The sequence below is a fragment of the Staurois parvus genome, unplaced genomic scaffold (assembly GCF_062004578.1).
Source record: "Staurois parvus isolate SC_StPar_1 unplaced genomic scaffold, SC_StPar_1.0 ptg003334l, whole genome shotgun sequence".
NCBI lineage: Eukaryota > Metazoa > Chordata > Amphibia > Anura > Ranidae > Staurois > Staurois parvus.
Genome location: NW_028321130.1, coordinates 16,282 through 86,846, shown reverse-complemented (window position 1 = coordinate 86,846; position 70,565 = coordinate 16,282). Strand labels below are relative to the sequence as shown.

The 70,565-nt window shown below is 49.3% G+C and overlaps 1 long non-coding RNA gene across 4 annotated transcripts; it reads left to right on the top strand.

Annotated features, from left to right (window-relative positions):
- Positions 1–18,831: 18,831 nt before the first annotated feature.
- Positions 18,832–50,691, top strand: LOC149428307 (uncharacterized). 4 transcript variants are annotated; one of them, XR_016310784.1, is made up of 8 exons: positions 18,832–19,757; positions 28,249–28,372; positions 29,583–29,724; positions 31,261–31,360; positions 31,741–31,901; positions 37,584–37,707; positions 48,662–48,737; positions 50,634–50,666. It is a non-coding gene; the product is annotated as an uncharacterized LOC149428307 (long non-coding RNA). The 4 variants fall into 4 exon arrangements; XR_016310783.1 differs by lacking the exon at positions 48,662–48,737 and having other exon boundaries at positions 18,834–19,757; positions 50,634–50,691; XR_016310785.1 differs by lacking the exons at positions 18,832–19,757; positions 48,662–48,737 and adding an exon at positions 21,432–24,399 and having other exon boundaries at positions 50,634–50,691.
- Positions 50,692–70,565: the final 19,874 nt, after the last annotated feature.

Sequence of the window (70,565 nt, the reverse complement as noted above, 5' to 3'; positions counted from 1 at the left end):
GTTGGTGTCAGTGGGGAGGAATAGTGCCCCGTCGTTGGTGTCAGTGGGGAGGAATAGTGCCCCGTCGTTGGTGTCAGTGGGGAGGAATAGTGCCCCGTCTTTGGTGTCAGTGGGGAGGAATAGTGCCCCGTCGTTGGTGTCAGTGGGGAAGAATAGTGCCCCGTCGTTGGTGTCAGTGGGGAGGAATAGTGCCCCGTCGTTGGTGTCAGTTTCCTCTATTCACATGGATCAATGTGGATGAAGAAATCTGTACTAGAAGAAAAGTGAAAAAAATATATGCCAAAGCATAGCAGCGATGCACCCACTGACTGCCCCCGGACCCCATGCTTGGGCATATACGTTCTTTTTTTAACTGCAGATGAGAAATCTCCTCCTGCAGCACTGCAAGGACTGACCTGTATATTGTGAGGTTAACACCCTGTTGCTGTCAGAGTAAATATGTCAGTGCTGCAGAAATAGTGCCCCATCATTGGTGTCAGTGGGAGGAATAGTGCCCCATCATTAGTATCAGCGGGAGGAATAGTGCCCCATCGTTGGTATCAGCGGTAGGAATAGTGCCCCATCGTTGGTGTCAGTGGGGAGGAATAGTGCCCCATCGTTGGTGTCAGTGGGGAGGAATAGTGCCCCATCGTTGGTGTCAGTGGGGAGGAATAGTGCCCCATCGTTGGTGTCAGTGGGGAGGAATAGTGCCCCATCGTTGGTGTCAGTGGGGAGGAATAGTGCCCCATCGTTGGTGTCAGTGGGGAGGAATAGTGCCCCATCGTTGGTGTCAGTGGGGAGGAATAGTGCCCCATCGTTGGTGTCAGTGGGGAGGAATAGTGCCCCATCGTTGGTGTCAGTGGGGAGGAATAGTGCCCCATCGTTGGTGTCAGTGGGGAGGAATAGTGCCCCATCGTTGGTGTCAGTGGGGAGGAAGAGTGCCCCATCGTTGGTGTCAGTGGGGAGGAAGAGTGCCCCATCGTTGGTGTCAGTGGGGAGGAAGAGTGCCCCATCGTTGGTGTCAGTGGGGAGGAAGAGTGCCCCATCGTTGGTGTCAGTGGGGAGGAAGAGTGCCCCATCGTTGGTGTCAGTGGGGAGGAAGAGTGCCCCATCGTTGGTGTCAGTGGGGAGGAAGAGTGCCCCATCGTTGGTGTCAGTGGGGAGGAAGAGTGCCCCATCGTTGGTGTCAGTGGGGAGGAATAGTGCCTTATCGTTGGTGTTTGTGGGGAGGAATAGTGCCCCATTGTTGGTGTCTGTGGGAGGAATAGTGCCCCATCGTTGGTGTCTGTGGGAGGAATAGTGCCCCATCGTTGGTGTCTGTGGGAGGAATAGTACCCCATCGTTGGTGTCTGTGGGAGGAATAGTGCCCCATCGTTGGTGTCTGTGGGAGGAATAGTGCCCCATCGTTGGTGTCTGTGGGAGGAATAGTGCCCCATCGTTGGTGTCTGTGGGAGGAATAGTGCCCCATCGTTGGTATCTGTGGGAGGAATAGTGCCCCATCGTTGGTGTCAGTGGGGAGGAATAGTGCCCCATCGTTGGTGTCTGTGGGAGGAATAGTGCCCCAATCGTTGGTATCTGTGGGAGGAATAGTGCCCCATCGTTGGTGTCAGTGGGGAGGAATAGTGCCCCATCGTTGCCTCATTGTTGGTGTCAGTGGGGGGAATAGTGCCCCATCGTTGGTGTCAGTGGGGAGGAATAGTGCCCCATCGTTGGTGTCAGTGGGGAGGATAGTGCCCCATCGTTGTTGTCAGTGGGGAGGAATAGTGCCCCATCGTTGGTGTCAGTGGGGAGGAATAGTGCCCCATCGTTGGTGTCAGTGGGGAGGAATAGTGCCCCATCGTTGGTGTCAGTGGGGAGGAATAGTGCCCCATCGTTGCCCCATTGTTGGTGTCAGTGGGGGGAATAGTGCCCCGTCGTTGGTGTCAGTGGGGAGGAATAGTGCCCCGTCGTTGGTGTCAGTGGGGAGGAATAGTGCCCCGTCGTTGGTGTCAGTGGGGAGGAATAGTGCCCCGTCGTTGGTGTCAGTGGGGAGGAATAGTGCCCCATCGTTGGTGTCAGTGGGGAGGAATAGTGCCCCATCGTTGGTGTCTGTGGGGAGGAATAGTGCCCCATCGTTGGTGTCTGTGGGGAGGAATAGTGCCCCATCGTTGGTGTCTGTGGGAGGAAAAGTGCCCCATCGTTGGTGTCAGTGGGGAGGAATAGTGCCCGATCGTTGGTGTCAGTGGGGAGGAATTGTGCCCCATCGTTGGTGTCAGTGGGGAGGAATAGTGCCTTATCGTTGGTATCAGTGCGGAGGAATAATGCCCCATCGTTGGTGTCAGTGGGGAGGAATAGTGCCCCAATCGTTGGTGTCTGTGGGAGGAAAAGTGCCCCATCGTTGGTGTCAGTGGGGAGGAATAGTGCCCGATCGTTGGTGTCAGTGGGGAGGAATTGTGCCCCATCGTTGGTATCAGTGCGGAGGAATAATGCCCCATCGTTGGTATCAGTGCGGAGGAATAATGCCCCATCGTTGGTGTCAGTGGGGAGGAATAGTGCCCCAATCGTTGGTGTCTGTGGGAGGAATAGTGCCCCAATCGTTGGTGTCAGTGGGGAGGAATAGTGCCCCATCGTTGGTGTCTGTGGGAGGAATAGTGCCCCAATCGTTGGTATCTGTGGGAGGAATAGTGCCCCATCGTTGGTGTCAGTGGGGAGGAATAGTGCCCCATCGTTGCCCCATTGTTGGTGTCAGTGGGGGGAATAGTGCCCCATCGTTGGTGTCAGTGGGGAGGAATAGTGTCCCATCGTTGGTGTCAGTGGCAAGGAATAGTGCCCCATCTTTGGTGTCAGTGGGAGGAATAGAGCCCCATTGTTGGTGTCAGTGGGGAGGAATAGTGCCCCATCATTGGTGTCAGTTGGAGAAATAGTGTCCCATCGTAGGTGTCAGTGGGAAGGAATAGAGTCCCATTGTTGGTGTCAGTTGCAGGAATAGTGCTCCATCACTGGTTTCAGTGAGAAGAATATTGCCCCAAGGGACAGAAAAAAAGAAACAAATTCCTTAAGAAAAAAAAAAAAAAAGCCTCCATTCAAATCGCTCATCAATAGTGACAGTGGGATAAATGGTGCCCCATCGTTGGTGTCAGCGGGGAGGAACGGTGCCCCATCGTTGGTGTCAGCGGGGAGGAACGGTGCCCCATCGTTGGTGTCAGCGGGGAGGAACGGTGCCCCATCGTTGGTGTCAGCGGGGAGGAACGGTGCCCCATCGTTGGTGTCAGCGGGGAGGAACGGTGCCCCATCGTTGGTGTCAGCGGGGAGGAACGGTGCCCCATCGTTGGTGTCAGCGGGGAGGAACGGTGCCCCATCGTTGGTGTCAGCGGGGAGGAACGGTGCCCCATCGTTGGTGTCAGCGGGGAGGAACGGTGCCCCATCGTTGGTGTCAGCGGGGAGGAACGGTGCCCCATCGTTGGTGTCAGCGGGGAGGAACGGTGCCCCATCGTTGGTGTCAGCGGGGAGGAACGGTGCCCCATCGTTGGTGTCAGCGGGGAGGAACGGTGCCCCATCGTTGGTGTCAGCGGGGAGGAACGGTGCCCCATCGTTGGTGTCAGCGGGGAGGAACGGTGCCCCATCGTTGGTGTCAGCGGGGAGGAACGGTGCCCCATCGTTGGTGTCAGCGGGGAGGAACGGTGCCCCATCGTTGGTGTCAGCGGGGAGGAACGGTGCCCCATCGTTGGTGTCAGCGGGGAGGAACGGTGCCCCATCGTTGGTGTCAGCGGGGAGGAACGGTGCCCCATCGTTGGTGTCAGCGGGGAGGAACGGTGCCCCATCGTTGGTGTCAGCGGGGAGGAACGGTGCCCCATCGTTGGTGTCAGCGGGGAGGAACGGTGCCCCATCGTTGGTGTCAGCGGGGAGGAACGGTGCCCCATCGTTGGTGTCAGCGGGGAGGAACGGTGCCCCATCGTTGGTGTCAGCGGGGAGGAACGGTGCCCCATCGTTGGTGTCAGCGGGGAGGAACGGTGCCCCATCGTTGGTGTCAGCGGGGAGGAACGGTGCCCCATCGTTGGTGTCAGCGGGGAGGAACGGTGCCCCATCGTTGGTGTCAGCGGGGAGGAACGGTGCCCCATCGTTGGTGTCAGCGGGGAGGAACGGTGCCCCATCGTTGGTGTCAGCGGGGAGGAACGGTGCCCCATCGTTGGTGTCAGCGGGGAGGAACGGTGCCCCATCGTTGGTGTCAGCGGGGAGGAACGGTGCCCCATCGTTGGTGTCAGCGGGGAGGAACGGTGCCCCATCGTTGGTGTCAGCGGGGAGGAACGGTGCCCCATCGTTGGTGTCAGCGGGGAGGAACGGTGCCCCATCGTTGGTGTCAGCGGGGAGGAACGGTGCCCCATCGTTGGTGTCAGCGGGGAGGAACGGTGCCCCATCGTTGGTGTCAGCGGGGAGGAACGGTGCCCCATCGTTGGTGTCAGCGGGGAGGAACGGTGCCCCATCGTTGGTGTCAGCGGGGAGGAACGGTGCCCCATCGTTGGTGTCAGCGGGGAGGAACGGTGCCCCATCGTTGGTGTCAGCGGGGAGGAACGGTGCCCCATCGTTGGTGTCAGCGGGGAGGAACGGTGCCCCATCGTTGGTGTCAGCGGGGAGGAACGGTGCCCCATCGTTGGTGTCAGCGGGGAGGAACGGTGCCCCATCGTTGGTGTCAGCGGGGAGGAACGGTGCCCCATCGTTGGTGTCAGCGGGGAGGAACGGTGCCCCATCGTTGGTGTCAGCGGGGAGGAACGGTGCCCCATCGTTGGTGTCAGCGGGGAGGAACGGTGCCCCATCGTTGGTGTCAGCGGGGAGGAACGGTGCCCCATCGTTGGTGTCAGCGGGGAGGAACGGTGCCCCATCGTTGGTGTCAGCGGGGAGGAACGGTGCCCCATCGTTGGTGTCAGCGGGGAGGAACGGTGCCCCATCGTTGGTGTCAGCGGGGAGGAACGGTGCCCCATCGTTGGTGTCAGCGGGGAGGAACGGTGCCCCATCGTTGGTGTCAGCGGGGAGGAACGGTGCCCCATCGTTGGTGTCAGCGGGGAGGAACGGTGCCCCATCGTTGGTGTCAGCGGGGAGGAACGGTGCCCCATCGTTGGTGTCAGCGGGGAGGAACGGTGCCCCATCGTTGGTGTCAGCGGGGAGGAACGGTGCCCCATCGTTGGTGTCAGCGGGGAGGAACGGTGCCCCATCGTTGGTGTCAGCGGGGAGGAACGGTGCCCCATCGTTGGTGTCAGCGGGGAGGAACGGTGCCCCATCGTTGGTGTCAGCGGGGAGGAACGGTGCCCCATCGTTGGTGTCAGCGGGGAGGAACGGTGCCCCATCGTTGGTGTCAGCGGGGAGGAACGGTGCCCCATCGTTGGTGTCAGCGGGGAGGAACGGTGCCCCATCGTTGGTGTCAGCGGGGAGGAACGGTGCCCCATCGTTGGTGTCAGCGGGGAGGAACGGTGCCCCATCGTTGGTGTCAGCGGGGAGGAACGGTGCCCCATCGTTGGTGTCAGCGGGGAGGAACGGTGCCCCATCGTTGGTGTCAGCGGGGAGGAACGGTGCCCCATCGTTGGTGTCAGCGGGGAGGAACGGTGCCCCATCGTTGGTGTCAGCGGGGAGGAACGGTGCCCCATCGTTGGTGTCAGCGGGGAGGAACGGTGCCCCATCGTTGGTGTCAGCGGGGAGGAACGGTGCCCCATCGTTGGTGTCAGCGGGGAGGAACGGTGCCCCATCGTTGGTGTCAGCGGGGAGGAACGGTGCCCCATCGTTGGTGTCAGCGGGGAGGAACGGTGCCCCATCGTTGGTGTCAGCGGGGAGGAACGGTGCCCCATCGTTGGTGTCAGCGGGGAGGAACGGTGCCCCATCGTTGGTGTCAGCGGGGAGGAACGGTGCCCCATCGTTGGTGTCAGCGGGGAGGAACGGTGCCCCATCGTTGGTGTCAGCGGGGAGGAACGGTGCCCCATCGTTGGTGTCAGCGGGGAGGAACGGTGCCCCATCGTTGGTGTCAGCGGGGAGGAACGGTGCCCCATCGTTGGTGTCAGCGGGGAGGAACGGTGCCCCATCGTTGGTGTCAGCGGGGAGGAACGGTGCCCCATCGTTGGTGTCAGCGGGGAGGAACGGTGCCCCATCGTTGGTGTCAGCGGGGAGGAACGGTGCCCCATCGTTGGTGTCAGCGGGGAGGAACGGTGCCCCATCGTTGGTGTCAGCGGGGAGGAACGGTGCCCCATCGTTGGTGTCAGCGGGGAGGAACGGTGCCCCATCGTTGGTGTCAGCGGGGAGGAACGGTGCCCCATCGTTGGTGTCAGCGGGGAGGAACGGTGCCCCATCGTTGGTGTCAGCGGGGAGGAACGGTGCCCCATCGTTGGTGTCAGCGGGGAGGAACGGTGCCCCATCGTTGGTGTCAGCGGGGAGGAACGGTGCCCCATCGTTGGTGTCAGCGGGGAGGAACGGTGCCCCATCGTTGGTGTCAGCGGGGAGGAACGGTGCCCCATCGTTGGTGTCAGCGGGGAGGAACGGTGCCCCATCGTTGGTGTCAGCGGGGAGGAACGGTGCCCCATCGTTGGTGTCAGCGGGGAGGAACGGTGCCCCATCGTTGGTGTCAGCGGGGAGGAACGGTGCCCCATCGTTGGTGTCAGCGGGGAGGAACGGTGCCCCATCGTTGGTGTCAGCGGGGAGGAACGGTGCCCCATCGTTGGTGTCAGCGGGGAGGAACGGTGCCCCATCGTTGGTGTCAGCGGGGAGGAACGGTGCCCCATCGTTGGTGTCAGCGGGGAGGAACGGTGCCCCATCGTTGGTGTCAGCGGGGAGGAACGGTGCCCCATCGTTGGTGTCAGCGGGGAGGAACGGTGCCCCATCGTTGGTGTCAGCGGGGAGGAACGGTGCCCCATCGTTGGTGTCAGCGGGGAGGAACGGTGCCCCATCGTTGGTGTCAGCGGGGAGGAACGGTGCCCCATCGTTGGTGTCAGCGGGGAGGAACGGTGCCCCATCGTTGGTGTCAGCGGGGAGGAACGGTGCCCCATCGTTGGTGTCAGCGGGGAGGAACGGTGCCCCATCGTTGGTGTCAGCGGGGAGGAACGGTGCCCCATCGTTGGTGTCAGCGGGGAGGAACGGTGCCCCATCGTTGGTGTCAGCGGGGAGGAACGGTGCCCCATCGTTGGTGTCAGCGGGGAGGAACGGTGCCCCATCGTTGGTGTCAGCGGGGAGGAACGGTGCCCCATCGTTGGTGTCAGCGGGGAGGAACGGTGCCCCATCGTTGGTGTCAGCGGGGAGGAACGGTGCCCCATCGTTGGTGTCAGCGGGGAGGAACGGTGCCCCATCGTTGGTGTCAGCGGGGAGGAACGGTGCCCCATCGTTGGTGTCAGCGGGGAGGAACGGTGCCCCATCGTTGGTGTCAGCGGGGAGGAACGGTGCCCCATCGTTGGTGTCAGCGGGGAGGAACGGTGCCCCATCGTTGGTGTCAGCGGGGAGGAACGGTGCCCCATCGTTGGTGTCAGCGGGGAGGAACGGTGCCCCATCGTTGGTGTCAGCGGGGAGGAACGGTGCCCCATCGTTGGTGTCAGCGGGGAGGAACGGTGCCCCATCGTTGGTGTCAGCGGGGAGGAACGGTGCCCCATCGTTGGTGTCAGCGGGGAGGAACGGTGCCCCATCGTTGGTGTCAGCGGGGAGGAACGGTGCCCCATCGTTGGTGTCAGCGGGGAGGAACGGTGCCCCATCGTTGGTGTCAGCGGGGAGGAACGGTGCCCCATCGTTGGTGTCAGCGGGGAGGAACGGTGCCCCATCGTTGGTGTCAGCGGGGAGGAACGGTGCCCCATCGTTGGTGTCAGCGGGGAGGAACGGTGCCCCATCGTTGGTGTCAGCGGGGAGGAACGGTGCCCCATCGTTGGTGTCAGCGGGGAGGAACGGTGCCCCATCGTTGGTGTCAGCGGGGAGGAACGGTGCCCCATCGTTGGTGTCAGCGGGGAGGAACGGTGCCCCATCGTTGGTGTCAGCGGGGAGGAACGGTGCCCCATCGTTGGTGTCAGCGGGGAGGAACGGTGCCCCATCGTTGGTGTCAGCGGGGAGGAACGGTGCCCCATCGTTGGTGTCAGCGGGGAGGAACGGTGCCCCATCGTTGGTGTCAGCGGGGAGGAACGGTGCCCCATCGTTGGTGTCAGCGGGGAGGAACGGTGCCCCATCGTTGGTGTCAGCGGGGAGGAACGGTGCCCCATCGTTGGTGTCAGCGGGGAGGAACGGTGCCCCATCGTTGGTGTCAGCGGGGAGGAACGGTGCCCCATCGTTGGTGTCAGCGGGGAGGAACGGTGCCCCATCGTTGGTGTCAGCGGGGAGGAACGGTGCCCCATCGTTGGTGTCAGCGGGGAGGAACGGTGCCCCATCGTTGGTGTCAGCGGGGAGGAACGGTGCCCCATCGTTGGTGTCAGCGGGGAGGAACGGTGCCCCATCGTTGGTGTCAGCGGGGAGGAACGGTGCCCCATCGTTGGTGTCAGCGGGGAGGAACGGTGCCCCATCGTTGGTGTCAGCGGGGAGGAACGGTGCCCCATCGTTGGTGTCAGCGGGGAGGAACGGTGCCCCATCGTTGGTGTCAGCGGGGAGGAACGGTGCCCCATCGTTGGTGTCAGCGGGGAGGAACGGTGCCCCATCGTTGGTGTCAGCGGGGAGGAACGGTGCCCCATCGTTGGTGTCAGCGGGGAGGAACGGTGCCCCATCGTTGGTGTCAGCGGGGAGGAACGGTGCCCCATCGTTGGTGTCAGCGGGGAGGAACGGTGCCCCATCGTTGGTGTCAGCGGGGAGGAACGGTGCCCCATCGTTGGTGTCAGCGGGGAGGAACGGTGCCCCATCGTTGGTGTCAGCGGGGAGGAACGGTGCCCCATCGTTGGTGTCAGCGGGGAGGAACGGTGCCCCATCGTTGGTGTCAGCGGGGAGGAACGGTGCCCCATCGTTGGTGTCAGCGGGGAGGAACGGTGCCCCATCGTTGGTGTCAGCGGGGAGGAACGGTGCCCCATCGTTGGTGTCAGCGGGGAGGAACGGTGCCCCATCGTTGGTGTCAGCGGGGAGGAACGGTGCCCCATCGTTGGTGTCAGCGGGGAGGAACGGTGCCCCATCGTTGGTGTCAGGGGGAGGAACGGTGCCCCATCGTTGGTGTCAGGGGGAGGAACGGTGCCCCATCGTTGGTGCCAGTGGGGAGGAACGGTGCCCCATCGTTGGTGCCAGTGGGGAGGAACGGTGCCCCATCGTTGGTGCCAGTGGGGAGGATTGGTGCCCCATCGTTGGTGCCAGTGGGGAGGATTAGTGCCCCATCGTTTCCCCATCGTTGGTGTCAGTGGGGAGGAATAGTTTCTCATCTTTGGTGTCAGTGGGGAGGATTAGTGCCCCATCGTTTCCCCATCGTTGGTGTCAGTGGGGAGGAATAGTTTCTCATCTTTGGTGTCAGTGGGGAGGAATATTGCCCCATCGTTGGTGTCAGTGGGGAGGAATATTGCCCCATCGTTGGTGTCAGTGGGGAGGAATATTGCCCCATCGTTGGTGTCAGTCGAAGGATTAGTGCCCCTTCGTTGGTGTCAGTGGGGAGGATTAGTGCCCCTTCGTTGGTGCCAGTGGGGAGGATTAGTGCCCCATCGTTGGTGCCAGTGGGGAGGAATAGTGCCCCATCGTTGGTGCCAGTGGGGAGGAATAGTGCCCCATCGTTGGTGCCAGTGGGGAGGAATAGTGCCCCATCGTTGGTGCCAGTGGGGAGGATTAGTGCCCCATCGTTGGTGCCAGTGGGGAGGATTAGTGCCCCATCGTTGGTGCCAGTGGGGAGGATTAGTGCCCCATCGTTGGTGCCAGTGGGGAGGATTAGTGCCCCATCGTTGGTGCCAGTGGGGAGGATTAGTGCCCCATCGTTGGTGCCAGTGGGGAGGATTAGTGCCCCATCGTTGGTGCCAGTGGGGAGGATTAGTGCCCCATCGTTGGTGCCAGTGGGGAGGATTAGTGCCCCATCGTTGGTGCCAGTGGGGAGGATTAGTGCCCCATCGTTTCCCCATCGTTGGTGTCAGTGGGGAGGAATAGTTTCTCATCTTTGGTGTCAGTGGGGAGGAATATTGCCCCATCGTTGGTGTCAGTGGGGAGGAATATTGCCCCATCGTTGGTGTCAGTGGGGAGGAATATTGCCCCATCGTTGGTGTCAGTGGGGAGGAATATTGCCCCATCGTTGGTGTCAGTCGAAGGATTAGTGCCCCTTCGTTGGTGTCAGTGGGGAGGATTAGTGCCCCTTCGTTGGTGCCAGTGGGGAGGAATAGTGCCCCATCGTTGGTGCCAGTGGGGAGGAATAGTGCCCCATCGTTGGTGCCAGTGGGGAGGAATAGTGCCCCATCGTTGGTGCCAGTGGGGAGGAATAGTGCCCCATCGTTGGTGCCAGTGGGGAGGAATAGTGCCCCATCGTTGGTGCCAGTGGGGAGGATTAGTGCCCCATCGTTGGTGCCAGTGGGGAGGATTAGTGCCCCATCGTTGGTGCCAGTGGGGAGGATTAGTGCCCCATCGTTGGTGCCAGTGGGGAGGATTAGTGCCCCATCGTTGGTGCCAGTGGGGAGGATTAGTGCCCCATCGTTGGTGCCAGTGGGGAGGATTAGTGCCCCATCGTTTCCCCATCGTTGGTGTCAGTGGGGAGGAATAGTTTCTCATCTTTGGTGTCAGTGGGGAGGAATATTGCCCCATCGTTGGTGTCAGTGGGGAGGAATATTGCCCCATCGTTGGTGTCAGTGGGGAGGAATATTGCCCCATCGTTGGTGTCAGTGGGGAGGAATATTGCCCCATCGTTGGTGTCAGTGGGGAGGAATATTGCCCCATCGTTGGTGTCAGTGGGGAGGAATATTGCCCCATCGTTGGTGTCAGTGGGGAGGAATATTGCCCCATCGTTGGTGTCAGTGGGGAGGAATATTGCCCCATCGTTGGTGTCAGTGGGGAGGAATATTGCCCCATCGTTGGTGTCAGTGGGGAGGAATATTGCCCCATCGTTGGTGTCAGTGGGGAGGAATATTGCCCCATCGTTGGTGTCAGTCGAAGGATTAGTGCCCCTTCGTTGGTGTCAGTGGGGAGGATTAGTGCCCCTTCGTTGGTGTCAGTGGGGAGGATTAGTGCCCCATCGTTGGTGCCAGTGGGGAGGATTAGTGCCCCATCGTTGGTGCCAGTGGGGAGGATTAGTGCCCCATCGTTGGTGCCAGTGGGGAGGATTAGTGCCCCATCGTTGGTGCCAGTGGGGAGGATTAGTGCCCCATCGTTGGTGCCAGTGGGGAGGATTAGTGCCCCATCGTTGGTGCCAGTGGGGAGGATTAGTGCCCCATCGTTGTTGCCAGTGGGGAGGATTAGTGCCCCATCGTTGGTGCCAGTGGGGAGGATTAGTGCCCCATCGTTGGTGCCAGTGGGGAGGATTAGTGCCCCATCGTTGGTGCCAGTGGGGAGGATTAGTGCCCCATCGTTGGTGCCAGTGGGGAGGATTAGTGCCCCATCGTTGGTGCCAGTGGGGAGGATTAGTGCCCCATCGTTGGTGCCAGTGGGGAGGATTAGTGCCCCATCGTTGGTGCCAGTGGGGAGGATTAGTGCCCCATCGTTGTTGCCAGTGGGGAGGATTAGTGCCCCATCGTTGGTGCCAGTGGGGAGGATTAGTGCCCCATCGTTGGTGCCAGTGGGGAGGATTAGTGCCCCATCGTTGGTGCCAGTGGGGAGGATTAGTGCCCCATCGTTGGTGCCAGTGGGGAGGATTAGTGCCCCATCGTTGGTGCCAGTGGGGAGGATTAGTGCCCCATCGTTGGTGCCAGTGGGGAGGATTAGTGCTCCATCGTTGGTGCCAGTGGGGAGGAATAGTGCCCCATCGTTGGTGTCAGTGGGGAGGAATAGTTTCCCATCGTTGGTGTCAGTGGGGAGGAATATTGCCCCATCGTTGGTGTCAGTCGAAGGAATAGTGCCCCTTCGTTGGTGTCAGTGGGGAGGATTAGTGCCCCATCGTTGGTGCCAGTGGGGAGGATTAGTGCCCCATCGTTGGTGCCAGTGGGGAGGATTAGTGCCCCATCGTTGGTGCCAGTGGGGAGGATTAGTGCCCCATCGTTGGTGCCAGTGGGGAGGATTAGTGCCCCATCGTTGGTGCCAGTGGGGAGGATTAGTGCCCCATCGTTGGTGCCAGTGGGGAGGATTAGTGCCCCATCGTTGGTGCCAGTGGGGAGGATTAGTGCCCCATCGTTGGTGCCAGTGGGGAGGATTAGTGCCCCATCGTTGGTGCCAGTGGGGAGGATTAGTGCCCCATCGTTGGTGCCAGTGGGGAGGATTAGTGCCCCATCGTTGGTGTCAGTGGGGAGGAATATTGCCCCATCGTTGGTGTCAGTGGGGAGGAATATTGCCCCATCGTTGGTGTCAGTGGGGAGGAATATTGCCCCATCGTTGGTGTCAGTGGGGAGGAATATTGCCCCATCGTTGGTGTCAGTGGGGAGGAATATTGCCCCATCGTTGGTGTCAGTGGGGAGGAATATTGCCCCATCGTTGGTGTCAGTGGGGAGGAATATTGCCCCATCGTTGGTGTCAGTGGGGAGGAATATTGCCCCATCGTTGGTGTCAGTGGGGAGGATTAGTGCCCCTTCGTTGGTGCCAGTGGGGAGGATTAGTGCCCCATCGTTGGTGCCAGTGGGGAGGATTAGTGCCCCATCGTTGGTGCCAGTGGGGAGGATTAGTGCCCCATCGTTGGTGCCAGTGGGGAGGATTAGTGCCCCATCGTTGGTGCCAGTGGGGAGGATTAGTGCCCCATCGTTGGTGCCAGTGGGGAGGATTAGTGCCCCATCGTTGGTGCCAGTGGGGAGGATTAGTGCCCCATCGTTGGTGCCAGTGGGGAGGATTAGTGCCCCATCGTTGGTGCCAGTGGGGAGGATTAGTGCCCCATCGTTGGTGCCAGTGGGGAGGATTAGTGCCCCATCGTTGGTGCCAGTGGGGAGGATTAGTGCCCCATCGTTGGTGCCAGTGGGGAGGATTAGTGCCCCATCGTTGGTGCCAGTGGGGAGGATTAGTGCCCCATCGTTGGTGCCAGTGGGGAGGATTAGTGCCCCATCGTTGGTGCCAGTGGGGAGGATTAGTGCCCCATCGTTGGTGCCAGTGGGGAGGATTAGTGCCCCATCGTTGGTGCCAGTGGGGAGGATTAGTGCCCCATCGTTGGTGCCAGTGGGGAGGATTAGTGACCCATCGTTGGTGCCAGTGGGGAGGATTAGTGCCCCATCGTTGGTGCCAGTGGGGAGGATTAGTGCCCCATCGTTGGTGCCAGTGGGGAGGATTAGTGCCCCATCGTTGGTGCCAGTGGGGAGGATTAGTGCCCCATCGTTGGTGCCAGTGGGGAGGATTAGTGCCCCATCGTTGGTGCCAGTGGGGAGGATTAGTGCCCCATCGTTGGTGCCAGTGGGGAGGATTAGTGCCCCATCGTTGGTGCCAGTGGGGAGGAATAGTGCCCCATCGTTGGTGCCAGTGGGGAGGAATAGTGCCCCATCGTTTGTGTCAGTGGGGAGGAATAGTTTCTCATCTTTGGTGTCAGTGGGGAGGAATATTGCCCCATCGTTGGTGTCAGTGGGGAGGAATAGTGCCCCATCGTTGGTGTCAGTGGGGAGGAATAGTGCCCCATCGTTGGTGTCAGTCGAAGGAATAGTGCCCCTTCGTTGGTGTCAGTGGGGAGGATTAGTGCCCCTTCGTTGGTGTCAGTGGGGAGGATTAGTGCCCCTTCGTTGGTGTCAGTGGGGAGGATTAGTGCCCCTTCGTTGAGTGGGGAGGATTAGTGCCCCTTCGTTGGTGTCAGTGGGGAGGATTAGTGCCCCTTCGTTGGTGTCAGTGGGGAGGATTAGTGCCCCTTCGTTGGTGTCAGTGGGGAGGATTAGTGCCCCTTCGTTGGTGTCAGTGGGGAGGATTAGTGCCCCATCGTTGGTGCCAGTGGGGAGGATTAGTGCCCCATCGTTGGTGCCAGTGGGGAGGATTAGTGCCCCATCGTTGGTGCCAGTGGGGAGGATTAGTGCCCCATCGTTGGTGCCAGTGGGGAGGAATATTGCCCCATCGTTGGTGCCAGTGGGGGGGGAATTGCGCCCCATCGTTGGTGCCAGTGGGGGGGGAATTGCGCCCCATCGTTGGTGCCAGTGGGGGGGGAATTGCGCCCCATCGTTGGTGCCAGTGGGGGGGGAATTGCGCCCCATCGTTGGTGCCAGTGGGGGGGAATTGCGCCCCATCGTTGGTGCCAGTGGGGGGGGAATTGCGCCCCATCGTTGGTGCCAGTGGGGGGGGAATTGCGCCCCATCGTTGGTGCCAGTGGGGGGGGAATTGCGCCCCATCGTTGGTGCCAGTGGGGGGGGAATTGCGCCCATCGTTGGTGCCAGTGGGGGGGAATTGCGCCCCATCGTTGGTGCCAGTGGGGGGGGAATTGCGCCCCATCGTTGGTGCCAGTGGGGGGGGAATTGCGCCCCATCGTTGGTGCCAGTGGGGGGGGAATTGCGCCCCATCGTTGGTGCCAGTGGGGGGGGAATTGCGCCCCATCGTTGGTGCCAGTGGGGGGGGAATTGCGCCCCATCGTTGGTGCCAGTGGGGGGGGAATTGCGCCCCATCGTTGGTGCCAGTGGGGGGGGAATTGCGCCCCATCGTTGGTGCCAGTGGGGGGGGAATTGCGCCCCATCGTTGGTGCCAGTGGGGGGGGAATTGCGCCCCATCGTTGGTGCCAGTGGGGGGGGAATTGCGCCCCATCGTTGGTGCCAGTGGGGGGGGAATTGCGCCCCATCGTTGGTGCCAGTGGGGGGGAATTGCGCCCCATCGTTGGTGCCAGTGGGGGGGAATTGCGCCCCATCGTTGGTGCCAGTGGGGGGGAATTGCGCCCCATCGTTGGTGCCAGTGGGGAGGATTAGTGCCCCATCGTTGGTGCCAGTGGGGGGGATTAGTGCCCCATCGTTGGTGCCAGTGGGGGGATTAGTGCCCCATCGTTGGTGCCAGTGGGGGGGATTAGTGCCCCATCGTTGGTGCCAGTGGGGGGGATTAGTGCCCCATCGTTGGTGCCAGTGGGGGGGATTAGTGCCCCATCGTTGGTGCCAGTGGGGGGGATTAGTGCCCCATCGTTGGTGCCAGTGGGGGGGATTAGTGCCCCATCGTTGGTGCCAGTGGGGAGGAATAGTGCCCCATCGTTTCCCCATCGTTGGTGTCAGTGGGGAGGAATAGTTTCTCATCTTTGGTGTCAGCGGGGGGAGGGGAATTGCGCCCCATCGTTGGTGTCAGCGGGGGGGGGGGAATTGCGCCCCATCGTTGGTGTCAGCGGGGGGGGGGGAATTGCGCCCCATCGTTGGTGTCAGCGGGGGGGGGAATTGCGCCCCATCGTTGGTGTCAGCGGGGGGGGGGGAATTGCGCCCCATCGTTGGTGTCAGCGGGGGGGGGAATTGCGCCCCATCGTTGGTGTCAGCGGGGGGGGGGGAATTGCGCCCCATCGTTGGTGTCAGCGGGGGGGGGAATTGCGCCCCATCGTTGGTGTCAGCGGGGGGGGGGAATTGCGCCCCATCGTTGGTGTCAGCGGGGGGGGGGAATTGCGCCCCATCGTTGGTGTCAGCGGGGGGGGGAATTGCGCCCCATCGTTGGTGTCAGCGGGGGGGGGGAATTGCGCCCCATCGTTGGTGTCAGCGGGGGGGGGGAATTGCGCCCCATCGTTGGTGTCAGCGGGGGGGGGAATTGCGCCCCATCGTTGGTGTCAGCGGGGGGGGGGAATTGCGCCCCATCGTTGGTGTCAGCGGGGGGGGGGGGAATTGCGCCCCATCGTTGGTGTCAGCGGGGGGGGGGGAATTGCGCCCCATCGTTGGTGTCAGCGGGGGGGGGGGAATTGCGCCCCATCGTTGGTGTCAGCGGGGGGGGGGAATTGCGCCCCATCGTTGGTGTCAGCGGGGGGGGGGAATTGCGCCCCATCGTTGGTGTCAGCGGGGGGGGGAATTGCGCCCCATCGTTGGTGTCAGCGGGGGGGGGGAATTGCGCCCCATCGTTGGTGTCAGCGGGGGGGGGAATTGCGCCCCATCGTTGGTGTCAGCGGGGGGGGGAATTGCGCCCCATCGTTGGTGTCAGCGGGGGGGGGGAATTGCGCCCCATCGTTGGTGTCAGCGGGGGGGGGGAATTGCGCCCCATCGTTGGTGTCAGCGGGGGGGGGGAATTGCGCCCCATCGTTGGTGTCAGCGGGGGGGGGGAATTGCGCCCCATCGTTGGTGTCAGCGGGGGGGGGAATTGCGCCCCATCGTTGGTGTCAGCGGGGGGGGGGAATTGCGCCCCATCGTTGGTGTCAGCGGGGGGGGGGAATTGCGCCCCATCGTTGGTGTCAGCGGGGGGGGGAATTGCGCCCCATCGTTGGTGTCAGCGGGGGGGGGAATTGCGCCCCATCGTTGGTGTCAGCGGGGGGGGGGAATTGCGCCCCATCGTTGGTGTCAGCGGGGGGGGGAATTGCGCCCCATCGTTGGTGTCAGCGGGGGGGGGAATTGCGCCCCATCGTTGGTGTCAGCGGGGGGGGGGAATTGCGCCCCATCGTTGGTGTCAGCGGGGGGGGGAATTGCGCCCCATCGTTGGTGTCAGCGGGGGGGGAATTGCGCCCCATCGTTGGTGTCAGCGGGGGGGGAATTGCGCCCCATCGTTGGTGTCAGCGGGGGGGGAATTGCGCCCCATCGTTGGTGTCAGCGGGGGGGGAATTGCGCCCCATCGTTGGTGTCAGCGGGGGGGGAATTGCGCCCCATCGTTGGTGTCAGCGGGGGGGGAATTGCGCCCCATCGTTGGTGTCAGCGGGGGGGGAATTGCGCCCCATCGTTGGTGTCAGCGGGGGGGAATTGCGCCCCATCGTTGGTGTCAGCGGGGGGGGAATTGCGCCCCATCGTTGGTGTCAGCGGGGGGGGAATTGCGCCCCATCGTTGGTGTCAGCGGGGGGGGAATTGCGCCCCATCGTTGGTGTCAGCGGGGGGGGAATTGCGCCCCATCGTTGGTGTCAGCGGGGGGGGAATTGCGCCCCATCGTTGGTGTCAGCGGGGGGGGAATTGCGCCCCATCGTTGGTGTCAGCGGGGGGGGAATTGCGCCCCATCGTTGGTGTCAGCGGGGGGGGAATTGCGCCCCATCGTTGGTGTCAGCGGGGGGGGAATTGCGCCCCATCGTTGGTGTCAGCGGGGGGGGGAATTGCGCCCCATCGTTGGTGTCAGCGGGGGGGGAATTGCGCCCCATCGTTGGTGTCAGCGGGGGGGGAATTGCGCCCCATCGTTGGTGTCAGCGGGGGGGGAATTGCGCCCCATCGTTGGTGTCAGCGGGGGGGGAATTGCGCCCCATCGTTGGTGTCAGCGGGGGGGGAATTGCGCCCCATCGTTGGTGTCAGCGGGGGGGGAATTGCGCCCCATCGTTGGTGTCAGCGGGGGGGGAATTGCGCCCCATCGTTGGTGTCAGCGGGGGGGGAATTGCGCCCCATCGTTGGTGTCAGCGGGGGGGGAATTGCGCCCCATCGTTGGTGTCAGCGGGGGGGGAATTGCGCCCCATCGTTGGTGTCAGCGGGGGGGGAATTGCGCCCCATCGTTGGTGTCAGCGGGGGGGGAATTGCGCCCCATCGTTGGTGTCAGCGGGGGGGGGGAATTGCGCCCCATCGTTGGTGTCAGCGGGGGGGGGGGAATTGCGCCCCATCGTTGGTGTCAGCGGGGGGGGGGGAATTGCGCCCCATCGTTGGTGTCAGCGGGGGGGGGGAATTGCGCCCCATCGTTGGTGTCAGCGGGGGGGGGGGAATTGCGCCCCATCGTTGGTGTCAGCGGGGGGGGGGGAATTGCGCCCCATCGTTGGTGTCAGCGGGGGGGGGGGAATTGCGCCCCATCGTTGGTGTCAGCGGGGGGGGGGAATTGCGCCCCATCGTTGGTGTCAGCGGGGGGGGGGAATTGCGCCCCATCGTTGGTGTCAGCGGGGGGGGGGAATTGCGCCCCATCGTTGGTGTCAGCGGGGGGGGGAATTGCGCCCCATCGTTGGTGTCAGCGGGGGGGGAATTGCGCCCCATCGTTGGTGTCAGCGGGGGGGGAATTGCGCCCCATCGTTGGTGTCAGCGGGGGGGGAATTGCGCCCCATCGTTGGTGTCAGCGGGGGGGGAATTGCGCCCCATCGTTGGTGTCAGCGGGGGGGGAATTGCGCCCCATCGTTGGTGTCAGCGGGGGGAATTGCGCCCCATCGTTGGTGTCAGCGGGGGGGAATTGCGCCCCATCGTTGGTGTCAGTGGGGGGGGGAATTGCGCCCCATCGTTGGTGTCAGTGGGGGGGGGAATTGCGCCCCATCGTTGGTGTCAGTGGGGGGGGGAATTGCGCCCCATCGTTGGTGTCAGTGGGGGGGGAATTGCGCCCCATCGTTGGTGTCAGTGGGGGGGGAATTGCGCCCCATCGTTGGTGTCAGTGGGGGGGGAATAGCGCCCCATCGTTGCAAAGCATTAGTTAACATTACTATAATCATAAAACATCTAAAAATATATAATAATAAAATTTTTTTTTTTTTTGGTTTTTAAATTTTTTTTGTTTTTTTTTTTTTTTTCTCAAAGCATTAATACAATAACTACTTAAAGGCTAAAACAGATAAACATGTAACATATATAATATAAATATTAAAAATAATATATAAAGAATTTAAAAATATATACACTGTACACAGTAACAGTTCCCATTTACATTACCTGCACCCTGAGGAATACAATGACATGCAAGTCTACATCACCATTTTCATCTATTTCATATCCAAACTGGATGTCTTCAATCATGACTTCCTGTATGTCCTCAGGGAGGAGTGGCTGGTCGTCCTGCTGGTTGGGAATAGCAGTCCTGCAGATTGGACAGGTGGCGCTCTCTTCAAGCCCTCGGTGGATACAGCTGGTGTGGAACTCGTGAGCGCAGGCCAGGATGGTCGTGTCCTCTCCATCTTCATAACCTGCCAAACAGATGGGACAGAGAATTACCTCCTCCTCGGCGCGCTGCTCCATGGCTGGGGGGTGCTCAGGGGCCCCGGCGCGCTGTTCCATGGCCGGTGGTGGAGGGTGCTCAGGGGCCCGGGCTCGCTCTCTTGGTGAACGGCTGCGGTGGGTGGAGGCCTCCTCCCGTCTCCGATGACGTTGGACCCTGGACCTCGTCCGATGGGCGATCGGAGACCCTCCGTTCACCTGATGTGAAGACCTTCCACGGGATGGGCGTCGTGAAGGTCGTGGCATCGTGATGGTGCTGGATGACCTCAAAGTGGCTAAAAATATAAATATTTCCCACTACTAAAGAATAATATAATGATATCAGCAATAGAAATGCTAATGATCGCAGTCAGTTGCAGGAGAACCGCTCTGACGATCTGTATCGCTCAACAACCAGAAAGGAAGTGAGGTCAGAGGCAGCCTGGAGGCGGAGCTAATCACTCTGCCAATCAGAGCCTGGAGGTGGAGCTAATCACTCTGCCAATCACAGCGTCACTTTTCGGGCCTACATATTTTTACTGAAAACCAAACTAAATCTGCTATTTTATTGATTTTCCCATAGAATGAATCAGTGTTGTGGTGACTTTAGTGGGTTTTCCTAAATTCTGCCTCCAGATGTCACTGTGCCTGTATGTGTTCCATGGCGGTAATACCGCTCCCCGCCATAGGTGTCTCCCTTCCCAATCAGCTCCATTAAACGTTATAGACATGGCTTTCCTTCGGCAGCCATCTTTTGATGTCACAGAGAGTAATAGGAGCCCGAGGAGGGATGGAGGAGACAGACGGGAGCTGAGAGAAACGGGGTCCGGGGTGGGCAAGATGGAGACCGGGGGAGCCCAGGTGAGGAGAAGGCCGGGGGTGGGGAGGAGGAAGAGGCCGAGGGAGTGCTGGATGATGTGGGGGGGATTTTATCTATTGAGAGACAAATAAATGATGGGGGGGGGACATACCTGGAGCTTCGACCCCCCCCAGTGTAACCTCAACTGCCCCCCCCCCAGTTTTACCAAACCTGCCCCCCCCAGTGTTTCTGCCCCCCCTCAGTGTTACCACAACTGCCCCCACCTTCCCCCAGTCTTTCTGCCCCTCTGTTTTACCACAACTTCCCCAATGGCCCCCCACCCAGTTTTTCTGTGCCCCCCCGTATTACAATTTCCCCCCACACTGTTTCTGCCCCCCCAGTGTTTCTACAAGCGCCCCCACCTTCTCCCCGAGTCTTTCTGCCCCCCCCCGTTTTACCACAACTTCCCCAATGCCCCCCCCCAGTGTTTTTGCCCTCCTCCCCAGTGTTACAACTGCCCCCATACCCCCCGTGTTTCTGCCCCCCCCTAGTGTTACAACTGCCCCCATCCTCCCCCCCCCCCCCCCCCCGTGTTACCACAACTGTCCACATCCCCGACAGTGTTCCCCCCCCCCCCCCCCCCGTTACAACAACTACCCACATCCCCCTTCCTCCCAGTGTTTCTTCCCTCCACCCCAGTGTTTCTGCCCCCCCCCGTGTTACAACAACTTCCCCCATTCCCCCCCCAGTGTCTCTGCCCCCCCCCCGTGTTACAACAACTTCCCCCATCCCCCCCTAGTCTTTCTGCTCCCTCCGTGTTTCAACAATTTCCCCCATCCTGCCAGTGTTTCTTCCCCCCCCCCCGTGTTACAACAACTTCTTCCATCCCCCCCCCCCCAGTGTTTCTGCCCCCCCCGTGTTACAACAACTTCCCCCATCCCCCCCCCCAGTCTTTTTGCTCCCTCCGTGTTTCAACAATTTCCCCCATCCCGCCAGTGTTTCTGCCCCCCCCCCCCCCTGTGTTACAACAACTTCCCCCATTCCCCCCCCCAGTTTTTCTGCCCCCCCCCCTCATGTTACAACAACTTCCCCCATTCTCCCCAGTGTATCTGCCCCCCATGTTACCACAACTTCCCCCATCCCCCCCCAGTGTTCCTACAACTGCCCCCATCCCCCCAGTGTATCTGCCCCCCCCATGTTACCACAACTTCCCTCCCCCTTCAGTGTTACCACAACTGCCCCCATCCCCCCAGTGTATCTGCCCCCCCATGTTACCACAACTTCCCCCATCCCCCCCCCCAGTGTTCCTACAACTGCCCCCATCCCCCCAGTGTATCTGCCCCCCCATGTTACCACAACTTCCCCCATCCCCCCCCAGTGATACCACAACTGCCCCCATCCCCCCAGTGTATCTGTCCTCCACCCCAGTGTTTCTGCCCCCCCATGTTACCACAACTTCCCCCATCCCCCCCCCCCAGTGTTACCACAACTGCCCCCATCCCCCCAGTGTATCTGTCCTCCACCCCAGTATTTCTGCCCCCCCAGTGTTACTACAACTTCCCCCATCCCCCCCTCCAGTGTTTCTGCCCCCCCCCCCATGCCTGCACAGAATACATCTCATTTCTCTCCATGTATTCATTCTATAGTACCCCAGCATTGTGCAGAAACCCCCCCAATAATCCCCCCAGCAGCTGTGCCAGACCCCCCCCCCCCCATATCAGCCATTCATAAAGGAAATGAATACAGAGCTATAATCCCCCAAATATCACTTCCCCGCCCCTCCCCCACTCTTCATAAAGAGATCCGTGTCATACAATCACTGAGGAATACTGAAAACAAATCTAAATATTAAAAGAAATGAAATAAGTAAAGGAAAGTCATGTTTAGATTTGGATGGAGTGGAGATGATTGGAGCCCCTGTCAGTGTTTATTGCTGTCTGTGCCCCCATTGTTGGGGAGATCCCCCCTCTCTGTTTGTCCTGTTTACCATCATCATCCAAAGTGAATGGGAAAGACGATCCCACATTTTGGGTTGTCCCCAGAAAAGTGATAGAGGGGAAATCTTCCGATGGGGACACTAGTTCTGGTGATCTGGGGGGTCCAGTTTGCATGGATTTCCTCTCACTTCCTGTTATGGACACATGGACGGTGCTGACCAATCAGAAGCCGCCTTGCCCGGACTGTCATCGCTGCAAGGAGAGAATAGATAGTTGTGGGGATTTCAAATCTGCAGACCTGTGAAGCGGCTTTCTCTCCTCTCCTTGCAGCGATGACAGTACGGGCGAGATGGCACAGGGGGGTGGAAATGTTTGATAAACGACGTGTCCAGGGACTAAATCGGGGCCCCAATCTACTTGTCCCTCATGACAATCTACTTGTTTTAAAAGCAAAAGAGACTTTATGGCGACTTAAACGTGTCATATTTTTAACATTGCGCTGTTTATCTCCTCCCCCTCCCCCCCCCTCTCTCCAGCACTGCACCCGGGGACTAGCAAGGAGGAGAGAGACCTTGCAGTGTACTGAGCACCGATTGGCTGCTCGTCAGGAATGGGTGGGTCAGGGCTTATACTTTATCCCTTTGGCTGCCAGAGACGTTTTTGCCATTTTTGCACACATTTAAAAAATCATTTTAAGCCTGAAGATGGCATAACACCCAAATATATATTTCCTGAAAGCAGAGACCCTAGAGAATAAAATAGTGGTAGTTCCAATTTTTTATGTCCCATATTATCGCAAAATTTCAGTAAAAAATACAAGTATGTTAATTTTAGGGCACAAAAAAAGCAATAAATGACCCTATTTTCTGTAAAATCTAAAAGCCGAGGTTGCAGCGAATAAATAGATATCCAACTTGTCATCCTTAAATTTGTGCGCACTTGTGAAATGGCGAGGAGCTTCAGTACCCTGTATTTTCTATAGGTGACACTTTTAAAGCTCCTTTATAGGTCACCAGTTTAGTATTACGGAGGAGGTCTGGTGCTAGAATTATCGCTCTCATTCTGGCGTGCGCGGCGATATGTAACGTATCGCAATCGACGGTTTGATGCGTAGGCGTCCCAGCGTGTGCTTTTACGTTTTGTACGTTTTTGTATGTGTGGGGGTGCCGGCCTTTTTGGGGGGATGGCATGTGCTTGGGTGTAACTTTCATTGTTTATAATTGTAAAAAAAAAGTTTTTTTTTAATCACGGGGACAACTTCCCCTATGTGATGATTTTTGGTGACAGGTTCTCTTCGAGACATCCAAGGTCTAAAAGACTCTGGATGTCTCCCCTCTGTTCCTATGGGGATTGCTCTACAATCTCTCAACGGGGACCCGGAAGTGACATCATAACGTCACTTCCGAGTCAGCACAAGAAGGGGAGGGGACTCGTCCGCTCTTCTCCCTCCCCTCTACCCAACGGGGAGAGCACACGACGGGGGTGCGGAGAGGCTGGCACTGTGCAACGCAGTCAACAGCAGCGCTGCCACCTATTGCCTCACCTGACAGGTGAGCCCTGCTGCTTGCCCGCAGCAGACCTAAAGGTAGAATGAAACTACCTGCCCAGCGCCCGGAACTACATGTCCCGGGCGTCAGGAGATAGGAATCCAACATCCCTGTGGCATCTGATTGGTCAGCACCGTCCATGTGACATCAATAGTCCTCTAGCCTGAACTGTCATTGCTGCAAGGTGAGGAGAGAAATCGGCAGGGATTTCAGATGTCGGCGTCTTTGTCTCCTCTCCTACCGCTGAGAATATGGAGTATCTGCCACCATGGTATACATCCCCACATGCCCACTCTCCGCTGCGGGAAAACTCCCTTCACCGCTCCTGTCCAGTGGGGAAACCGCATTTGTTTTGGACAGAAATTGCATTCCTGTTCACATTGCATGCTGGTCTTTGTGGTGCAATTTGTGTTCATACATTTTGTATTGACGCACATCGCACCACAAAGTATCGGCAATCGGTATCGGCGAGTACTTGACCGAAAGTATCGGTACTGGCCGATCAGAAAATGGTATCGGTGCATCCCTGCTTTCTAACCTGCATGCTGGCTTCAAGTTGGTGTTTCAAAGTATGGATTCTAGAGACAGCCAGGCAAATAGCATTTTCAGAGTGTTCCATAATGATCTCCATATTGTTTCATGCATTCGTTTCCTTCAAAGTCTACCTGTCATGAGAAGTATGGGTCTGCTTTTGTGGCCATTGTTGGTCTTCTGAAAATGCTATGTGCCTGGTAGTTTGGCTTCAATGCCTGGAACAAGCATGCTGTGAATGTCAGAAAACTGTTAGAATTCCTCATCTCTGTACTTGTGAAGGATGATCCAAAGTATCATGGCGGGTACTACAATTCTCAGAAGAAAGGGTCACCTCGATATGTTCCTCAGGGTTTCCTTTGAAGCTGAAGTCTTTCCATCCCCATCAACATGCTGATGAGTTTTAAAAGGAAACTTTCTGTTTTCACTATATAGCTTGTTTAGACATCACTGGGTCTCTGTGCTTCCCTATGCAATGGCTGGTGAGAGGTGCTAGTGGGATGCTGGCCTTCTGAAATGATCACAGCACCCTGCCTCAGTACTCCTCTCATAGGTCCTCAGTTCTGATACAAGCAGTGGGCTGACTCTTAGGACGATTTGTGCAAAAATCAAAATGCTTTGATGGTTGGATGTCCGTCTCTCAGCAGTGGCACTCTCGGCAGGCTTGGTTGGCACACAAATCACTCCAGGTAATGCACACATGTGATGCCGAATCTTCATGATTGAAAGTGAAATCCAATGAATGAAAAGGGTGGACCAGGGACAGGAAGGCCGGGGAGGAAAGAATAGATGCTTGACGTCCTCCAGCAAGGAAATAAGGTGGGCTCTGACTTGTGATGCACACTGTGAGAAGCTCAGTGTGCAGTGAAATCATGCCATGTCAGTAGAGCAGAGAAGTCTGTACAACTGTGTAAGAGTGAAGGGAAGCTGAAGTTCAGATCTTCAAGATCTATGTGCTCAGCTTTGATCTAGCTAGTGTCCATTAAACTCCAGAAGATCAGAAAAGAAGTCTTATCAGGTTACCTCGTATTTGTACTTTCAGTGAACCGCTTTCCTGCCGCCCTATAGAAGATATACTGCTACAGGGCGGCAGGGGTGCGCAAAATCACCTGTATATATACGTCATTTTGCATTTCTGAGCCGTGCACGCCCCTACCCGTGCAGCTATTCGCAGCCTTAGCTGTCAGTCACCGGGTCCCGGTGATTGAGGAGCATTACTGACGGAGGGAGAGAACTGTATGTAAACAATACAGTGCTCTCCCCTGTCAGCTACTGCACAATGCTTTGCATGGCTTACACAGCACACAGTTAACCCTTTGATCGCCCCACATGCTAACCCCTTCCTGACCAGTGCCATTAGTACAGTGTCAGCGCTTTTTATTAGCACTGATCAGTGTATTGGTGTCACTGGGGATGTCAGTGACATCAAGTCAGTTCCCCCCAGTGTCAGAATGCCCGCCGCAGTCATGCTATAAGTTGCTGATCGCCGCCATTACTATTAAAAATAAATCTTGCCCATTGGAGGACAGGCAGGCTGTGCTCCCACCACAGCCAGAATCTGCTTGCTTGTACATCCCGTATGGGCAAGCAGATACTTACTGACAGGAAGGCTCAATGAACTACCATGGTGCTGTGGACTGGCGTGATAGTTGGTTGAAAACCACAAACTGACAACTGGAAAGGCTGCTGGGACTTGTAGTTTTCCCATTCACAGAATACTGTGAATGAGTGACGCTGCCGGAGACCCGCATAGCAGTTTTTATTTTACATTTTGACAGCTAGCAGGGGGGAGAAGATCCCCCATTAGCAGATACAACGGTGATGGGGGGGGGGGGGGGGTGCAGGGGCTGGTGTGATTGTAACCCTGAATATGGGTGTAACGTTACAAAAGGTGACTGTATCCTTTAAAGGATGAGTTCACCTTTTAAAAAACAATAATTATTGCACTTTTTTTTTTTTTGCAGGTAAAATAAATGTGCATTTCTTATTTCTGTCTGCAGGAGCCCGTAGACCATTGTGCCAGCGCCATGCGGGTCTCCTGCAGATCTGTTAGTATATCTTCTTACACGTAAAGGGATGTACGAGCCAACAGATATACTGACAGGAAAAATGAATGAACTACCACGGCACTTCACAGCACAGTAGTAGTTTATTGAGGACTAAAGCTGACAGCCGCTAAGGCTCTTGGGACTTGTAGTCTCTCATCCACAGGTGACTGTGTGGGCGGAGCCCTACACGGCCACGGTTTTAAAAATTTGACAGCGAGAGGGGAGAAGATCCCCCACAGGGCCCAGTCTGATCATAACAACATATTACATTTTACACCCTGAGTTTGGGTTTAACGTTACGAAAGGTGAACTTGTCCTTTGACGGCTGCCGACATTTTTACAGGATCTTGCTAGCTGAAAGATCCTGCATAAAAAGGATCCATACTGCATCTCTGCTCATATGGCCTGATCCATATAGGTTTGTGGGAGGTGAAATGTACGGGCAGCTTTATGGGCTCTCACATTTTTAAAAAATATTTCTCTGCCCTGAATGAGTCATTTAAAATGACGCCCCATGGACTAGAATGCAGCATTTATGTGCTCGTCTACTGCTTATATATAATTATTACATTGAATGATGCAAGTGCCTACACTTTGACTTGATATTTGACTCTTAAAATCCCTGTACAGCAGAGTTCAGATTTGACCAGAGAGAAGCCGCAGCACAAGAAGTGAATCAGTTCTGCTGCAATACTCGTGTAAGGGGCATGCGGTTAGGAGGAGAGAGCAGAGTGATGGGTGTGAGCTCATCGGTCTACTGCTTCTTTCACTATCCATTCAGACTGAGGGAGGAGCAAGAACTGTAAGTTACTGCAGCAGATTAAAATCAGGTCTACTGCCCTGCTAGACAGAGCTGTGCAGTGTGACAGAGCTTTGAAATTCTCAGAACTGGACAGACAGAAATAAAGAATCTTTTGGCAGGTAAAATGTCTCTGTTCTATGTATTCCAGATTGTTTTTCAGCAGTTCATCTTCAGGTTGTACTTTTCTGCCTGGAGCCACTCTGGTTGAACAAAAACAATGTAGAAATGAAAGGATCTAAGCACCTTTCGGAGCATGTCACCCATATTTGGGGTGTAACACTTACCATGCTCCTATTCCCCAACCTCCCGCCACCAGCGCTCCTCTCCATGACAGTGGGCTTCTTCCCTCACCCGCTGTCACAATTTAAAAACAGTGTGGCCCTTCAGGGCTCCACCCACATGTCCACGTCATTCATTCAGTTTCCTTGAATGAACGGACTACAAGTATTGTCAGCCATTGTGGCTGACAGGTTGTAGTTCTCAATGAGCTGCGAGGACACTGATGAGCACTCTTGTAGTTCATTGATTCTTCCTGCAGTGTAGGAACTTTCTGACATATGGGAGTACGGGCAGACAGCTTATTGTGGGTCTGCAGGATCCGGGCATTGCACCCACAATCTGCTGATCACAGGTGCAATACTTTACAGAATGTAATGTACAAAAATAGTAAATGCACATTTTTGTTGGCTGCAAAAAAAAAAAACGTGCATTTTTAATTTTTTATTTTTTTTTTACAAAAGGTGAGCTTATCCTTTAACCACTTGGTAACCGTGATATAGCCAAATGACGGCTACAGCGCGGTTACCTAATTCTGGGAGGGTGTCTTATGACGTCCTCCCAGAATGTGCCCCCCGCGCACCATCAGGGGCACGCACCCGGCGATCTCCGTGATCGCTGTGTCCTACGGAGACAGCTGATCACATGATGAGGTAAAAGGCCAATCACAGCAGCCTTTTCCCACATGATCAGCTGCGTCCAATGACACAACAGTTCACTGTGTAAATACAGTTGTCTGTTATCGGCAGCATTTTCCTCACACTGTCACAGCGTGCAGAAAGTACTGCCGATAACTGGCAGCTGTCACAGAGGAGATTGGCAATGATCATCAGGGCACTGATGATCAGTGCCCTTCAGTACCACCCAGCAGGGCCCCCATCAGTACCGTCCATCAATGCCACCCATTCAGCTTCGGCAGTCAGGGCTGGTTGTCCGTGTCGCCCATCAGCGCCGCCTATCAGTGCCCATCATTGCTGCATATGTTGCTCTTCTTTTGTTTATAGTGCCAAAAATAAAACACCCAACTGCGATTAAATACCACAAAAAAAAATCTCTGTGTGTGAAAAATATTATAAAAATGTCATATGTGTACAATGTTGCATGACTGTGCAATTGTCATTCAATGTGAGACAGCGCTGAAAATTGGCCGGGGCACAAAGGGGGTATAAGTGCCCGGTAGATAGGTGGTTAAACTTGCAGGTTTCTGAGTGTAGACTTCAATCCTCCTTTAAATTGTAATGTAAAATAAATGCACCCTAAAGACAACGGAAATATGAGAGCTGCTCATAAGAAGTCAAGTGTTCAGAATTACAAATCAAACTGATTGTATTCCTGTCCATGGTAGAATATGTGGGCAGTGCTGGGGTTGATGCTCTTCCAAATAACTGATATGTTTATTTTTGTTGTCAAAGTGCAAACTGAATGACTGTAAAGAGAAAGTTCTCTGGAGCAATTGTCGTCCCCAAGAATCTGTCCAAGGGAACGTCTGACTTGCTGGTGCTGTTCACGCTGGACCACAACTAGGATGTGTTCAAGGTAAGTTTGTTGATGTGTTTGGATCGTGGCGTACCGGTGTCCTGACTGCAAGTGTTTTGGGTTTGTTCTGTGACTCAGTAGCAAGTGCAGTAACCACCCCAACAAAATGTTATTGAATGACAGATTCTTGGATTAGAATCAACTTCCATTTTACTCTTGGCTGAAAATAATCAGTGGCTGTAGGGCCAGTTATCGGTGGGGGGTGGGGAAATACCAGTGTCAGTGTTAAACCGCTGCAAAAGGATTGTGGTGCATAATTCCAATGGGTTACATTTAGGAAGGCTTAATTGGGAGAATCCTGTCATTAAGTGTTCTTGCATGGCAACCACTTACTGTTATCTCACATATATATTCCTATTATTATTGCCAAATTTACCACCCTAACTCCTCCCGCAGTTTTTACACTACATAGACAGTAATATGTCCGAAACGTGCGGATTGTTCCCGATTGGTGTGCTATTACTTTGTGGAACGTTTCGCCGAATGGTTCACGAAATATCAGCGTTTTTGTGGTGAAATTGGTCCCATAGGAATGAATGGCGGAATGTTGAAAACTAGAGTGGGAGCTGACAAAAGCTAGAGTGTGAGCTGAAAAATCAGGACATGATTTGTAAACTGCCATCACTCCCTCATTTTCAAGCCCACCTACACAAATCTTATATCAAAACGTTCAGCTATCCCTGCTGCCACTAAAAATGTCCACGGCTAGGCCATAGTCCTGATAGTCTTCACAATATGACCATTTGTTTGCAACTCACGCCGCCCATTGACATTCATTGAAACTGCACTCTAGCCACCTCAAATTTGAAGGGCAATTTCTAAACTGCGACTGTGCCTTCATTTTTAATATTTCAGAGACATACTATGCAACAAAATGTAGGGCTGGGTCTTGTGATTCTCACAATATAAAGCTCTTCAGATTTATCATTTTTAAACTACAATCTTTTGAAGAGGCCAACCGCCAGTGAAGTGAGCAAGTTGGAGCAGTTTTTTAACCGCTCTTCTCTGGCCTTGCTGTAGAGTGAGTTGCCATAGGAACCCACTCCACCCAGTTACACCGCCCACTCCAGTTATAGACTACTGGTGGAGGCAAGAACACTTCACACAATTTCCCCAGAAATTGTAGCTTTTCTAGTTATAAGCTGGTGTTCTGTCATACAATGGACTAGATATATGATATTCCTACTGTTATATTTGTGTTTTATCCTAGACCTTCGGTTATATTATTACACTGAGGATCTCAGGGGTGGAGAGGCTATTTATTAGGAAAAAGTGGATCAGGTGTTTCCTGGTAGGAGGAGCCTATCTCTCATGTGAAGCTGTCCTGGAAGATTCCTGGAAATAGTTAACAGGTAAATAACTGTGTTTTTTTCTCTTTGTGAATGAGCCCTAATTTGGTCTAAGCTGCAGATGAGTATGATCTATTATAGGGCAAGTGCTGATGTAATTGTTAGGCTACTTTCACACCAGCATTCCAATCAGGTCCACTTGTCAGTTTTTCAGGCAGACCTGGTTGGAAGGTCCATGGAGCCCTATGGACAGGCAGATGTAATTGGGCTTGTGTCTCTTTACATCCACCTACCGCCATCCAGGTCCAGAAAGCAAAAAAACAGAAAAGAAATGCGTAATTTTTCATTTTTGTTGACTGGATGGGAGGTACAGGAGAGCCCATTTACACCTGGCCACCCATAGAGCTGACGGGTCTGCCTGTGTCCACAGAAACTGTAAGGGCACGGATGTGACCGGTCACACACTGAAACATTATTACTCCTGCAGGTCACAAAAATAGTAATGCTAAGGCTCCTTTCACACAGAGGAAAGTCCACTGCGATCTGTGAGCAGATACCCTGCTGATCGGAGCCAAACGGTTTGAAAGGTGCCTTATTAGGGGTGTTTATTTTTTTTTACCTGCTGGAGTTTTAATGTGTTTCGGTGCAGTAGTTGCCACAAATCTGCAGCTTTTCTCCTGTGCTTTAAGGAAATGTTCTTCATTTGTTGTCATTTTATGCGTGTTAGTACTTGTTTATTTCTGGTTCTGTAAGCTCAGAAATGATGATTTTTACTACTGTGAGGATGCCCCAAACCTGCCAGCAGTAAGCCTTCTATACAAAAGTGAAAACAATGGAGTCCAATGGCATTGATATTTGTATGCATGTTTTGAGTAAGAAACAAATGTGAAAGTACCTAAAGTAAAAAAAAAAACACAATTGTGTTGGAACACAATTCCTATCCACAAGCCCACTCTTTGTAGGATCCATTCACACCATCGACATTTTGCATCACACCGTTTACTTGTTTTACTTCAAAGGATAAGCTGCTCTTTGTAAAAAAAAAAGAAAAGAAAGGAAAGTTTTTGAAGGTAAAAATGTTTTTTTTTTATTTATTTTTTTTGTGCAACCTGGGTGCAATATTAGGCTCCTGCAGAATGTCAGTGTTGCTATCACCACGTACTGGGAGGAGCAGTGAACTACCTAGAGCCGTGGTTGAGGACTATAAGCCGTCAGCTGCAAAAGCTGTTGGTACTTGTAGTTTTCCCGTTCACAAAATTCTGTGAATGGATGACACGGCTGGGTGGACGGAGCGCCGCAAGGCCGTGTTTATTTAAAATGGTGGGTGTGGGGAGAAGATCAGCAGCATGCTGACACAATGAGGATTGGGGGGGGCCTTGTTGCTGCTGCAAAAGTAACTTGTTACATGTTACACCTTGAATACGGGTATAACACGTAACGTTACAAAAGGTGAACTTGTCCTTTAATAAAATTTCACAAAATAACATTTCATTCAGTGCATTGGTGTGAACCGGACTCACAGGAAATGGGCAAATAGGCTCCTGAGCACCTTCTAGTAAATGTGATTTTTCTTTTTTTGTTATGACTTCATATTCACAGCATCTGGAACACCTGGGCCGGACCAGAAAATGACAGATGTAGTGCCATGAAGTACGACCAGGGCACAGGCTGTTGGCAGGGTCCCAACCGGTCCACATTGGTGAGTGTCACTAGGGATGACCGATGGGAATAACATGTTGGATTGCGGGGCATTGCCTGCTGTGACCAAAGTGCAGGGTATGGCTTCATTACAGGATAACGAGACACCTAGAAGGTCACATACACCATATATCTTATGCCTACTCTGCACAGCTATGTAACAGCATTGCAGTCACTTTATAAATACAGCTACATAGCAGTTTTGTAGTCTCCATAAAAGTGCATCTGTACACATACAGCCACGTGGAAGGATTGTACTCGGAATCTTTGGGAACGTGTGAGGAGGCGTGTTTCCCCCTGTATGTTGCACCGTAGCAATCGTGATGAGGTGTTTGATCAGACTAAGACATGCAAATGCCGTCATTTTTCTCCCTTCTGCAGGTGAAATTGTTCTGTGGTAAAGAAACAGTCATCATGTCCACGTCGGAGCCAAGTCGTTGTGAATACCTCATGGAATTCTACACTCCGGCCTCCTGTCAGCAGCCCGCTGGGATTCCCCAACCAGAGGAACATGAGGAGCTGTGACCTCATCAGTCCTATAGGTGCCGTACTGTTCTGAGTGGGAGTGTGAGCGGGGAAAAAGTGTTTTAGGCTCAATACCCACAATAAAATGGTATATGTTGGTTGTAGTGCAGTGCATTGCGGTCTGCTGTACAATGTAAGGGTGTGCCATTCATAATCCATACACCCCAATGTGCTGCACATAGAGCAGGTATATTAGAAAAAACGCATTGGTGGAAGGTCCTTCTATTCATGTCGGTAAACGTCCCTGCTGTTTTGGTCCTGCGGCACTTGTATTTTTCTTGGTCTTGAATTAGTTGGCAAATACAGTATCTCCCAGAAGTGAGTACACCCCTCACATTTTTGTAAATATTTTATTCTATCTTTTCATGTGACAACACTGCAGAAATGACACTTTGCTACAATGTGACGTAGTCAGTGTACAGCTTGTATAACATGTAAATGTACTGTCCACTCAAAATAACTCAACACACAGCCATTAATGTCTAAATCGCTGGCAACAAAAGTGAGTCCACCCCTAAGTGACAAGGTCCAATTAGCCATTTTCACTCCCCAGTGTCATGTGACTCATTAGTGTTACAAGGTCTCAGGTGTGAAAGGGGAGCAGGTGTGTTACATTTGGTGTTATCGCTCCCACTCTCTCATACTGGTCACTGGAAGTTCAACATGGCACCTCATGGCAAAGAACTCTGAGGATCTGAAAAAAAGAATTGTTGCTCCACATAAAGATGGCCTAGGCTATAAGAAGATTACAAACATAAATCACGTGATAGTGCCACTTCAAATCTCATAAATGTACAAACGCATAAATATATAAGTCCAATATGAATAATTCAGTGATGCAACATACACATGCAATGTGCAATTGGTGCTCAATCGTGTAAGTGCCAACACACTTTTCCACTCCAGCTGCGTGTGTATGTGTATGTTGCATCACTGAATTATTCATATTGGACTTATATATTTCTGCGTTTGTACATTTATGAGATTTGAAGTGGCACTATCACGTGATTTATGTTTGTTATCTTTATTCCAATATTATTTGCTGGCACTTGTGTGGGGCACTAAGATGATTTGGTCACTTTAAGATGTGTCATATTTTTCACATTTCATATGTTTTCATTTTTTAATTTTTTTTCCATGTTTTCAATATCATTATTTCACATGTAGGTGTGTTTGGCATTTTTAGCCCATGTAGCAATATTTATAGTGATTCAGTTTATTAGCGCTGCACTATTGTTTAATATTTATTCTGCACTGGTTGGGTATCAGTTTGAGTGTAAGCAGCTGATAGGTAGGGTTTGGGGTCCATTACAGCGCAGGAGGAATTTTTTATCAAACAATTGTCTAGGCTATAAGAAGATTGCCAAGACCCTGAACCTGAGCTGCAGCACGGTGGCCAAGACCATACAGCGGTTTAACAGGACAGATTCCACTCCGAACAGGCCTCGCCATGGTCAACCAAAGAGGTTGAGTGCACGTGCTCAGCGTCATATCAAGATGTTGTCTTTGAGAAATAGATGTATGAGTGCTGCCAGCATTGCTGCAGAGGTTGAATGGGAAGGGGGTCAGCCAGTCAGTGCTCAGACCATACGCCACACACTGCATCAAATTGGTCTGCATGGCTGTCGTCCCAGAAGAAAGCCTCTTCTAAAGATGATGCACAAGAAAGTCTGCAAACAGTTTGCTGAAGACAAGCAGACTAAGGACATGGATTATTGGAACCACGTCCTGTGGTCTGATGACAACAAGATCAACTGATTTGGTTCAGGTGGTGTCAAGCGTGTGTGGAGGCAACCAGGTGAGGAGTACAAAGACAAGTGTGTCTTGCCTACAGTCAAGCATGGTGGTGGGAATGTCATGGTCTGGGGCTGCATGAGTGCTGCCGGTACTGGGGAGCTACAGTTCATTGAGGGAACCATGAATGCCAACATGTACTGTGATATACTGAAGCAGAGCATGATCCCTTCCCTTTGGAGTCTGGGCCGCAGGGCAGTATTCCAACATACCGACCCCAAACACCGCTCCAAGACGACCACTGCCTTGCTAAAGAAGCTGAGGGTAAAGGTGATGGACTGGCCAAGCATGTCTCCAGACCTAAACCCTATTGAGCATCTGTGGGGCATCCTCAAACGGAAGGTGGAGGAACGCAAGATCTCTAACATCCACCAGCTTTGTGATGTCGTCATGGAGGAGTGGAAGAGGACTCCAGTGGCAACCTGTGAAGCTCTGGTGAACTCCATACCCAAGAGGGTTAAGGCAGTGCTTGATAATAATGGTGTCCACACAAAGTATTGACACTTTGGGCCCAATTTGGACCTTGTCATTTAGGGGTGGACTCACTTTTGTTGCCAGCGGTTTAGACATTAATGGCAGTGTGTTGAGTTATTCTGAAGGGACAGCAGATTTACATGTTATACAAGCTGTACACTCACTACGTCACATTGTAGAAAAGTGTCATTTCTTCAGTGTTGTCACATGAAAAGATAGAATCAAATATTTACAGAAATGTGAGGGGTGTACTCACTTCTGTGAGATACTGTATATATCCTTAACTTCCCCCTCTGTGGAGAACAGGGTGGCAGCAGGACTGTTTTACAGCTGCTGCAAAGCTTAGTGCGCTGTGTTCAGAGAATTCAGTGATAGTATTGTACCCAGTGTAGGCGCAGACTCTCCCACAATTACACACTCCGTGGTCATTTTTGTGGTTTTAATACAAACGCTAATAATAAGAGCTTTAGTAAAATTAATGCAAGGCTAAGACTAATTTTTTTCTAAACAAAAGAAAAAAAGTATATGTACTGTGGCTGGTCGGCAACCTGTTATGAAGTTCTTTAAGATATGCTCAGTGAGGCAAAACAATACCTTTTTGGGTGCAGAAAAGCAAATGTAAAGGAAGGGTTCTTTTTAACTCCTTTGCCCTGAGGTTTATGTTCTTACTGTGAGACTGTCACTTGTGGCATATAAATTAGAAGCATTTTGTGGGTACAAGGACTGTGCCATATGTGTACAGTGTACTGTATACTGGGACTAGGCTCAGGTTCTTTTCATCCTGCTTTAAGCCATTTCCACTGCTAGGCACAACCTGACCGTGACAACCAATTGCAATGGTGTGCTACATGCACTGCTGGACTTATTTTCTGTTCAATCCCAGCTTTCCTCAGCTGGATCTGAAGATTGAAAAACGCTGGCATAATACAGCCACATGGAGTTGTAGGGAGCTAAGAGAGGATTGGATAAAATGTGTGTAAACATTATGCCCCCGACTTTTTTTTTTTTTTTTTTTACTGCACCCCCAGACCAGACAAACTAAATCCGGCCCTGCCAGGAAAGAATGTGATTATTATTATTATTATTATACAGGATTTATATAGTGCCAACAGTTTGCTCAGCACTTTACAATATAACGGGAGACAATACAGCAACAATACAGTTCAATACAAGAGGGATAGGAGGGCCTTATCCTTGGAGCTTACAATCTAGGAGGGAGGGGCTAGTGGTACAAAAGGTAGTAACTTTGGGGGATGAACTGGTTGGAAGAGTAGAAGATTCCAGTATTAGTTGAGGGAAGGATAGGCTTCCCTGAAGAGATAGGTTTGCAGAGTAGGCGATAGTCTGATAAATTGGGGTAGAGAGTTCCAGAGGATGGGGAAGCTCTGGAGAAGTCCTGGAGACGAGCATGGGAGGAGGAGACAAGGGAGCTAGAGAGTAGGAGGTCTTGTGAGGAGCAGGGAGTACGGTTTGGGTGATATTTAGAGACAAGATTGGTGATGTCATTTGAGGCAGAGTTATAAATGGCTTTATACATTATTGTTAATGTTTTGAATTTTATCCGTTGGGCAACGTTAAGCCAGTGGAGGGATTGGCAGAGAGGGGTGACAGATACAGAACGTTAGTAAGGTGGATGAGTCTGGCAGCAGCATTCATGATAGACTGAAGAGGGGATAGCCTGTGATGAGGTAGGCCAATGAGGAGGGAGTTACAATAGTCAAGGCCAGATATAACAAGGGAGTGGATAAGTTGCTTAGTGGTTTCTGAGGTTAGGAACGGGCGTATCTTGGGGATGTTGTGGAGGTGAAGTCTACAAGATTTGGACAGTGACTGGACTTGGGGCTGAAAGGACAGATGGGAGTCTAGGATTACACCTAGTACCCTGGCATGAGGGGAGGGAATGATGCTTGTGTTATTGATCTTGGTGGAGCACAGGGGAGGCATGCAGGGTCTTTTAGATCCTGGATGTCTCAAAATAGAGAATCTGTCACCCAAAATCATCACATAGGGGACTTTTTGTCCCCTATGTGATTTAACAAAAAAAAAAAAAATTTATTTCTTAAAAATGTAAGTTACACCCTAGCATATAATGCCCCTCACCCCCACATATGTACGCACACACAAATGTAAAAGCATGCGCTGGGGCGCCTACACATCAAAACGTCAAGTGCGATACACATGTTTTATATCGCCGTGCACACCAGAATGAGAGCGATAATTCTAGTACCAGTCCTCCTATGTAACGCTAAACTGATGACCTATAAGGAGCTTTAAAAGCGTCACCTATAGAAAATATAGGGAACTGAAGTTTGGGACCTTTTTCACGCGTGCATTCAAATTTAAGGTTTGACATGTTGGATATCTGTTTACTCGATGCAATCTCATCTTTTATATTTTACAAGAAAATCTGATAATTTATTGCGTTTTGTGCCCTGAAATTAAATTAAGTGGATTTTTTACTGAAATTTTAAGTTTCATAGATCTTTGTGATAATATCATGTGACATATAAAATTGGAACTGCTGCCATTTTATTTTCTAGGGTCTCTGCTTTCACAAAATATATAATGTTTAAGAGTTTTGTGTAATCAGGCCTTAAATGATTTTTTAAATGTGCACAAAAAACGCAAAAATGGCTCTGGCAGTGAAAGTGATAAAGGATAAGTCCAACACTCCCATTTTCTGAGGAGCAGCCAATCAGTGCTCATTACACTGCAAGGTCTCTTCCCTCCCTGCTAGTCCCCGGGTACGGTGCCGGAGACAGGCAGGGAGGGGAGGAGGAGATATAGAGTGCAATGTTAAAAATATTAAACGTTTAATTCGCCATAAAGTCCCTTTTTTTTTTTTTTTTTTTTTTTTTTTTTAAAAGCCCCAGACAGTCCATAAAGCACCTCAGATTTAAATAGTGTTTTGGTTAAAATATATTTATTTTTTAGTCAGGACAAGTAGACCTGGAGACCGATTTAGTCCCTGAACAAATAGTTTTTTCAAAAATTTCCACACCCGTTTCTGCCCAGGTACGGGCAGACAGCTTATTGTGAGCCTGCTGGAACCTGGCATTGCACCCACAATCTGATGATCACAGGTGCAATACTTTACAGAATGCAATGTAAAATAATAATAAATGCACATTTTTGGTGCTTGCAAAAAACACGTGCATTTATTATTTTTTTTTTTTTACAATAGGTGAACTTATCCTTTAAACTTGCAGGTTTCTGAGTGTAGACTTCGATCCTTCTTTAAATTGTAATGTAAAATAAATGCACCCAAATACATCCTAAAGACAATGGAAATATGAAAACTGTTCATAAGAAGTCAAGTGTTTGGAATTTTAAATCAAACTGATTGTATTCCTGTCCATGGTAGAATATGAGGGCAGTGCTGGGGTTGATGCTCTTCCAGATAACTAATATGTTTATTTTTGTTGTCAAAGTGAAAACGGAATGACTGTAAAGAGAAAGTTCTCTGGAGCAATTGTCGTCCCCAAGAATCTGTCCAAGGGAACGTCTGACTTGCTGGTGCTTTTCACGCTGGACCACAACTAGGATGTGTTCAAGGTAAGTTTGTTGATATGTTTGGATCGTGGTGTACCGGTGTCCTGACTGCAAGTGTTGTGGATTTATTCTGTGACTCAATAGCTAGTGCAGTAACCACCCCAACAAAATGTTATTGAATGACAGATTCTCTGATTATTATTATTATTATACAGGATTTATATAGTGCCAACAGTTTGCGCAGCGCTATACAAAATGAAGGTTGACATTACAGTTACAATACAATTTGTAACTGTAATGACAACAGTGCAAATTGTACTGATAATCAGAGAGTGAATTAGGAGCATTGTGGCATCATTTTGTTAATAAGGGGCGTATTCTGGAGATGTTGCGGAGGTTGAGGCGGCATGATTTGGACAGGGATTGGATGTGGGCCTGACAGGATATTTCAGAATCCAGGGTTACCCCTAGCACTTTGGCATTCAGGGATGGGTTGATAGTGGTGCTATTGATCCTGACTGAGAAATGGTTTTGGATAGGTTGAGTTTTAGGAAGTGGTGTGACATCCAGTCTGATTTGTCTCTGATATGTCTGTTAGTAAATCGTTAATACGTGAGGGAATTGAGGTGGTGAGCTGAGGAGTAGAGAGGTAGATTTGTGTGTCATCAGCATAGACATGGTATTGGAAACCATGGGAAGCTATCAGCTGACCCAAGGAAGAAGTGTAGATCGAGATTAGGAGAGGTCCAAGGACAGAACCTTGGGGGACCCCGACAGTGAGAGGAGTAGGAGAGGAGAAAGTATAGTTGTAAGTGACACTGAAGGTGCGGTGAGATAGGTAAGATTTGAACCAACGGAGAGTACAGTCACCAAGACCAAGTAAATAGAGTTTTTTTGAGGAGGAGGGGGTGGCCAACTGTGTCAAAGGCAGCACAGAGGTCCTAGAGCAAGAGTACGGAATAGTGACCATTGGTTTTCGCGGTTAGTAAGTCGTTTGTGAGTTTTAGGAGAGCAGTTTCTGTGGAGTGTTGTGGGTGAAATCCAGACTGAAGGGGAACGAGAAGGTTATTCTCAATAAGGTGGCAGCTCAGCTGGTTGTAGACTAGACATTCAAGGAGTTTGGAGGCAAAAGGGAGTAAGCAGATGGGTCTTAGGTTGCTAAGATTGCTGGGGTTCAGTGAGGCCTTTTTAAGTATGGGGGCGACTAGCACATGTTTTAGAGAGTTGGGGAAGATGCCAGTAGAAAGGGAGAGACTGACGATACGAGTTAAAGAGTGAAGAATAGAGCCAGAGGATGACCGAAGTATTTGCAAGGGAACAGGGTCCAGGGGGCAGGTGGTTAGGTAGGCTTTAGAAACGTTTACCAACCTCCTCTATAGTAGCTGGGTTAACCAAGGGAAGTATAGATTGTGCAGGTAGACAAGGAGTGTAGGGTGAGGGAGATATCTGTACAGTAGAGATCTCGTCACTAATTGTATCAATCTTATTTTTGAAGTGATTAGCGATCTCCTGGGCAGTGAGTGAGTTAGCGGCTGGAGGTAAAGGATGAAGTAGAGTTAAATGGAGAAAAGAGTTGATGGGGATTGCGTGAGAGGGTGTTAATGAGAGTGATAAAATAGGTCTGTTTGGCAGTGTGGAGACAGGAATTGTATTTTTGAAAGGCAGATTTATATTGATTGAAGTCTTGCTGGGGCTTAGTCGTATGCCATAAACGCTCAAGAGCATGGCTACATTTTTTGAGGCATCTGGTATTGTCTTTTTGCCAGGGCTGTAGCGGTTAGGGCCTAGGTCTGTGTGTAGTGAGGGGGGCCAATGTGTCCACAGTGGATGACAGTGAACTGTTGTAGACAGAAGTGGCCAGGTTGGGACAGGACAGGGCTGAGATTTTGTCATAGAGACAATCTGTTGCCGAAAAAAAGAAGAGAAGGGTTAAGATAACGAAGGTTTCTACCGGTAACTGGTAGTTGGAAGCCAAGGAGAGAGTGAGGCTAATAACGGAGTGATCAGAGATCGGAAAAAAGTTGGTGAGGTTGCAAAGAGTGCTGTCAGGAATGGACTTGCCAATAGTGGTGGGACTCACCTGCCTTGTGGGCTGCAGTACCAGGGCTGGCCAGCGGGTGCTCTCAACAACCAGAGGTTCACTTCGGCAATTAGCCATCACCTGGGGCTGATTGCAGGTGGTGTATTTAAGGGATGGCCAGACCTGCAGTCTGTGCCTTGGTGTGTGTTTTTCCATGGGCCCCTGTATCTTGTAACCTGCATTCCTGTTCCTGTTTCTGCCTGACTTGTTGCCGACCCTGCCTAATCCTGACTTCTGCTGACTTCTCCTGTTTGATCCCTGGCTTGTGACCCTGACCATTCTCTGCCTGACCCCCTGTACCTACCTGTCCGTTAGTTGCTGTACCCGGCTCGTGACCTGACTACTCTCCGCCTGCTCCTCCTGTACCTACCTGCCCGATAGTTATCGACACGGCCTGCCTGGCTACGTTGTGCTCTATATGTGTATGTACCTGTGTATCTATATCAGTTTAGGTTTGGGTTTGTTTTACCTTGTTGTATGAATTTGTGTTAGCTTGGTGTTTGGTGCACTGCGTTTATATTTGTATTGTTAGTCTTAATAAATTGTCTTATTTATACCATATCTGAAGCCTGCGTTTCCCTGTGTCAGTCCACACACTTCTGGTCACACCCGCATCCCTGACAAGTGCATAGGTAGGAGAATACAAGGTTGAGGCAGTTCCCATTAGAGTGAGTAGAAGCATGTGTCCATTGTTTTAGTCAATAGAAGTGGTTAGGCTCAGAAGTTTAGAGGTAGCAGGAGTTTTAAGATAAGCAGGGATGTTTAAGTCACCAAGAATGATTGTGGGAATTTGAGAAGAGAAAAAGTAAGGCAGCCAGGCAGAGAAGTCAACAAGGAAGCGTGATACCGGTTCAGGAGGCTGATAGATCACAGCAATTCTTAAAGAAATTGGAGAGAATAGACGTATACAGTGAACTTCAAATGAGGAGAGGGAGGTCCTGAAAAGTGCTTTGAGGGGATAGGAGGATTCCAACTCCACCTCCTTTCCATCCACTAGACCTGTAAGAGTGAGTCCAGAGGAGACCACCATGGGAAAGGGCAGCAGGAGAGGGAAAGTCAGATTCATGAAGCCAGGTTTCTGTAGTTGAAGGAAAACCGAGGGCTGGGCCCACAAATTCAGAGGGTACACGATGCCACAATTACGTTTACTGAAGAGTTATAGTGATCATGTAGTTGAGCATACGTAAACAGAATGATAACAGCGCATAACCATACAGTAAGAATAATACTGTCTAACACTAACCCCGTACTTGCGGACTTTTCCCCAATGTCCAGAAAGCAGCCTGGCTGCGCCTGAATGTTCCTGAGCAAGATATAACGTTGGGGTGCACCCTAAGTATTGCGCAATACTATTTGTAATCCAAAGGAAAGTGGAGTATGTCTCTTGTAACTTTCTGGTATATATAAAATGTCACTGACCACGTGTGGTGCGATGTGCTGCGGCAAAGCCGCACTTACGGTTCCCTGCCAGGCTCTTGGTGTTTTCTCCTGACCCACTCCGGGACCAGACCACACAGTCACTTGTTTCCTGGCCTCGTTGTGGATCTTCCTTAGGTGCCCTTGCCAGATTCCACTGTGAGACGTAAATCCTCTTCCAGGCCCCACACAGATTCTCCAGACGTCCTCAGCATCCAAAAGCCAGACCCAGACTCCACTTCCTCCTCAGAGTTTGTGATGCAGTAAGTCATTTCTTAATTGCAGCCTCAAACCTGCATTTACAGTTCACTATGACCCTTCTGAGGGTCCTACTCGGCCCCTAAATTAGTATTCATGAAACTTTATAGGGTAAATAAGCATTTATCTTGTCTTAGCAAAAGTCACTACAAAATCGATTCTTGTACTTTGCTGCCATCTACTGACCAAAGAGCATATTACAGGCACAATATAGTTTAACATTAGATGTCAGTATTCATCCATGCGTCACACCCTTACATAGTTGCAAGTAGGTTAAAGGAGTTAGTGATTCAAAGGTCATGGACAGAAGTGAGTTTGTTACAGACAGAGCAGACATTCCAAAGGGCACAGGAAAAGGGGAGGCTGGTTCTAGAAAGAAGAGGAATAGTAACCAGATTGTGTGGATTGCGGCCGCAGTTCGAGGATAAGGTGTGTTGGTCAAATGAGAAAGATGGTGGCCCAGGATTTGGGAAATGTCTCCCAGATGTTAGGAGATGCAGAAGGGTGAGAGAGGTAATATGGGAGTGTGACTTATATGGAGGGACAGGTCCCAGTGTCCTGGAGGTTTTATTAGGATGTGAGTTCAGAATTAGCAGGAGTTGATGAGTACAGTAATAAGGTGAAGGTAGGAGTGAGGGTGATATATATGAGTTGTGGGGTGGAGAAGAGGGGTGTAGGAGAGAGAGTTTGAAGAGAGAGGATACAACTGTGAGAAGGAGGAGTAGGGAGTGCATGTTACAGAGTGGTGAGATGAAGAAGCAGACTGGGTAAGAGATGAAAGAGTGGAAGAGGAAACAGGTCACCTGTAGTCTGTTTAGTATTTGAAGTCGTCTGCTGTGGTTTTGCTGAAGTGCAGAGCCAAAGTGCAATGCTCAATACTTAATCCAAGATGATAGTTGCCAATGCTACCCATGGCTGTGCTGCCTCTGGCTGTGCCTCCCCTAAGGAAGGTCTAAATTTTTACTGAGTTGGGTGGGGGTATTGCCAATTAATCAATGAGGAATGCATAGGAGAGACACATGGCTAGCAGGGCAAATTTCTCACACCAAAGGAGGACAAAAAGACTGCAGGAGGGCAGAGTTGTAAAGATTAGGATCAACTCATAAATTTGGGTAAGACAATAAGAGCAAAATAAACACCACAGTAATATGGACAGAGTTAGAGCTCGTTCACACTTGACTTATCTCTAACTCTTGCCAAACGCTCCTATAGTGTTTGACAGGCATTTGGGAAGCGTTTTTGAGGCATTTACCAAGCATTAAAACCGCACCACAAACACCTATAATGAAGTTTAATGGTATTAATGCTCCACAAACGCCCAGGCGTTTGAGGAGCGTCACCATAGACTTGAATGGGAGGTTTCAACTCCTCCTGACTCAACATGAGGCGTCAGTTTTGCGGCGACGCAACGCTTCAGTGTGAACAGCACTGTGTGCTGCCATGTGCAGAATATTCATAGGTGTTTGAGAAACGTTAAAAACACTTCCCAAACGCCTGTCTGACGCCTGCTGACAAAGCTAGTGTGAACGTAGCCGTAAAGATTTGGGAAGCAGTAAGAATTACCAAGAACATTGATAGCCATGAATCGGCTTCAGTTAGAGGTGGATTTTAAAAGCAGTATAGATTACCATATAGCAGTGCAGGGTGAATTCGCATTCATACATGGCATGGGCGATAGTACAGATGGATATTGCTTGCAGACATTTACCATATAGCAGTGCAGGGTGAATTCGCATTCATACATGGCATGGGCGATAGTACAGATGGATATTGCTTGCAGACATTTACCATATTGCAGTGCAGGGTGAATTCGCATTCATACATGGCATGGGCGATGATACTTCTATTTTGCTCCTGACTAAAAATAAGCAGTGGCTGTAGGGCCAGTTATTGGGGAGGGTGGGGAAATAACAGGGATTGTCAGTGTTTCAGTGTTCAAACCCTGCAAAAGGATTGTGGTGCAGAATTCCAATGGGTTACATTTAAGAAGACTTAATTGGGAGAATCCTGTCATTTCCAGTTGCTTTATGATGTTGAGTGAGTGTGCCCTGATCTCCCAACCTACAGTCAGTTGGGCAGGTTAGAAGTCCCAGTTGTTAAGTCTTTACCTGCTCAAATATTACTTTATCCTGTGAATTGTTGAACACATTTAAGTGCTTTCCAATTCGTCCATCACTACTCCCTAGACCAGTGGTCTCCAAACTGCTGCTCGAGGGCCATATCCAGTCCTTTACTTGCCTTTATCTAGCCCTTTGGACTTCCAAATTATTATGCAAATGATATTTTTCTCATTTACCTAAATAATTGATGTAAATAACAGTCGGCATAATTCTCATGTTATCAACTATTAAGAGTACAATTCAAATTTGATTGAACAAACCTCCTAATGATAACAGGATTTTTTTGAAACCTAAAACACTTACAATGCGCTGTTCCAAATTATTCCGCACAGTAAGTTTCAAAACACTTTATAGGTTGTAAAGAACTGAAAATTGTAATTTCTTGTGTTTGCAGCATATTTACTGAAATCAAAAGCTATTTCAATCAAACTTTTAACAACATTTTAACAGGTCACGTTACATTTTAACATGGGACCCTTTATTTGATAGCAGCTTTACAAGTCTTGCATCCATTGAACTTGTGAGTTTTTGGACAGTTTCTGCTTGAATTTGTTTGCAAGATGTCAGAATAGCCTCCCAGAGCTACTGTTTGGATGTAAACTGCCTCCCACCCTCATAGATCTTTTGCTTGAGGATGCTGCAAAGGTTCTCTTTTACAAAAAGCTTTATTGAAAAATAAGCAAAGATGAACAGACAATCGTAACAAAAATTCAATGACCAACATTTACATAGTACAATAAATGAAGGGAAGCTGGTGCAAGGCATGCATCAATAAAGGCAAAATCGGAAAAGTTTACATAGGTGCCCGGAGGGAGGGGATGGGGAGGGAGGTTGGGAGAGAACGGGCAACAGACCTTTGTGGGCAATGATAATGTAAACTCCAAAGGGAAGTATTGCTATATCAACATTATAATAAACAGGAAAGGCCCGAGAAAAGGCCGCATCAAAAAACAGCACATATTCATGACCTAGAATTTAAAAAGAAATCTAGATTGCATAAATAGCCTTACGAATGCAGCGTAGAGAACAGGAGGTACAATCCGTAAATTATGTTTAAGAGCAGAGTAAACAGAAGAGTAGAAAAAGACAAATAGTAGAGAGACATGGACAACACACACAGACACACAACAAAAAAAAAAAAAAAAAAAAAAGGGGGGGAGAGGGAGGGGCCCCGGGGGGATCACAGCAGAATCCATCCTCATATCGATAGAAGGGACTGGTCGAATCTCGAGGGCTGGGCTACGTCCAGCCAGGGACGCCATATCTGCAGAAATTTTGTATGGGTATCCAATAATATGGCCGTCAGTTTTTCATTGACCATTATGAAGTTCATCCGGTTTTTGACAGCCTCAAAGCTAAGAACAGGAGTCTTCCAAGCCCTCGCAATCGTCAACTTAGTTGCCATAAATAAATGTGATGCCAGTTGCCGTTCAGAGCGGAGAAGGCCCTCTGGTGGTTTAAATAGAAGCGCTTCATATGGATTACGCTTAATGTCTGTATGAAGAATAGTGCGGAGGAGGGCATACACCCTAATCCACAACCTGCTTACCTTAGGACAAGTCCACCAGATATGTGCCATGGTACCTAATTGCTGACATCCCCGAAAACAAACCGGGGAATAGGTAGGAATAAAACTAGCTAGACGGGCAGGCGTATAATACCATCGGTATAGAATTTTGTAGGCATTCTCAAGAATAATAACATTCCTGGAACACTTAGATAATGTTTGGGTCATGAGCTGCCAGTCTTGTTGATCCAGGGTTCCCCCTAATTCCGACTGCCAACGCTGATGGTAGGAACGAACCGGAGGGGTTCTATATGACATAATGGAAGAATAAATCAGGGAGATCAGACCTGGAGCATGAGGTCTATGTCTACACTGGCTTTCAAAAGGGGATAAACGGTAAGGTCCTGGATGCGTACGTATTAGAGTATGAATAAAGTGACGAAGTTGAAGATAACCAAAATGTTCTCGGAGGGGAATGTTATAAGAAGAACGCAAAGTGTCAAAGGTAATTATTCTGGTGGGGGATAGGAGTGAATGAATATCATAAAAACCATGTGTCTGCCACCAGACAAACTGTCTAGGGTTATCCTTACCCGGAGGGAATAATGGGTTATGCAATAGACGTAGCAGAGGCAGATGAGGAGAGATAAGGCCAGCGGAGTATTTTATAGAATCCCAAAGACGAAGCGAAAGTGTCAGCGTTGGGCTAAGATTAGATGGACGCTGAGCATTAGGGAGCCAGGGCAAGGAGGGGAGCGGTATCGGGTGAGAGTCCATCATATCTACTACAGCCCACAGGGGGAAATGGTGAGAAGCATGAATATGAGCTAAAGGGGCAATGTTAGCCGCCAAATAATAGGACTGGAGATTTGGAACAGATAACCCGCCCGCATTCCGCCGCGCAAATAAAATGTGCTTGCTAATTCTAGGTCGAGAGGAGCCCCAAATAAAGGACAAAAGTTTTCGCTGATGTATACGCAATATATGCGAAGGTACTGAAACTGGCAGAACACGAAATAGGTATAATAGTTTAGGAAGGTAGGTCATACGGATTGCATTAATTCTGCCAAACCATGATAACGGGAAATGGGACCAAGAGGACAAAAGCTCAGTCAACTCATGAAAAACAGTGGGAAAGTTAGCCTGATACAGTCCATCATATGTCGGGGTAAGCTTAATTCCTAGATATGGTAAGGCCGAAAGCCATTGGAAGGGGAACGTTTGCTTCAAAGTAGTCAGAAGTGATGGTGGGAGGGTAACTGACATAGCTCTTGATTTAGCTGGATTGACGTGTAAACCTGAGAGGGTGGCAAAAGAATCAAGAACTGCTAGTAAATTAGGCAAAGTAATCCCCGGATTCGAGATTGACAATAATATGTCATCCGCAAACAACGATAATTTATGTTGGGAGCCCGCCACATCGATTCCCTTAATATCAGGATGTACACGGATTGCTTCTGCCAACGGTTCCAGGGCTAAGATAAAAAGTAAAGGGGAAAGCGGGCAGCCCTGCCTAGTACCTCTAGCAACCGAGAACGTAGAAGACTCAAATCCGTAGTATCTAAGCTTCGCTTGAGGGGATGTATATAGTGAAGAGATCCATCGCAAGAAGGAAGGACCGAAGCCAAAACGATGGAGGACCGACAGGAGATACGGTCAGGATAAAGTGTCAAAAGCCTTGTTGATGTCCAAGGATAAGAGCATCATATCGATTTTACGAGTATGGGCCAAATGTTGCAATTGTAAAATACGTCTAATGGCATCTCCGGCCTGCCTATGGGGAACAAATCCCACCTGATCCTTTTTAATCAGACGAGAAAGGAAGGAATTCAATCGAGTAGCCAAAATCTTAGTAAGAATCTTCATATCGATATTGGTAAGAGAGATAGGCCTATAATTAGCCCAGGAAGAATGATCTCGGTCCGGTTTAGGGATCATAACTACATTAGCAGTTAAAGAGTCCGGGGAAAAATTTGAACCTCCCTTCACCGCATTAAACATAGCGGCAAGGTGGGGAGCGAGCACATCAGCCAATTTCTTATAATATAGTGCCGTGTATCCATCAGGACCTGGGCGTTTGCCTGTTTTCAGTTCCGCTATACTTTGCAAAACTTCAGATACTTGGATATTGCGATCCATCAGATCCTTATGGGCCGGTGTTAAAGTAGGTAATGACAAACTAGATAAGAAGTCAGAAATAGACTGAGGGTCAGCCCGGGTGGGATCAGAGTAAAGTTTAGCTAGTCTGTGCCGGAACTCCTCTAAAACCGTTACTGGGTTGCTCGTAAGGGTATTGTGACGAGTACGTAAAGATATCGGTTTAGGGTGTTGCGCAAAAGAACGCAATCTACGGGCCAACATAGAGTCTGGTTTGTTAGCTTTGCAATACCACTTCTGGCGAGTCCAACGTAAGGAGCGCTCAGCCTCATCTGTTAAACACAGATCCAACTCCAAAGGTTCTCAATAGGATTGAGGTCAGGGGAGGATGGAGGCCACACCATGACTTTCTCTCCTTTTATCCCCATAGCAGCCATTGATGCAGAGGTATTCTTTGCAGCATGAGATGGTGCATTGTCATGCATGAAGATGATTTTATTACGGAAAGCATAGTTCTTCCTTCTGTACCAGGGAAGAAAGTGGTCAGTCATAAACTCCACATACTTTGCAGAGGTCATTTTTACACCTTTGGGGACCCTAAAGGCGCCGACTAGCTCTGTTCCCATGATTCCGGCCCAAAACATGACTCCACCACCGCCTTGCTGACGTCGCAGCCTTGTTGGAACAGGGTGGCCGTCCACCAACCATCCACTACTCCATCCATTTGGACCATCCAGGGTTGCACGACACTCATCAGTGAACAGGACTGTTTGAAAATTAGTCTTCATGCATTTTTCTGCCCAATGCAGCTGTTTCTGCTTGTGAGCATTGGTTAGTGGTGGCCGAATAGAAGGTTTATGCACAGTTGCAAGACTCTGGAGGACTCTACACCTTGTTGTCCGTGGGACTCCAGAGGCACAAGCAGCTTCAAATATCTGTTTGCTGCTATGTAATGGTATTTTAGCAGCTGCTCTCTTGATCCGATGCATGGATCTGGCAGAAATCTTCCTCAATGTGCCTTTATCTGCACGAACCCGTCTGTGCTCTGAATCAGCCACAAATCTCTTAATAGTGCGATGATCACGCTTAAGTTTTCGTGAAATATCGAAAGTTTTGATACCTTGTCCAAGGCATTGAACTATTTCACTCTTTTTGGCAGCAGAGAGATCCTTTTTCTTCCCCATATTGCTTGAAAACGGTGCTCTGCTTAATAATGTGGAACGCCCTCCTTCAGTAGTGTTTCCTTAAATTGGGCTCACCTGCTAATCCGAGGTGTCCGAGATTGTGTTCAGTGATCAAAAGAGCCCTGACACACAATGCCATCCATGAGTTAAACTGAAAAACAAAATATTTAATCTTTGTGACACTTAAATAGAATTTGCATAATAATTTGGAACAGGGTGTATTCCTCCCTCTGACCAACAATGAGGTATTATTCCTCCCATCAGTGATGGACTATTCCTTTCACTGACACCAGCTATGTTTTTTGTGTTAAGTGTTAAGCTAAGTGTTTTTTTTTTTTTTTTTTTTTTTTTTAAGATTCCTGGAAGTTTGCAGGAATGGTCAGTGATAAGCTGGTGGTTACTCGGCAGGGAAGAGACCCAGACAGACACAGGTGGATATACCGTATTTTTTGCTCCATAAGATGCACCTAGGTTTTAGAGGAGGAAAACAAGAAAAAAAATATTTTGACCCAATGGACTGCAGACATAATACAGGAGATGACCAGAGACTGCGGACATACTACAGGAGATGACCAGAGACTGCGGACATAGTACAGGAGATGACCAGAGACTGCGGACATAGTACAGGAGATGACCAGAGACTGCGGACAAACTACAGGAGATGACCAGAGACTGCGGACATACTACAGGAGATGACCGGTGACTGCAGACACAGTACAGGAGATGACCAGAGACTGCAGACACAGTACAGGAGATGACCAGAGAGTGCGGACACAGTACAGGAAATGACCAGAGACTGCAGACACAGTACAGGAGATGACCAGAGACTGCGAACACAGTAGAGGGGATGATCAGAGACTGCGGTCACAGTACAGGGGATGAGCAGAGACTGCGGTCACAGTACAGGGGATGAGCAGAGACTGCGGTCACAGTTCAGGGGATGAGCAGAGACTGCGGTCACAGTACAGGGGATGAGCAGAGACTGCGGTCACAGTACAGGGGATGAGCAGAGACTGCGGTCACAGTACAGGGGATGAGCAGAGACTGCGGTCACAGTACAGGGGATGAGCAGAGACTGCTGACACGGTACAGGGGATGAGCAGAGACTGCGGACACGGTACAGGGGATGAGCAGAGACTGCGGACACGGTACAGGGGATGAGCAGAGACTGCGGACACGGTACAGGGGATGAGCAGAGACTGCGGACCTTTGGGGAGGGAGGGGTAGCAGGTACCCACTCCCACTTGCACTGAGTTGTCCTCCCTCCCCGTCTTCTGGGACACTGACAGGTCCCAGAAGACTGCTGGACCACTCACAGAGAGCAACACTTCTCATGCATGCGCAGTGGGCACCCGGCTGTCACAGCCTGGTGCCCACACTAAAGATGCCGGTGCTGGGAGAGAAGACTGTAGAGCTCTGGACCAAGGAACAGGTAAGGGCTCTGCTGCAGAGAAGAGCCGAGTGGCCGGCCAGGTATTCTGACACGGCGGCAGCAGGAATACCAGACCGGCTGCTCCATATTCGCTCCATAAGATGCACAGACATTTTTCTCCATTTTTTTTTTTTGGGGGGGTAATGCATCTTATGGAGCAAAAAATACGGTATATCAAATGTCTTTTTCCAGCCAATTGCTTTTCCGGGGGGTTTCACATTGTTTCTAATATATGGGTAAATTTAAGAGCTGTTTTGAAAGATGGATGGGTCCCTATTCAACTGTGCATTTCCTAGCCCCGTGGAAGACCACGCTTTTAGGATGGTCTAATATTTAATAAAATACAGCCTGTGAATTGCCCAGGGAGCAGCATTAACATTGTGGCTTGTAGTACATCCATAATTTTATACTAATAAGCTGTGTATTGGGTCTGTGCACAGGATGGGTCTCTCCACGGTGTTTGGGTGACAGGTTCTCTTTGATAAAATTCAACCTTCATTCTTCCTTGCAAAGTAAACGCATGAAGGTTAAATTAATCTGCACATTCAGGATAAAGCGACAGGTTCACCATAATGCCAACCTCCACAAATGCAAATACTTTCCTGGTTTTTGCTCCTCAGCCAATCTGTTCAGTTGGAAATGAAAGTAAAGCCCCGAAGGAGTGGTGTTTGTGAAGTCATGCTGGTGCTTGTTGAAGGGGGGGAATTGTTGGGAAAGGGTGAGGGATTACAGGAAACATTGATTTTCTCTTTTTTTAATCAACATACAGGATAAATTTAAAGTGATGTAAGGTTGTACTTTTTTTTAAGGCAAACCGCTCCAATCCTCTTCTTTTTTGTGTCATGTCCTCCTGCAGTCAATTCAATTTGTTCATTCTTCTTCTCTTTTCCAACAGATGGAGCGCAAGACTCCATGTCACTACCTGGGAACCATGAATGCTGTGATGGAGCGCAAGACTCCATGTCACTACCTGGGAACCATGAATGCAGAGTCCCACTACCAGTGGGATGAAGCTCCATGACCTCAGAATCCCCATCCTCCTTCCCTCCTGATCACTGCAGTAAAAGTCGCCAACAGACTCATTCCATCCATCCATCCATCCTGCATTGCTGCTCTGTGCACCTTCATGTACGTAGTCATGATTTCTGTGTGCAGTGTTTAATTTTATTAAATTTAGACCTTTCCCACTGGCTGCTGTAGTTTTTCTTCTAGTTTGTGGTGAACAAACAAAATGCTATTCGTGTTAGCTACAATAGACTTGCTCAGTATCTAAACCAGCGGTCACTAAATGGCGGACCACAGTCCGAGAACGGCCCCAAAATGCTCCCTTCTGGACCGCCAGCCTGCAATGACAGATCTGCCGCTGAGCAGGGCGGTCCTCACAGCAACATGACATCACGTGTGTGCGCCCCGCCCCTTGCAGCTCACTGTCTCTCCGGCTCCCTCTCCCTGCCTGTACACAAGCATTCTTCAGCAAGGATCCTGACACAGCTCCTGTCTGCCCTTAAGGTAGGGTGTAGTCTTACAGGGGCACTCTGATGGGCACATTTAATGTTAGAGTCATGCTGATGGGCACATTTAATGTTAAGGTGCACTGTGATGGACACAACATAGAATGTGCCCATCAGAGTGCCCCTTACTATAAATGTGCCCATCAGAGTGCCCCTTACTATAAATGTACCCATCAGAGTGCCCCTTACTATAAATGTGCCCATCAGAGTGCCCCTTACTATAAATGTGCCCATCAGAGTGCCCCTTACTATAAATGTGCCCATCAGAGTGCCCCTTACTATAAATGTGCCCATCAGAGTGCCCCTTATTTTATGTTAAGGGTGCACTCTGACGGCCCCATGTTATGTTAAGGGGGCACTCTGATGGCCCCATGTTATGTTAAGGGGGCACTCTGACGGCCCCATGTTATGTTAAGGGGGCACTTTGACGGGCCCATGTTATGTTAAGGGGGCACTCTGACGGGCACATACTGTGGAAAGGGGCACTCTGATGGGGAATATGATTTAAAGGGGTACTCTGAGTGAAAGGGGGCACTCTGACGGGAATACCTGATGTAAGGTGGCACTGTGATGGGGACACCTGTTGTAAAGGGGGCACTCTGATGGGCACACCTGATGTGATGGGAATACATGATGTAAAGTTGCACTCTGATGGCGACACTTAGTGTAAGGGGGTGCACTGATGGGCACACTCTATTTGGACCTCGGCCAGAAGAAAATTTTAGTGACCGGACTTCTTGAATTTTAATTCAATACCCCTGATCTAAAAAACTGTTATTGATCATCCTAAATTGGTGTAGTGACTCCTCCTGGCTAGAAAAGGAAAAACCTCCAGCACAGAGGTGGGCTGATATTACCCCAGGGTGGATCCATGGCCGCAGTGGAGAGTTACAGTGATGAAGGGCACCTAGCACTTTAGTATTTTATAGTATTCTGCTCTGGCTCATAAGAGAGAGAGGATTAGGGATTGAGATACCTCCAGCAACATGGGTTCAAAACGTCATCACACTCTCTGAGGGCAGACTCCAATCTTCCTCCAACAGGACTTCTTTTCCTGGCTCTCCAGCTTGGGTACTGTATGCTCCTTGACCTGGCAAGGCAGCTTGAGGATTTTCCTTGTGGTTTACCAAGACTGACATAAATATCTATAATCTAGTATTGCTGCAGCTCCCTTGTTTATTGCCCTAAGCGTCAGTGATTCCTAGTAGCAGCAGCCAGGAACACCAACACTGAGTTTAGGGGAGAGCCAAGTAAAAGACTATTGATCAACCTGGCAGAACTAAATTTACTAGTCACCTCTGTTTATGGCAGGGTGGCTACACTGGGCAAGTTGAAATGAGCAGATCGGTTATCAGGAAAAAACACATAAATACATTTTAAAAAAAAAGGTGAAATTATTCTTTAACTCTGTTTTGCAGATAAAAAAATGTGCATTTATTATTTATTTTTTTACTTGGAGCCTAGAAAGCATTGCACCCACAGTTAGCAGATACAGGTGCCATGCAGGACTCCTGTAGACCTGTCAGTGTATCTGTGTGCTCCTACCTCATACAGGCAAGATGATACACACTGACAGACAGGAAGAGACAAAGAACTACCACAGTGCTCAACAGCTCTGTGGTAGTTCATTGAGAACTACAAGCCAACAGCCGCAAAGGCTATCCTGACTTGTAGTTTTCCATTCACTGAAATCTGTAAATGAATGATGCGACCGAGCAGGAGGAGCCCCACATGGTTGCATCTAAAAAAAAAAAAAAATAGTAACCGCTATCAGGGGAAAGATCTGCTCGCTGTGCCTAGATGCAGCAGAGCGGGCCCCGGGAACATGTTGCATGTTCCCAAAGATTAACTTATCCTTTAACTTTGAGTTAAACCTGCATGCCAGAGATGGAGGCAGCTGATGTGATGTGCAACTCGCCATCCTTACTGGAGCTGTTGTATTCTCAGCCTTACTTTTGGCATTTTTATGTGGCTGACCAGTAAAGAGGGGGGGGGGGGGTAGGATGAAACCCAAGCTTTCCCATGCAATTATTTTGCAGGTAAAACAAATGTGCATTCATTTATTTATTTGTTTTGGTGCATGTAAAACATTGCACCCCGTGATCAGCAGATCGCTGGTGCAATGACAGGCTCCTGCAGGTTGTCATTGTATCTGTCTGCTCGTTCCTCATATGGACAGGCAGTTACATGATGACAGGAAGACTCAATGAACTGCCTAGAGCACTCACTAGCACCCTGGTAGTTCAAGAACTGCAAGCCGTCAGACGCAAAGACTGTTGATACTTGTAGTTCATTAATTTACATTCTGACCACACGGCTGCATTCTTTTCAAATTGTGACAGCTAGCGCTGAGAGAAGATCCCTGGCCCGCTGTCACAGGTGGGGGGGGGGGGGGGGGAATTTGTGACCCTAAAGTGTGTGGAACTTGTAACAAACCTTTAAGTTGCATGAAACCTTTCCTGCCAATATGTCTGGACCTGATTGGCATATTGCCTCTTTATTGTATGCTCTGTATAAGAAGTGCCAATATACTGGATGTGCTTGACTACTGCACCATAGATAGGCTTGTCCACTCCTACTTCCACCATTGCCTATCCTTACCACCCCAAACCCCCCCCCCCCCCCTTAACCAAATAAACGTTACAAAAAACATGACACCATTTTTGGAGTAAATGGCCAACATGGCCTTTTATTAACAACTTCACAATTTACATACATCAACCGTTCCTTAACGAAACCAAAGAATTGTTGTTGGTCTTCAAAGGCACCCACAAACGATCCAAAATGCACCTGCGGACAACCCTATACACTAGGCCTCCAGCCGCAACCAACCAGCTCGGAGACAACCATACCGTCCGCAGTGCAGCACCACCACCTTCCAGCTAAACCTTGGTTAACTGGGAATATCCACCGGGCCCCCCATACCTCGGATGGGGTCCCACACCATTGTTTTCCTTCCAAGATGAGAACCGCCTCCAAAGACCAACAACCGCACCTGCCCCCGGACAAGACCCGATACCCAACCTAACAGGGAGGGCGGGAGGGAAGCTCTGGTCCTTGCACTCATCCAGCTGCAATGACGCCCCTTCCGCAGCAACCCCCACCCTACGGTGCCACAGACACCTCCTACACTCCACGTCTGCCAATCCAATTATTCCCAATCCCATTCCCCACCCCTTGGAGCTAAATTTTTTAACCCTTTCCGTTCCCAACCACTCTGGGCCTAGTCATGTATGCCCTGCGCTATTTCCATTCTTCCCTATTCGCTACGGGCATTTCTTGACTACTGCACCATAGATAGGCTTGTCCACTCCTACTTCCACCATTGCCTATCCTTACCACCCCAAACCCCCCCCCCCTCCTTAACCAAATAAACGTTACAAAAAACATGACACCATTTTTGGAGTAAATGGCCAACATGGCCTTTTATTAACAACTTCACAATTTACATACATCAACCGTTCCTTAACGAAACCAAAGAATTGTTGTTGGTCTTCAAAGGCACCCACAAACGATCCAAAATGCACCTGCGGACAACCCTATACACTAGGCCTCCAGCCGCAACCAACCAGCTCGGAGACAACCATACCGTCCGCAGTGCAGCACCACCACCTTCCAGCTAAACCTTGGTTAACTGGGAATATCCACCGGGCCCCCCATACCTCGGATGGGGTCCCACACCATTGTTTTCCTTCCAAGATGAGAACCGCCTCCAAAGACCAACAACCGCCACAGCACGCTGGGTAAGCCCTTACCCATGCGTGCCACGCCACAAACGAACCGCCCGTAGAATGCCGTCCTGCAGCTCCAGGGACCACAAATCCGTGCCCACCGCATTCAAATGCACTCCATCACTGCGAAGGTACCGCCAAGTATCCACCTCCAACTCCACATGCCGAACCACCAATCCCCCATTACGACTAAAAAAGCGCCCCACCTCCCGGTTGACCTTAATCCTGGCCTTGTTGAGCCGCTCCACCGACCGCGCCAAGAAGTGCGGGCGACCATGTCAGACCACACCACCACCAGCCCCGGAAACTCACGCCGCAACAGAAGAAAATCCAGCTTGACATCTCTAACCAGCTCCCGCATGGACCTACCCCCCAAATCGTTGCCACCCGCGTGAATCACCAACACATCCGGTGGCCTATCCAGCCGCGCAAAACGCCGAACCTCTGGCACAACACGACTCCACAACATGCCCGGCACACCTAACCAGCGGACACAAACCTCCCGTCTATCCAACCCCAGCTGCCTGCCATTAGGCCGAACATCCGCCCGCCTGGCCCCCCAAAAAACATACGAGTGACCCAGGATCCACACCAGGCACACCGCTCCACCTGAAAGAAAAGAAACAATACCGCCAGAACAAAACAGCACAGGGACAGAACCGCAACAACCTCCCACAACCCAAACCACAGGACCGCCCACTAAGCCCGCAACAAATGCGGCCGAACGTACAGGCGAAATCTCTGGGAATCCCACCTACCTATGCGCTTCACCACATCCTCCGACAGCCCCCACCTGGCCGCCTCCGTAGCAGCCCCTATCCTAAACGAGTGCGACGCATACAAAGACGCATCCAAACCAGCAGCCGTCAAACACCGGCGAAAAACCGCCACAAACTGAAAATGCGTTAAAGGGGAGCCATCAACATGCCTGAAAAAGGACCCCCGCCCCCCAGGGCGACGGGACAAAAATTCCCGAACCGCCTGAACAGGGCACACCAGTGAACCCGGAAGAGCGAAAAAACGCACCTGCGCACCCCTGCCCAATTGATCCGTCTTAGACCGACGGACCAGAACCTCCACCCAATCTTCGGAGCACACAACCTCCTCCACCAACAACCCCCCAAGAACCGACTTGGACGGACTAACGAGCTCCCCAATGCGCAAAGCCCCAAAAAACGCCACCGCAAAGGCAGCCCGAAATAAAACCACCTCAAAATCCGAAGAACACACAGTCCGCAAATGCTCAAACAAAGACCCCAACAACTCGAACGACACCGGACGACGAGAATCCCTACAACGATGAGCCCTCCGATAACCCCGCAAAGCCTGTCGAACCCAAAAATCCTTAGTAAAATCCCTACACCCTTGCAACTTAAAGAAAAACGCCAATGCCGCTAGACGGCGATCCACTGCGGACGCCGACACCCCCCGCTCCAAACTCCGCGCCAAGAAGTACAACACCGCCACACGCACCTCCGGCCCCCAGGGATCAATAGCTACCAGCCCCAACAGCTCCAGCCATTCCCGCCAGACCGTAGAGTAAGCAGACCAAGTCGCCTCACTCACCGACCGCCGGATCCACCCCGCAACGACTCCAAGGCAATCTCCCACAGCCAGTCGGGACAAGGAACCCCGTGTTGCTCCGCCGCCGGCGCCAACTCCCGGAATTTGTCCCACTGAAAACGAGACAAAGCGTCAGCTAAGGTGTTGTCAACCCCAGGGAGATGTACCGCATGAAGAAAAACATTCAGCTGCAAGCAACGCAACACCAAGTGGCGAAGCAGGGCCACCACCGGTCGGGAAGAAGCCGAGACCCTATTGATGACCTGAACCACCCCCAAATTGTCGCAGTGAAAACGCACCTTTTGATTCCGAAAATTCTCCCCCCAAACCTCAACCGCCAAAACCACTGGAAACAATTCCAACAGCGCAAGGTTACTGAGAAAACCTGCCTCCCGCCAGGAAGCCGGCCACGAGGCCGCACTCCACCGACCCCGGAAATAGGCCCCGTATCCCGCAGAAGCCGCCGCGTCCGTGAACAGCTCCAAGTCAAAATTACTAACCGGGCCCGACATCCAAAGCGCCCGGCCGTTGAAAGAATCCAAAAAGGTGTGCCACAACTGCAAGTCCTCCCGATGCTCCCGAGTCAGCCGAATGAAATGAAAAGGGGAAGCAATACCCGCCGTCGCCGCCGCCAACCGGCGGCAGAACACCCGACCCATCGGCAGGATCCGACAAGCAAAATTAAGTTTTCCCAACAATGACTGCAAGGGCCGCAGCTGAATTTTACGCTTCCCCTGAACCGCACGAATTTCACCCTGAAGGGCCAACAGCTTCTCTTCCGGCAGCTGGCACTCCATGGCGCCAGCATCCAAAACAATGCCCAAGAAAGTCATCACCGAAGCCGGACCCTCCGTCTTGTCAGCCGCCAAAGGAATCCCGAAACGGTCAGCAACGTGCTGCAACGTAGCAAGCAAAACCGCGCACACCCCGGAAGCCGGCGGACCCACGCAAAGAAAATCATCCAAATAATGGATGACCGAATTCACCCCGGAAACATCCCGAACCACCCACTCCACGAACGAACTGAACTTCTCAAACAGCGCACAAGAGATAGAACACCCCATGGGCAAACACCTATCAACGTAAAACGCGCCCTGCCAACGGCAACCCAAAAAACGAAAACTGTCCGGATGAACCGGCAACAGCCGGAACGCCGACTCAATGTCGGACTTCGCCATGAGTGCACCGCGCCCATATCGACGAACCCAGAACACTGCCGCATCAAAGGACGTGTAAGACACCGAACACGACTCCGGATCTATAGCGTCATTCACCGACCCCCCCTTAGGGAAGGACAGGTGGTGAATTAACCGAAACGCATTTGGCTCCTTCTTAGGCACAACCCCCAAGGGAGAAACCACCAGATCCGCAAACGGCGCACAAGTAAACGGACCACCCATACGACCCAACCCCACTTCCTTCCGCAACTTAGCCGAAACCACCTCAGCATGCTGCAAGGCCGACCGTAAGTTCCGAGCTAAGGGGGGGACCAAAGTCAAAGTACAGGGGATGCGAAAACCCTCCAAAAAACCAGCCGTCAGCAGCACCGCCGCAGCCCGATCAGGATATCTATTTAAGAAAGGCTCCATCCTTTCCACCCGCACCGGCGTCGTCCCTCTTACCCGCAGGCTCTCCGGGAGGGCCTCTACCCCGCCTGAAGCAGCGCGAGAAAGGATGGGATCCACCGCACCCGGAACACTCGTGCCTAAACCTACAGGACCCTCCAAAACGACAAGTGCCCTCCTGGAACTGCCAGCAGAAACCCCTACGCTTGGCGGCCGATTGTCCCGGGGAAAACGAACCACCGGCCCCGCCCTGAAAAAACGGACCAGGAGCCCGCGGCGGCGCCATGAGCCGCATCCAAAGGCCAATGTCCTTGTGGTCCCAACGCAAAGACGGGCGAACAGCCCTCCGCTGCCTAAACTGCTCATCGTACCGAAGCCACGCAGACCCGCCGTAAACCCTGTGAGCCTCACTAATGGCGTCCAGGTAACAGAACAACGCCGAGCAATGCTCCGGAGCTTTCTCCCCAATGACACTGGCCATGATTGCGAAAGCCTGCAACCAATTCGCAAAAGTACGGGGAATAAGCCGAAAACGCCGCCGCTCCGCATCCTCCCGTCTACCGTCATCAACCCGGGACCCATCAAACGGAAAACGCTCCAAAGGCAAGAGCGTGAATATGTCCACATACTCCCCGTTCCAAATTTGTTCCCGCACGGCCGACTGCAAATGCGCACCCAAGGGGCCCTCAAAACACACATACACTTCCCCCTTCGCAGAGTCCGCCACGCCGACAGGTCCGGACACCCCCGAACCCTCCCCCAAAAACGCGGAAGGAACCGCAGAACCCATAATCCCAGACTCCGCGGAAACCACCCCAGGCCCAGAACCAAGCGGAGAAGAGACCCCCAGGCCCCGCACTACCCCGCTGTCCCGTCCCGGAACCGCGAGCCCGTCCCCACCGGCCGGCGGGAGCCACGCAGAAACAGGCCCAGGGGTCCCAACACCGCCCCGCTCCAGCCGCCGCACCAAGTCCCGCAAACCGGAAAGTACCTCCCCGAGACCCCCACCAAAACCAGACAGGGGAACGCCGCCAACGACCGCCGCCGAGGCCGCACCCACCGGGGCGGCCTGACCGCCCCCCAGCAGATCCCGCAACGCAGAAGAAAAAGAGACAGACACAGGAACAGATAACTCACCAGGCTGCCTAGGAGATGTCCCATCAGCCGCGCACTCCCGCTCCATCGATGAAGAGCGACGAGCCGTCACCCCCGCATCGGGTTCAGACAGCTCGCCCTCCGACCTCTCGTCCACCACTCGACGACCGGATGGCCTCCCAGTCCCAGGAGCCACGGGTCCCGCAGGGTTGTGCCGCTCCCGACTCTGCCTCTGGGCACCAGCCATCCCTGTCGCCAGCCCTGGGCTCCGTCCAGCAGCACTCCGCCCAGTGCTGCACGTCTTCTTCCGGCTTCTGGGAGCCCCGGCTCCCGACCGTCCAGGGGGCCCACCAGCCGCATCAGGGGACAGCCCAGCAGCCGCAGCTGACCGCCTCCCGCGCCGAGCTCCCTCCCTGACAGGCACAATGTCAGCGGAGGAGCCGGTAAAAGCACTCCCTCTCCTGCCGCCACGCCGTGCGGGCGGGGGGGAGGGACTAGCAGACGAAACCCCGCCCGCCGAGCGCACTGCACGTCCTCCTCTCCGTGCGGGCGGGGGGGAGGGGCCACCTGGCGAAACCCCGCCCACCGGACTCACGACACGGCCTCCTCTCCGCGCTGGCGGGACGGAGGGCCCACTCGGCGAAGCCCCGCCCGCCGAGCGCACTCCACGGCCGCTTCTCTGTGCTGGCGGGGTGGAGGGGCCACCCGGCGAAACCTCGCCCGCCGAGCACACCACGTGTCGTCCTCCTCTCCGTGCGGGCGGGGAGGAGGGGCCACCCGACGAAACCCCGCCCGCCGAGCTCCGCCATCGCCGGGGATTCCTCCCGGCACCGCCGCTAGCAGAGGCCAGTGAGCGCCCTGCCAGCGGGGCCGGAGGGTCCCGAGGGGGGCTCCCAATGCGGCGCTGAGCTCCAGGGGGCGGGGCCGGACTAAAGCGCTCCGGAGGCCTAGACCTCCGAGCACGTGGGCGCCCCCGCCCCCCCGCTGCTGGTGACAAGACCGGGTCTCCCAACAGATCAGAGACCCGGCCCTGCAACCAGCCCATACCTCGCTCTTCCGCCGCCTCCCGAAGCTGTGCCACCAGGGCCTCCATGCCGCAGGTCAGATAGGAGGGGGAATTGCAGGACCCAGCTCAAATGAAGCTCTGGTCCTTGCACTCATCCAGCTGCAATGACGCCCCTTCCGCAGCAACCCCCACCCTACGGTGCCACAGACACCTCCTACACTCCACGTCTGCCAATCCAATTATTCCCAATCCCATTCCCCACCCCTTGGAGCTAAATTTTTTAACCCTTTCCGTTCCCAACCACTCTGGGCCTAGTCATGTATGCCCTGCGCTATTTCCATTCTTCCCTATTCGCTACGGGCATTTCTATACTTAGATTTGGGCAAGAAGAGGAGATTACTGTATAAATCTGCTTTATGGGTCAGTCCACCTAAAATGGATATTTGAATTATGGGTGGTGATTAGTAAATGGAGACCCCTCATATCTTAGGAATTCACAGTCTTCTCCATAAAATTCTTGGCTATGATAATGCACTAAAAGTGCCTCACAGTTTCTACCACTGTGCCGTGTGTTGCTGTTGGGCTTTGCTGACTGGACCCCCACCCATATCTTTGGGTTCCTTAAAGTGATATTAAAGGCAGATTAAGAAAAATAAATGTGTCATACTTACCTGCTCTGTGCATTGGTTTTGCACACAACATAAATATTAAATATTGGATGAAGCGCTCTGCTATAATAGTACTATACACAAAACCAAAATATTGTACAAATATATATAAAACAAAAAAAGAAAGTGACTAGTGCTTAATAAATATTATATGTGTAAACACAATAAAAATATATAATTCATATAAAACCAGTCTGCCCCCAAGTGGCTAAAAACTGGTTAAACATGTGCACACACGACTTAAATAAGGGTGACCAAGTGCTTACTTACATATATAATGTCTTAATAAATATAATAAAAAATCACAGTGAATAATCTCAAAAAGTGCCAAGTGTTAAAATGCAATCAATATACATCTAATATCATCATGTGCAAAATCATGCTATCATTCTTCTGTGAAAATTAAGATATAAATAGGTGCTTCTTCATCAAAATTGTGCTCAGACCAAGGTGTCACTCCAGTGCATCAATCCTAAATATCCAGAGTGCCTCCTCACCTCCAACATTCGACCCCTAGAGGTCACAGATCATTTATTTAAATGATGTTCCAGACCGACACCAGGATATATCTTGTCCCCACGACTCAAAATCTTATTATATAAGATGACTCAGCCATATATCCATGGACCATGGAAGATTAAGCAAAAAGAGAGATCTCCATTGCGCAATATGTAACGATTATTAAATATAAAGACCAGACGAATAACTCACATGCTCCTAGTAGTTAACAAGCGGTTCCCCCATATCCTATGGGAGTAATAGGAAATCACGTTTGGCAAAAACCGGAAGTGCGTCACCGGAAACACGTCACCGAGCTCCACCCGTAAATGACGTCAATGCGCTCCACGCGTTACACCACTGTCACGTGGCTTCTTCTGAATATGAGGGCACTTGAGCAGGCTCACTCCTGAGCTGCTGCTGTGTGTGACCATTTACACACACACAGCATGGCTTGGCTCCATTCCTGGAATGAGGGGGGGCTCAGGGAAGTGGGGGCTGCTGTACACAAGTCTGTTTTTAACTTCATGTATTCAAGATAAAAAACATTGAGCCTTTACAACCACTTTAACCACTTGCCCTCCAGAGGATCCCCCCCCCCCCCCCCACACTCCTGACCAGGCCCTGTTTTGCGATATGGCGCTGTGTTAATTTAACTGACAATTGTGCAGTCATGCAACGCTGCACCCAAATGAAATTTGTCCTTTTCCCACAAATAGAGCTTTCTTTCTGTGGTATTTGATCGCTTGTGCGTTTTTTATTTTTTGAAAAAAAACCAATATTTTTAACGTTTTGCTTTTAAACATGTCTCCTCTTCTTCCTTCTCCTTTTCTTCTTCCTGCTTTTTCTTTTCTTCCTCTTTCTTCCTCTTCTTCTTTTTCTTTTCTTCTTCTTTTCTTCCTCTTTCTTCTTCTTTTTCTTTTCCTCCTTCTTTTTTTCCTCTTTCTTCTTCTTTTTCTTTTTTTTTTCTTTCGTCTTTTCCTCTTCTTTCTTCTTTTCCTCTTCTTTCTTCTTTTCCTCTTCTTTCTTCTTTTCCTCTTCTTTTCTTTTTTCTTTTCCTCTTCTTTTCATCTTCTTTTCCTCTTCTTTCTTCTTTTCCTCTGCTTTCTTCTTTTCTTTCTTCTTTTCATCTTCTACTTTTCTTGATTCTTTTCCTCTTCTTCTTTTCCTCTTCTTTTCTTCTTTTTTTTCTTCTTTTCCTCTTCTTTTCTTTCTTGTTTTCCTCTTCTTTTTTTTCTTCTTTTCCTCTTCTTTTTTGTCTTCTTTCCTCTTCTTTTCTGTCTTCTTTTCCTCTTCTTTTCTGTCTTCTTTTCCTCCTTCTTTTCCTCTTCTTTTCCTCTTCTTTCTTCTTTTCTTTCTTCTTTTCCTCTTCTTTTCTGTCTTCTTTTCCTCTTCTTTTCTGTCTTCTTTTACTCCTTCTTTTCCTCTTCTTTTCTTCTTCTTTTCCTCTTCTTTTTTGTCTTCTTTTCCTCTTCTTTTCTTTCTTCTTTTCCTCCTTCTTTTCCTCTTCTTTTCCTCTTCTTTCTTCTTTTCTTTCTTCTTTTCCTCTTCTTTTCTGTCTTCTTTTACTCCTTATTTTCCTCTTCTTTTCCTCTTCTTTCTTCTTCTTTTCCTCTTCTTTTTTGTCTTCTTTTCCTCTTCTTTTCTTCTTCTTTTCCTCTTCTTTCTTCTTTTCCTCTTCTTTCTTCTTTTCCTCTTCTTTTCTTTCTTCTTTTCTTCTGCTTTCTTCTTTTCCGTTGCTTTCTTCTTTCCTTTCTTCTATTCCTTCTCTTTCTTCTTTTCCTCTTCTTTTCTTCTTTCTTTTCTTCTTCTTTTTCTCTTCTTTTTCTCTTCTTTTCTTTTCTTCTTTTCCTCTTCTTTTCTTTCTTCTTTTCCTCTTCTTTTCTTTCTTCTTTTCCTCTTCTTTTCTTTCTTCTTTTCATCTTCTTTTCCAATTATTTTTCTCTTCTTTCTTCTTTTTCTTCTCTTTCTTCTTTTCCTTCTCTATTCCTTCTCTTTCTTCTTTTCCTCTTCTTTTCCTATTGTTTTCTTTATTTTCCTTTTCTTTCTTCTTTTCTTTTTCTTTCTTCTATTCCTTCTCATTCTTCTTTTCCTCTTTTCTTCTTCTTTTCCTCTTCTTTCTTCTTTTCCTCTTCTTTTCTCCTTCTTTTCCTCCTTTTCTTTCTTCTTTTCCTCTTCTTTCTTCTTTTCTTTCTTCTTTATCTCCTTCTATTCCTTCTCTTTCTTCTTTTCCCCTTCTTCTTTTCCTCTTCATTTCATTCTTCTTTTCCTCTTCTTTTCTTTCTTCTTTTGCTCTTCTTTCTTCTTTTCTTTCTTCCTTCTTCTTTTCCTTCTCTTTCTTCTTTTCCTCTTCTTTTCTTGCTTCTTTTCCTCTTCTTTCTTCTTTTCTTTCTCTTTCTTCTTTTCTTTCTTCTATTCCTTCTCTTTCCTATTTTCCTTTTCTTTTCTTTCTTCTATTCCTCTTCTTTTCTTTCTTCTTTTCCTTTTCTTTTCTTTCTTCTTTTCCTTTTCTTTCTTTTTTTCTCTTCTTTCTTCTTTTCTTTTTTCTTTCCCTTCTTTTTTTTCTTTTCTTTCTTCTATTCCTTCTCTTTATTCTTTTCCTCTTCTTTTTTTCTTTTCCTCTTCTTCTTTTCCTCTTGTCTTCTTTCTTTTCTTCTTTTCCTCTTTTTTTCTTGCTGCTTTTCCTCTTCTTTTCTTGCTTCTTTTCCTCTTCTTTCTTCTTCTTTGCCTCTTCTTTCTTCTTTTTCTCCTTCTTTTCTTTCTTCTTTTCCTCTTCTTTCTTCTTCTTTTCCTCTTCTTTCTTCTTTTCTTTCTTCCTTCTTCTTTTCCTTCTCTTTCTTCTTTTCCTCTTCTTTTCTTGCTTCTTTTCCTCTTCTTTTCTCTTCTTTTCCTCTTTTCTTCTTCTTTTCCTCTTCTTTCTTCTTTTATTTCTTCTTTCTTCTTTTCTTTCTTTTTCTTCTTTTCTTTCTTCTATTCCTTCTCTTTCTTCTTTTCCTCTTCTTTTCTTTCTTCTTTTCCTCTTCTTTTCCTTTTCTTTTCTTTCTTCTTTTCCTTTTCTTTTCTTTCTTCTTTTCCTTCTTTTTTCCTCTTCTTTCTTCTTTTCTTTTTTCTTTCTTCTTTTCCTTCTCTTTATTCTTTTCTTTCTTCTATTCCTTCTCTTTATTCTTTTCGTCTTCTTTTTTTCTTTTCCTCTTCTCTTCTTCTTTCTTTTCTTCTTTTCCTCTTCTTTTTATTCTTCTTTTTCTCTTCTTTTCCTCTTCTTTTCTTTCTTCTTTTCCTCTTTTTTTTTCTTCTTTTCCTCTTCATTTCTTTCTTCTATTCCTTCTCTTTCTTCTTTTCCCTTTCTTCTTTCTTTTTTTCTTCTTTTCCTCTTCTTTTCTTTCTTCTTTTCCTCTTCATTTCTTTCTTCTTTTCCTCTTCATTTCTTTCTTCTTTTCCTCTTCTTTCTTCTTTTCCCTTTCTTCTTTTCTTTCTTCTATTCCTTCTTTTCCTCTTCTTTTCCTTTTCTTTTTTCTTCATTTCCTCTTCTTTTCTTTCTTCTTTTCCTCTTCTTTTCTTGCTTCTTTTCCTCTTCTTTTCTTGCTTCTTTTCCCCTTCTTTTCTTTCTTCTTTTCCTCTTCTTTCTTCTTTTCTTTCTTCCTTCTTCTTTTCCTTTTCTTTTCTTGCTTCTTTTCCTCTTCTTTTCTTCTTCTTTTCCTCTTCTGTTCTTCTTCTTTTCCTCTTCTTTTCTTCTTCTTTTCCTCTTCTTTCTTCTTCTTTTCCTCTTCTTTTCCTCTTCTGTTCTTCTTCTTTTCCTCTTCTTTTCTTCTTCTTTTCCTCTTCTTTCTTCTTCTTTTCCTCTTCTTTTCCTCTTCTTTCTTCTTCTTTTCCTCTTCTTTTCCTCTTCTTTCTTCTTCTTTTCCTCTTCTTTCTTATTTTCCTCTTTCTTTTCTTTCTTCTTTTCCTCTTCTTTCTTCTTCTTTCTTCTTCTTTTCCTCCTTCTATTCCTTCTCTTTCTTCTTTTCCCCTTCTTTTCCTCTTCGTTTCTTTCTTCTTTTCCTCTTCTTTTCTTTCTTCTTTTCCTCTTCTTTCTTCTTTTCTTTCTTTCTTCCTTCTTCTTTTCCTTCTCTTTCTTCTTTTCCTCTTCTTTTCCTCTTTCTTCTTTTCTTTCTTCTTTCTTCTTTTCTTTCTCTTATTTTCTTTCTTCTATTCCTTCTCTTTCTTCTTTTCCTCTTCTTTCTTCTTTTCTTTCTTCTTTTCCTTTTTCTATTCCTTCTCTTTCTTCTTTTCCCCTTCTTCTTTTCCTCTTCGTTTCTTTCTTCTTTTCCTCTTCTTTTCCTCTTCTTTCTTCTTTTCTTTCTTCCTTCTTCTTTTCTTTCTTCCTTCTTCTTTTCCTCTTCTCTTCTTGCTTCTTTTCCTCTTCTTTTCTTCTTCTTTTCCTCTTCTTTCTTCTTTTCTTTCTTCTTTCTTCTTTTCTTTCTCTTTCTTCTTTTCTTTCTCTTCTTTCTCTTTCTTCTATTCCTTCTCTTTCTTCTTTTCCTCTTCTTTTCTTGCTTCTTTTCTTCTTCTTTTCCTCTTCTTTCTTCTTTTCTTTCTTCTTTCTCTTTCTTCTTTTCTTTCTTCTATTCCTTCTCTTTCTTCTTTTCCTTTTCTTTTCTTTCTTCTTTTCCTCTTCTTTTCTTTCTTCTTTTCCTTTTCTTTCTTTTTTCCTCTTCTTTCTTCTTTTGTTTCCCTTCTTTTTTTTCTTTTCTTTCTTCTATTCCTTCTCTTTATTCTTTTCCTCTTCTTTTTTTCTTTTCCTCTTCTTCTTTTCCTCTTCTCTTCTTCTTTCTTTTCTTCTTTTCCTCTTCTTTTCTTGCTGCTTTTCCTCTTCTTTTCTTGCTTCTTTTCCTCTTCTTTTCTTGCTTCTTTTCTGCTTCTTTTCCTCTTCTTTCTTCTTTTCCTCCTTCGTTTCTTCTTCTTTTCCTCTTCTTTCTTCTTTTCCTTCTTCTATTCCTTCTGTTTCTTCTTTTCCCTTCTTCTTTTCCTCTTCTTTTTTATTTCTTTTCTTCTTCTTTTCTTTCTTCTTTTCCTCTTCTTTTCCCCTTCTTCTTTTCCTCTTCTTTTCTTTCTTCTTTTCCTCTTCTTTTCTTTCTTCTTTTTCTCTTCTTTTCTTTCTTCTTTTCCTTTTCTTTTCCTCTTCTTTTCTTTCTTCTTTTCCTCTTCTTTTCACCTTCTTTTCCAATTATTTTCCTCTTCTTTTCTTTCTTCTTTTCCTCCTTCTTTTCCTCTTCTTTCTTCTTTTCCTTCTTCTATTCCTTCTCTTTCTTCTTTTCCCTTCTTCTTTTCCTCTTCTTTTTTATTTCTTTTCCTCTTTTTTTCTTTCTTCTTTTTCTCTTCTTTTCTTTCTTCTTTTCCTTTTCTTTTCTTCTTTTCCTCTTCTTTTCTTTCTTCTTTTCCTTCTATTCCTTCTCTTTCTTCTTTTCCTCTTCTTCTTTTCCTCTTCTTTTCATCTTCTTTTCCAATTATTTTCCTCTTCTTTTCTTCTTTTCTTTCTTCTTTTCCTCTTCTTTTCTTTCTTCTTTTTCTCTTCTTTTCTTTCTTCTTTTCCTCTTCTTTTCTTTCTTCTTTTCATATTTTCCAATTATTTTCTCTTATTTCTTCTTTTTCTTCTCTTTCTTTTTTTCCTTCTTCTATTCCTTCTCTTTCTTCTTTTCCTCTTCTTTTCTTCTTTTTTTTTCCTCTTTTCCTCTTCTTTTTTTCTTCTTTTCCTCTTCTTTTCCTCTTTTTTTTCTTTCTTCTTTTCTTTTCCTTTCTTCTTTTCTTTTTTCTTTCTTCTATTCCTTCTCTTTCTTCTTTTCTTTATTTTCCTCTTCTTTTCTTTCTTCTTTTCTTCTTCTTTCTTCTTTTCCTCTTCTTTTCCTCTTCTTTTCTTTCTTCTTTTCATCTTCTTTTCTTTCTTCTTTTCTTTCTTCTTTGCCTCTTCTTTTCTTTCTTCTTTTCATCTTCTTTTCTTTCTTCTTTTCCTCTTCTTTTCTTTCTTCTTTTCCTCTTCTTTTCTTTCTTCTTTTCCTCTTCTTTTCTTTCTTCTTTTCCTTTTCTTTTCCTCTTCTTTTCTTTCTTCTTTTCCTCTTCTTTTCTTTCTTCTTTTCCTCTTCCTTTTCTTTTCCTCTACTTTTCTTTCTTCTTTTCCTCTTCTTTTCTTTCTTCTTTTCCTCTTCTTTTCTTTCTTTTCCTCTTCTCTTTTTTTTTTCTTTTCCTCTTCTTTCTTCTTTTCCTTTTCTTCTTTTTCTTCTCTTCTTTTCTTCTTTTCCTTCTTCTATTCCTTCTCTTTCTTCTTTTCCCTTTCTTCTTTTCTTCTTTCTTTTTTTCTTCTTTTCCTCTTCTTTTCCTCTTCTTTTCTTTCTTCTTTTCCTCTTCTTTTCTTTCTTCTTTTCCTCTTCATTTCTTTCTTCTTTTCCTCTTCATTTCTTTCTTCTTTTCCTCTTCATTTCTTTCTTCTTTTCCTCTTCATTTCTTTCTTCTTTTCCTCTTCATTTCTTTCTTCTTTTCCTCTTCATTTCTTTCTTCTTTTCCTTTTCTTTCTTCTTTTTCTTCTTTTCCTTCTTTCTTCTTTTCTTTCTTCTATTCCTTCTCTTTCTTCTTTTCCCCTTCTTTTCTTCTTTCTTTTCTTCTTCTTTTCCTCTTCTTTTCTTTCTTCTTTTCCTCTTCTTTTCTTTCTTCTTTTCCTCTTCATTTCTTTCTTCTTTTCCTCTTCATTTCTTTCTTCTTTTCCTCTTCATTTCTTTCTTCTTTTCCTCTTCATTTCTTTCTTCTTTTCCTTTTCTTTCTTCTTTTTCTTCTTTTCCTTCTTTCTTCTTTTCTTTCTTCTATTCCTTCTCTTTCTTCTTTTCCCCTTCTTTTCCCCTTCTTTCTTTTCTTCTTCTTTTCCTCTTCTTTTCTTTCTTCTTTTCCTCTTCTTTTCTTTCTTCTTTTCCTCTTCTTTTCTTTCTTACTTTCCTATTTTTTTCTTTCTTTTTTTCCTCTTCTTCTTTTCCTCTTCTTTCTTCTTTTCCTCTTCTTTCTTCTTTTCCTTCTTCTATTCCTTCTCTTTCTTCTTTTCCTTCTTCTATTCCTTCTCTTTCTTCTTTTCCTCTTCTTCTTTTCCTCTTCTTTTCTTTCTTCTTTTCCTCTTCTTTTCTTTCTTCTTTTCCTCTTCTTTTCTTTCTTCTTTTCCTCTTCTTTTCCTCTTCTTTCTTCTTTTTCTTCTTTTCTTTTTTCTTCTTTTCCTTCTCTTTCTACTTTTCTTTCTTCTATTCCTTCTCTTTCTTCTTTTCCCCTTCTTCTTTTCCTCTTCTTTTCTTCTTTTCCCCTTCTTCTTTTCCTCTTCTTTTCTTCTTTCTTTTTTTCTTCTTTTCCTCTTCTTTTCTCTCTTGTTTTCCTCTTCTTTTTTTCTTCTTTTCTGTCTTCTTTTCTTTTTCTTTTCTTTCTGCTTTTCCTCCTGCTTTTCCTCCTGCTTTTCCTCCTTCTTTTCCTCCTTCTTTTCTTTCTTCTTTTCCTTTGCTTTCTTCTTTTCTTTCTTCTATTCCTTCTCTTTCTGCTTTTCCTCTTCTTTCTTTTCTTCTTCTTTTCCTCTTCTTTTCTTTCTTCCTTTCCAATTTTTTTCTTTTCCTCTTTTTTTTTCTTCTTTTCCTCTGCTTTCTTCTTTTCCTCTTCTTTCTTCTTTTCCTTCTTCTATTCCTTCTCTTTCTTCTTTTCCTCTTCTTTTCCTCTTTTTTTTCTTCTTTTCCTCTTCTTTTCTCTCTTCTTTTCCTCTTCTTTTCCTCTTCTTTTCTCTCTTGTTTTCCTCTTCTTTTTTTCTTCTTTTCTGTTTTCTTTTCTTCTGCTTTTCTTTCTTCTTTTCCTCCTTCTTTTCCTCTTCTTTCTTCTTCTTGTCCTCTTCTTTTCTTTCTTCTATTCCTTCTCTTTCTTCTTTTCTTTCTTCTTTTCCTCTTCTTTTCTTTCTTCTTTTCCTCTTCTTTCTTCTTTTCCTCTTCTTTCTTCTTTTCCTCTTCTTTTCCTCTTCTTTTCTTTCTTCTTTTCTTTCTTTTTTTCCTCTTCTTTTCTTTCTTTTTTTCCTCTTCTTTTCCTCTTCTTTCTTCTTTTCCTCTTCTTTTCTTGCTTCTTTTCCTCTTCTTTTCTTCTTCTTTTCCTCTTCTTTCTTTTCTTTCTTCTTTTCTTTCTCTTTCTTCTTTTCTTTCTCTTTCTTCTTTTCTTTCTTCTATTCCTTCTCTTTCTTCTTTTCCTCTTCTTTTCCTCTTCTTTTCTTTCTTCTTTTCCTCTTCTTTTCCTTTTCTTTTCTTTCTTCTTTTCCTTTTCTTTTTTCTTTCTTCTTTTCCTTCTCTTTATTCTTTTCTTTCTTCTATTCCTTCTCTTTATTCTTTTCGTCTTCTTTTTTTCTTTTCCTCTTCTTTTTATTCTTCATTTTCTCTTCTTTTCTTTCTTCTTTTCCTCTTTTTTTTTTCTTCTATTCCTTTTCTTTCTTCTTTTCCTTTTCTTTCTTCTTTTCTTTCTTCTATTCCTTCTCTTTCTTCTTTTCCCTTTCTTCTTTTCCCTTTCTTCTTTTCTGCTTTCTTTTTTTCTTCTTTTCCTCTTCTTTTCTTTCTTCTTTTCCTCTTCATTTCTTTCTTCTTTTCCCTTTCTTCTTTTCCTCTGCTTTCTTCTTTTCTTTCTTCTATTCCTTCTTTTCTTCTTTTTTTTCTTCTTTTTTCTTCATTTCCTCTTCTTTTCCTCTTCTTTTCTTTCTTCTTTTCCTCTTCTTTTCTTGCTTCTTTTCCTCTTCTTTTCTTGCTTCTTTTCCTCTTCTTTTCTTGCTTCTTTTCTTGCTTCTTTTCCTCTTCTTTTCCTCTTCTTTCTTCTTCTTTTCCTCTTCTTTCTTATTTTCCTCTTTCTTTTCTTGCTTCTTTTCCTCTTCTTTCTTCTTCTTTTCCTCTTCTTTCTTCTTTTCCTCCTTCTATTCCTTCTTTCTTCTTTTCCCCTTCTTCTTTTCCTCTTCCTTTCTTTCTTCTTTTCCTCTTCGTTTCTTTCTTCTTTTCCTCTTCTTTTCTTTCTTCTTTTCCTCTTCGTTTCTTTCTTCCTTCTTCTTTTCCTCTTTCTTCTTTTCTTTCTTCTTTCTTCTTTTCTTTCTCTTATTTTCTTTCTTCTATTCCTTCTCTTTCTTCTTTTCCTCTTTCTATTCCTTCTCTTTCTTCTTTTCCCCTTTTTCTTTTCCTCT